This window comes from Canis lupus, chromosome 16, assembly GCF_048164855.1.
Source record: "Canis lupus baileyi chromosome 16, mCanLup2.hap1, whole genome shotgun sequence".
Lineage (NCBI taxonomy): Eukaryota > Metazoa > Chordata > Mammalia > Carnivora > Canidae > Canis > Canis lupus.
In genome coordinates this window covers 29,319,888-29,371,005 of record NC_132853.1, presented here as the reverse complement: position 1 = coordinate 29,371,005, position 51,118 = coordinate 29,319,888, and the positions used below count along the sequence as shown (strand labels likewise).

General features: G+C 45.0%; 1 protein-coding gene and 1 long non-coding RNA gene across 3 annotated transcripts in view; both read left to right on the top strand.

Moving 5' to 3' along the window:
* The first annotated feature begins 3,805 nt into the window (after positions 1 to 3,805).
* Positions 3,806 to 36,779, top strand: SCPEP1 (serine carboxypeptidase 1). Of its 2 annotated transcripts, XM_072779916.1 has the most exons (13): positions 3,806 to 3,952; positions 7,621 to 7,769; positions 11,790 to 11,879; positions 16,083 to 16,238; positions 16,585 to 16,659; positions 21,382 to 21,454; positions 25,057 to 25,094; positions 25,546 to 25,674; positions 26,553 to 26,646; positions 27,436 to 27,549; positions 30,387 to 30,524; positions 32,070 to 32,233; positions 36,187 to 36,779. In XM_072779916.1, the coding sequence occupies exons 1-13, from the start codon at positions 3,886 to 3,888 to the stop codon at positions 36,247 to 36,249; spliced, it is 1,350 nt and encodes a 449-aa protein (XP_072636017.1). In that variant the 5' UTR covers positions 3,806 to 3,885; the 3' UTR covers positions 36,250 to 36,779. The 2 variants fall into 2 exon arrangements, with proteins under 2 accessions (XP_072636017.1, XP_072636018.1); XM_072779917.1 differs by lacking the exon at positions 26,553 to 26,646 and having other exon boundaries at positions 27,426 to 27,549.
* Positions 36,780 to 41,704: 4,925 nt separating this feature from the next.
* Positions 41,705 to 51,118, top strand: part of LOC140606466 (uncharacterized) — a 23,322-nt gene continuing 13,908 nt past the window's right edge. The window contains exons 1-2 of the long non-coding RNA XR_012008782.1: positions 41,705 to 43,793; positions 48,289 to 48,366. This is a non-coding gene — a long non-coding RNA (uncharacterized lncRNA). The remainder of the gene's footprint in view (positions 43,794 to 48,288; positions 48,367 to 51,118) is intronic.

The window sequence follows — 51,118 nt, the reverse complement described above, 5'->3', positions numbered from 1 at the left end:
GAGCCTGATGTAGGACTCAATCCTGGGACCCCAGGATCACACTCTGGGTCAAAAGCAGATGCTCAACCACTGAGCTACCCAGCCATCCGGCATGTTTAGTTTTTTAAGAAATTGCCCAACTGTTTTCCAGGGTAGCTGTACCATTTTGCCTTCCCACTTGCAATGTATGAAGTGATTCAATGTCTTCATATCCTTCGTTGCTGGTTTTCATTTCAGCTATTCTGAAAGATGTGTAGTGGTATCACATTGTGGTTTTATTTATTTATATTTATTTTTAAGATTTTATTTATTTATTTTATTTTTTTTTTAAAGATTTTATTTATTTAGTCATAGACACAGAGAGAGAGAGGCAGAGACACAGGCAGAGGGAGAAGCAGGCTCCACACAGGGAGCCCGATGTGGGACTCGATCCCGGGTCTCCAGGATCACACCCCAGGCTTCAGGCGGCGCCAAACCGCTGCGCCACCGGGGCTGCCCCTAAGATTTTATTTATTTATTTATTTATTTATTTATTTATTTATTTATTTATTTGACAGAGAGAGCAAAAAGGTACAAGCAGAGGGAGCAGCAGAAGGAGAGGGAGAAGCAGGCTCCCAGCTTAGCCTGGGATCAAGCCCCCCCAATGTGGACCCTGGGATCAGGACCTGAGCTGAAGGCAGACACTTAACCAACTGAGCCACCCAGGCACCCCCTCATTCTGTTTTTGTTTTTGTTTTTAGATTTTATTTATTCATGAGAGACACACACACACAGAGGCAGAGACATAGGCAGAGGGATAAGCAGGCTCCCTGCAGGAAGCCCGATGCGGAACTTGATCCCAGTACCTGAGCCAGACGCTCAACCACTGAGCCACCCAGGCATCCCAGCAAAACAAAACTTAATTGCAGAAATGTGATCTTTATTTATTTTTAAGAGACTATTATTTTTTAATATTTTATTTATTTATTTGACAGGGAGAGAGCACAAGCAGGGAGAGCAGCAGAGGGAGAGGGAGAAGCAGACTCCCCTCTGAGCAGGGAGGCCTGATGTCAGTCTTGATCCCAGAAGTCTGAGCCAAAGGCAGACCTAGGCACCCCTAAGATTTTTATTTTAAAGTAATCTCTACATACATGGGTCTCAAACCCACAACCCTGAGATCTAGAGTCACATGCTCTACTGACTGATCCAGCCAGGTGCCCCAGTGAATCTAGAGCCTGCTAATCAGCACTAGTTAGGTAATCTGCCTGATAAAGCCCACCTCCCACCCTCCCCTGCAAGAAAGAGGATCTTTCCTGAAACAATTCTTTTCTTTTTTGTTTTATTTTATTTCTTATTTCTTTTCTTTTGTTAATGACTTCCTTGTTGAGAGGTTTCTGCCTATAAAAAGCCTTCAATTTTGTAGAGCTCCTTGGATCCCCTTTCTTTCTATCTGCTGGATGGTGTGCTGCCAAATTCATGAATCATTGAATACAGTGAATAAGATCTTTAAAATGTACTCAGTTGAGAGGCACCTGGCTGGCTCAGTTGGAGGAGTGTGCAATTCTTGATCTCAGGGTCATGAGTTCAAGCTCTTTGTGGGGTGTGGAAATGACTTAAATAAAACTTTAAAAAATTTTACTCAGTTGTATTTTATTTGTTCAACACACCTATCAAAATATACAACATTACTGTTATTTCAGGAAATTACTTTATGTCCCGTACCCCTGTCAATGTCTGCCCTTTATCCTTGAGGGGTAACCATAGTTTCTAATTGATTTTTACACCATTATTTTGTTTGTTTTTAAGTAGGCTTCACACCCAGTGGGGAGCCCACCATGGGGCTTGAATTCAGACTTTTAAGATCAAGACCTGAACAGAGATAGAGTTGGACTGAGTCACCTGGGTACCCCATACATCCATCATTGTTTTATCAGGCAGTTCCCTGGCCCTTACCTGTATCTCCATCACCCCTACTGAATTAGCCCACCCCAGGGCTTAAAGTGGGGAGCCTGGTTGCCTCAGTCGGTTGAGTCTGGCTCTTGATTTTGGCTCAGGTCTTTATCTCAGGGTCGTGAGATCAAGCCCCAAGTGGGGTTCCCTGCTTAGCAGGGACTCTGCTTGAGATCCTCTCTCCCTCTCCCTCTGCCCCTCCCACAACTCTCTCATTCTAAAATAAATAAATCTTAAAAAAAAATAAAGCTATATAACATTTGTAGACTTTCATACAAGAGTATCATTTCTATTTTATCCTCGAGAAATAATTCCCTGAAAATACCATACGGAAAATATATTTACTATAGTGTTATTTTTGCAATGAAAACACAAAACTTGGGATCCCTGGGTGGCGCAGCGGTTTGGCGCCTGCCTTTGGCCCAGGGCGCGATCCTGGAGACCCGGGATCGAATCCCACATCGGGCTCCTGGTGCGTGGAGCCTGCTTCTCCCTCTGCCTGTGTCTCTGCCTCTCTCTCTTTCTCTCTGTGTGACTATCATAAATAAATAAAAATTAAAAAAAAAAAAGAAAACACAAAACTCTGAAAGTCTAGCTATACTGGAACTGATTAAGAGGATTTGAAGCTCTGGTGACACAGACCAACTTGGAAGCTTTGTTACAATGTCTGTAAGATAGTTACTTCTGTTTCACTAAGGGTGTAATCTGTTTGTATATTTTTCAAATGTTCCCCTAGAGGTTTATTACCCTCCCCCCCACCGAGCTGGTACCCTCAATATGGCATTTTACACCTCCCCGGGGGCCACCCCCCAAGCTAAAGCTTAAGGGAACCTGGTTACCTGTTTCTTTTCTCTGGCCTCAGTCTCGGGGCCTTTGCCCATCACCGGCAGGACTGTCACTTCACAGGGTGGCAGATAAAAACACCTGATCATTGATGAGAGTCAGGAGGAGAGGGATGCTGAGGGGAACAGGAGAAGGAGTCCTAGTCACCTGGACTTTGTTTTTCTGTTTCGTTTTCTGTCACGTGCGCTTTTTGAAATAGAGGAGTTAGCAACAACCTGACCCTCACACTGTCCTTGTATTATCTTGTTTCCTAGTTCCACGAGGTGTTGTTCAGTACATCCTTAGGGGGAAAAATGACCTTTTAACACACACACACACACACACACACACACACACACACATCTCTACCATTCATTTCCCCCCTCTCCCTCCCCAAACCTACAGTTTCCTCTTTAAAATGACCGCTGTGAAGACGATGCTAACACCGAATTCTGCCAATGACAAATTATCATCAACACAGAAAAAAAAAAAAAAACAATAAAACTTTTTATCAGTGTACTTCAAAAGATGAAGACCACAGGAAAAAAAATATATATATACCCCAAATGCCAACAACGGTTCTGTAGGATCCAACACATTTTTGTAATTTCCAAAATGTCCGTGACATATGTAATCTTATAGTTAAAGTAATTTTAAAGATAAATCTGTGAAGACGGAATCGCAGGCTTCTACGAACCAGCTGGTTCTGGCTTCATCTCTCGGAGGTACACGCGCGGTAGCTTTTGAAATGCCAGGCCTATTTGGGGGGAAGGAAGAGAGGAGCCCGGCTTGAAGGGCGGTTCTCGTGGTTACTTCTCTGCAGCGTTTCAGTCCCGTCCCATGACCCAGGCCATCAAATGCATTCTCCGCCTCTTCCTCTCCGATCTGTCCCCAAAACGCCGAGGAGGATGCGGTGGGGCAGACGGGACACCCCGAGCGCGGCCGTCTTGCTCCGGGGGGACCAGCCCAGCAGAGCGCGCCCGGGACACTGGTAGCCACCGGGGCTCACTCCCCGCAGCCCTGGCCCCGCCCAGCCCCGCCCAGGCCCCGCCCCCTCAGACAGGCCCCGCCTCCGCCAGGCCCCACCCGCCGCCGTCACGTGGCGGGGCGCGGGGTGCAGCCTGCAGCTGCTGATGCTGCCGCCCGGCGTTCGCCATGGAGCTGGCGCCCCGAGCCTCTTCCGTGCCGCTGCTGCTGCTGCTACTTCTGGGCCTGAGCACCGGTAGGTTCGGGCAAAAGGTGCATCAGCGGCCGGTGCCTCCTTCTCTCTCCAGGGCTGAGCGTGTGTTAGTGGGTTTGCGCTTTTGAAAGCAAATCTCTTTCCCCCAGTTTCTACCTTGCATCATTATACTGCTTTGGAACCTCGCTCTCTTTCCTTCCTTCTTTCTTTTCTTTCTTTTTTTTTTTTTTTTTAATGCTAAGTATTTTTTCTACACCCCTTTCTGGCTGAGTGGTCTGGTACTCCTCCTCTCTTCCCTACCCCCTAGGTAGAAGCAGTTGTGCAAAATACATGACTTGGGAAAATTGCTGATCAATGAGGTTTCCACGATCCTAAGTTCACCGCCCTTTTCCTGCGGTGATTGGCTGCTAAGTGGGTTCATGAGGACTTTTTTTTTTTTTTTTTTTTTTTTTTTTATGATAGTCACAGAGAGAGAGAGAGAGGCAGAGACACAGGCAGAGGGAGAAGCAGGCTCCATGCACCGGGAGCCCGATGTGGGATTTGATCCCAGGTCTCCAGGATCGCGCCCTGGGCCAAAGGCAGGCGCCAAACCGCTGCACCACCCAGGGATCCCCCATGAGGACTTTTTAATTTGAGCTGAAACATGCGGTGCGAAGGACCCTGAAAAACAAACCCTATCACGAATGGGACGTTTCATTGAGATAAGGTCTTTCTCTCTCTCCTCATCAGGACGGGATAACATCTCCCCTCACTGCAGTTCTTTTTGACAAAAACAAATTCGTGTTTAATAGGATGACTTGCACATTGGTTTTCACTCTTTCACCAGAATGTCTCGTGGTCTGAATCAAGGTCCCGAGAATTCCAACTGGCCACAAACTTGCCTTGTGATCTTAGGCGGAGTGCTTAGGAGTTCTCTTCCGTTTTGTAAACTGGGGATCCTCTGGCCCTTCAGCTTGGGTCTGGGAAATGTCAAATATATCGCCCTCCCCAAATGTTTAACAGTGGTCACTGCCAGGGAAGGGAGGAGTGCCAGCCGCTAAGTCAAAAGGGATGCAAACCCTATTTGTCATATCTCCAGGAGGCTGTAATCTTGGGTCACTTGAACAGAGAATCTTTAAGCCACTAGCCATTCTGTTTTGCTCCTCAAGCCACTTTCTGGTTTTCTTAATCTACATCCTTCTTACAAAACCCCAAAATCCCACCCCCAAGGGAGTAGTGTCCTGGTCTACTCCCTTCTCTTCTGTTTCAGACCAGTTTTTGTGCCTTGCCTTGTCACGGGGGCTTGAAATTTCAGCAAAGAGGAAGTAGAAGGCAGGAAACTCCCATCATGGAGGGTCAGCTCTCATCGTCTTTAACCTCAGCCTTTTCTTACCCACAGAGGGGTATTTGAGGAAAACAACTGTTGACTCGAGAGTTGTTACTTTAGCAAAGGTGACAGAAAATGTATCGAACCTACTCTTTTCTGATACAACATCTTTTCAGATGCTACAAAGGTAACTAGGGAAAATTGAGGCTGTGGAATTAAAGGATACGCATGTGTGTGTGCATGTGTGTGTGCGTGTGTGTATATATATAGCTTTTGATCTATGGAATATCTTTCTTTTGATATTTGGAAAGCCAAGCTGCCTTCCCCAAAGGTGATGCCAGCGTGCACTCTTGCTGACAGTGCTGAGGACTGATCTCCTGTCTCCTTGTGGACATTGAGCACCTGCCATTATTTTTTTATCCATCAAATAAGCCAACGTTTTTTTTTTTTTTTAAAGATTTGATTTATTTATTTATGAGAGACACAGAGAAAGAGAGAGAGAGAGGCAGAGACACAGGCAGAGGGAGAAACAGGCTCCATGCAGGGAGCCCGACACGGGACTCGATCCCAGGTCTCCAGCATCAGGCCCTGGGCTGAAGGCAGCGCTAAACCGCTGAGCCACCTGAGCTGCCCCCAAGCCAACGTTTTTTTAGTGACCTCATATTGATTTGACTTTCATAGCTGAGTATTAGTGATGTTAACTCTTTTTTTACATATTAATTAGCCATTCAAATTTCCTTTTCGTAAATTATTTCCTCAGAGCCTTCACACATTTAATTAGGATCTTCCTTTTTGGATTTTTTTGTTTGTTTGTTTTTTTAAAGATTTTATTTATTTATTTATTCGTGAGAGACACAGAGAGAAAGAGAGGTAGAGACACAGGCAGAGGGAGAAGCCAGCTCCTTGCAGGAAGCCCGATGTGGGACTCGATCCTGGGTCTGGATCTCCAGAGTCACACCCTGGCTAAAGGCGGCGCTAAACCGCTGAGCCACGCGGGCTGTCCTGATCTTACTTTTTGAAATTGATCTACATGAGAAAGGAAAATCACCCTTTTTTCATATTTGTTGCAGATCTTTCTTTCTTGTATGCTTTTTAATTTTATTTCTGATGTACATAAATTTTGTTGTACAGAATATATAACAAGCCTCTGTCCTCAACTCTGTTTATCTTTTTCTTTGTAGTCTCTGGGGGTATGGCCACATCACTTCCCCAACCAGAGATCAGAAAAGCATTCAATTATATTTTTGTATTTTTTTAATGTCTAAAATTTTAAATTGAAACGCTTGATCCACTTGAAATTTATTTTGGTTTACAGTGTCAAGTAAGGACCTGTGTTGTTTTTTTTTTTTTCTCCCTCACAAAAGCTAACAGTTGCCCCAGCATAATAAAGTGAATATTGGTCCCTCTCATTTGGGATACTTCTTTAATCATATATTAAATGAGATATTAAAAGCCAGCATCTTGCAGTTTTTCTTTTTTTTCCAGAAATGTGAATCTGTCTTTCTAAAATAGAATTGTAAATGTGTTTCAGGCTTATTGTTAAAAATCTAAGTATTGGGGCACCTGGGTGGCTCAGTGGTTGAGCTTCTGCCTCTGGCTCACGTCGTGATCCTCATGTCCTGGGATCGAGTCCTGCATCAGGCTCCCCATGGGGAGCCTGTCTCTGCCTCTCTCTCTCTCTGTCTCTCATGAATAAATAAATAAAATCTTTTTTTAAAAAAAAATCTGAATATTGCAGAGGAAAAAGTGAAAGCCCTTAACCTCTTTTGCCACTATTAAGTTTGATTTGTCTCTTTCTCTCTCTCTCTGTGTGATTATCATAAAAAAAGAAAAAAGTTTGGTTGGCCTTTTTTTAAATAGTTTTTTTTTTTAAGATTTTATTTATTTATTAGAGATACAGAGAGAGAGGCAGAGACACAGGCAGAGGGAGAAGCAGGCTTCATGCAGGGAGCCCGATGTGGGACTTGATCCCTGGTCTCCAGGATCCGGCCCTGGACCAAAGAGGGCGCTAAATCGCTGAGCCACCCGGGCTGCTCTGCTTTTTTTTCTTTTTTTTTTTTTTTTTTTTTTTAGAAGGAGAGAGTGGGTGGGAGAGGCAGAAGGAGAGTCTCAAGCTGACTGCTCCGCACAGAGCCCATGCAGGGCATGATCTCATGACCCTGAGATCAACACCTGAGCTGAGATCAAGCGTCAGGTGCTTAACTGACTGAGCCACCCAGGCACTCCTGGTTTGCTTTTTCATTAACTTAAGTGCTTTTCCTTATCTCCACAATATATTAAAGTGAGTAAATTGCCTCAAATAGGAACCAAATTTTCTCCAGTTTAGCATGGCTGTCTCTGCAGGTTTGGACTTTACCTGGATGTTACACATTCTTCGGGAAATCACATTGTACTTCTGTTTTAGGAGCGGTCACTGACTGGCCCGCAGAAGAGGGAAAGGAAGTATGGGATTACGTGACCGTCCGCAAGGATGCCCACATGTTCTGGTGGCTCTATTATGCCACGAACCCCTGCAAGAACTTTTCAGAACTGCCCCTGGTCATGTGGCTTCAGGTAAAAGTGGCTTGGCTGCCCAGCCAGCTTTCCCCACATACCACTTTGCTTGCTCTTAAGGTCTCACAGCTCAGCTGTGAAGGACTAATCAGATCCAGCAGCTGATGGAGGGTCTCCTAGGGTTGGAGGTTTGGTGTCCTTCTGGGGCAAGCAAAGGCAATGGTCTACCGAGGGGGCCAAATCAAAGAGTGAGGGGTTCTAGCCTTTGTGGGGGGTCTTTTTATATCGAGCTCAGCCAGTGGCAGGATGCCTTCGTGGAAGCTCTTAAAGACACATTTGACTTTATGCTCACAGAAATGTTTTGAAAGGTTCCAAAGCAAAGGCTAGGGCACTCTGAGCACCCCTCCCTCTCCCTCTTCTACTAGTCCCTCCTAGACCCTAAGTCCTCACCCCCAGAAAAGCTGATCTTTGTAAAGGATTCAGCCTTTTGTATCTTAGTATTAAATATTGGGCCTATCCTTCTCCCTAAGTGTGTTTGCATGTTCATCTTGAGCTCTGATTGTAGGCTGGAAGGCAGGGGACTGGCTGAAGGGTATTTGGGGGTAGTCAGAGGAGCCTTCCTTGCATTCCTAAAATACCTGCCCAGAGGTGGCCCACACCCACTTGGAAGACCAGTCTGTAGGGAGGGGTTGAGGAACACGCTCTTGCTTCAGCCTCTAGAGACTGGAGGTATGGCCCAGATTGGGCTCCAGGTGGCTCATCGGTAAATAAGTGTCCTGCTTCTCCCTTCCCAGGGATGCAAATGTCACTTCCTCCCAGAATGTCAGCATTCACCAGCAACCTGCCAGTGCCCTGGGCTTGGCCTCCTTGGCTAACCCCCACAGACTTTCTGGTGAGATAGGGCTCAGAGGAGCCCTTTGTAGGGAAAGGCCCTTTCCCTTGTAGCGTTATCACAACTGTTACCTTTGAGGGCTGGATGTGAGGCCCCGCTTGAGGGTGCAGATAAAAAGAACGCATGTGTGTATCCCCATGAACTTCTGTTTACCTCGGGGCTGCTGGAGGCGGAAATGCAGCAGAGTTCTGTTTTCTGAGCTTTGGTTTTTCATCTGAGGATTTTGTTAATCAGCAGGACTTCTTCCAACCTCAAGTGAAAGCTTACAGAAGGAGCCAAAGCAGAAAGCAGAAGTACTGGAGTGTAGGCCAGATGCTACCCAGTCAGCATCCTCTTTGTCACATGCTGCCCCTGAAGCAGTTTCTGGGCTCTTAGGAATTTAAAAACTGTTCAACTTTAGAAGTTGCAGATCTTTCCTTTGGTTGATTGCAGAGTGAGGTGGTTGTTCGATCTGAATTAGTTGCCAACATTTTTTTTGTTTTGTTTTAGATTTATTTATTTATTTATTTATTTATTTATTTATTTGATCTGAGCCGAAACCAAGAGTTGGACACTCCAAATGCACCACCAAACATCTCACTTGCCAACATCTTAAATTCAAAACATTTTCCTTTTTCCAACCATCAGGAGACATGGCACCTTGGGTCCTGAACTTGCTATCCCAAAGCTGAGTGACCGTGGCCCCTTTCACACAAGGCAGGAGCTTCTGGAGGAGGGGCTCCCTCTGCCCACAGCTGATTGCTCTGCGTACACTTTGTCGTGCCGCCCAGTATATGACTGGTTAGGTTAACCCTCTGAGCTAAGATACTCATTGAAGGTTATCCACAGGCTAAGTAACCAACCTGCCCTTCATTTCCTCTGAGGCCCACAGGAGAAGGAAAAAGACTATGATTAGGGAAGAAATAATTAATTTTGATGAAAAGGAAATCTATTTTAGCAGCCTACTGGTGACACACATACTGACTTCTGTGGGCAGGTCTTTGAGTAATTGAGGTCATGTCACCAGAGTGAAGTAACTCTGAGTGCAGTAGTGAGCTATTTTCGATACACTTTCAAGTCATTTAAGCAGTCCAGTTGGTCTGCTGACATGTTTCCCATATTTCAGAGTCACTGGATAGTCCTGGGCCATGAAAGCACCCCATCCCGAAGTTCTAAGGGAAAAAAAGACTTTGCGGTAGGATGTTCTCAAATAGAACAGAAACATCTTTCAGCCAGCTTCTTGTTGCCTTTGGGGTTAGGGGAGGGAGGGGTGTCATCTCCTGCCTCCGACCACAGCTTATCAAAAGCAGCCCAGGAAATTGGGAGTTGTCCCACCAAGGCCAAGCCTCCTAGGATTCCCAGCTTCCCTCCTTTTGTTCTGGTCCTGTCCTGTCCTGTTTCCCAGTCAGTCCACTAGGAGAAAGGGGCCCAGCAGCCACCTGGAGATACACGCTTGCTCTTAATTTACTGTGTGTTGCATTTTGCAGTGTTGCCACATAATTCCATATAGTTTGTGGTTCTAAATGGCTGTTTCACAGTCTGTACTGATCTGTTCCCTTAGCGAGGGGCATTGGAGGTGCATCCTTTCACTGTCATAAATGTCACTGTGATGAACAGCTGCCCCTGGTTTGTGAGCTTTTTACCATGATATTGGGAAAGCTTAAGATACTGAGTGCATATAATTAGAGGGATGGATAGCCTCCCAGTTTTATAATAGTTTGGGGTAGGTTCAAAACATTACATAGTTTCACACAGTCTTTCCCTGTTGGAATCTTCCAGTTACCCCTGAGCCCTGACCCGACGTTGTCTTTTTTTTTTTTCCCCTTTAGATTGCCCTGTACAAGTAGCCCTGGCTTCTGTTTTGCCGGAGCTATTCCTTCCGTGTTTGTGTATGATCCTTTCTTGTCCATCTTGCTCGTGCACAGGGAGGCAGGATCCTTTCTCTGAATGCCTGTGCCCTTGGCTCAGCTGGTCCCCGAGGCTTTGTTCAGAAGAGCACTGACCACGCTTTCCCCTGACTGTCTCCCAAAGGGCCACCTTCCCTGGCTTAGCCCTTCACAACCCATGGGACGTCCAGCTCCCGTGGTTGGGCCCAGACACTGAGCTCTGTTCACAGCCCTGCCCCACCTGCCCTCAGCCCTGAGCGCACAGTGTCCAGCCCTCCCTGCTCTGGGACTTTTGCATTTGCTAAATTATATCCTAGGGATCCATGTGATCACACTGCCCCTTAAACTGTGGCCCTAGTCATTTCACAGGGACACTGAGGAGACAGTGGTGTGGTGGAGAGTCACAGGGTATGACCCTTCCCTGGACTTACTGCTCATCTTGGAAATGCTAGGGGTTGGGCAAGGTGTTGTGAAGATCAGTGAACCCCATGGCAGGCCAGGGTTCAATCTCAGAGGATCAGGGGTAGGAAAGTCCCTTCTGGGGCTCTTAGACCAGATCTTTTCCATTTATTTGTTTACTTACTTAATTTTGATTTTAATTTTATTCTCAAGTAATCTCTACACCCAACATGAAGCTCAAACTCACAACCCTGAGATCAAGAGTCACATACTGTACTGAGCCAGCCAGGTGTCCCTGGGTCTTTTCCCTGTAGAAAGCTTGAGCAGGGATCCCTGGGTGGCGCAGCGGTTTGGCGCCTGCCTTTGGCCCAGGGTGCGATCCTGGAGACCCGGGATCGAATCCCACATCGGGCTTCCGATGCATGGAGCCTGCTTCTCCCTCTGCCTATGTCTCTGCCTCTCTCTCTTTCTCTCTCTGTGACTATCATAAATAAATAAAAATTAAAAAAAAAAAAAAAAAAAGAAAGCTTGAGCAGTCAATTACCAGGAGGTTCTGTTGATACAGACACCCCGGTTCTCCAGGTCAGCTGTGTCTTTCCTATAATGTTGACCCAGCCATCACTAAATCATAAGTTGTTGGGAACCCTGGGTGGCTCAGCAGTTGAGTGCCTGCCTTTGGCTTAAGGCGTGATCCCGGATTCCCAGGTTCAAGTCCCACATCAGGCTCCCTGCATGCAGCCTGCTTCTCTGTTTGCCTGTGTCTCTGCCTCTGTCTCTCATGAATAAATAAATAAAATCTTTAAAAAAAATCATAACTTAAAAAAAAAATAAAAATAAAAAAATCATAACTTGTTTATCGTGAATGTGGTCAGTGTTATGGTACTTTGACTAATGTTTTCCCTGGGTTTATTTTCTCTTCCACAGGGTGGTCCAGGTGGTTCCAGCACTGGATTTGGAAACTTTGAGGAAATCGGGCCCCTTGATAGTGATCTCAAACCACGAAGAACCACCTGGGTACAGTGAGCGTAGCCCCTATCTGCACATGCCCTATGGCCTCGCCAAGCCTGAACACCCGCACCCCGGCCCTCCCGCAGTCTGGGGGGGCGGGTCACAAGTTTAGCAGCACTGCCCCATCCCTTTCCCTGTGTCCATTTCTCAGGACAGCTTATCCCTTCCCGGGACTCTCTGGCCTTCCCACATCGCGGCAGAAGCTTGTTCTCGCAGACACCAGAGTCCTTGTGACTCCCCCCATATGGGCCATCTCTGTCATCCACCTGCAGGGTCCCTGCCTCTGGCCACCACCTTCATGCCAACCCCCTCTCACCCCCTCGCTACCACCTTGCTTCTGGACTTCATCACGACTTCAGAGCCTTTGTCCTCTACCCTGTTGGTGTCTCTCTAGCTCTGCCTTCCTCCTTCCCTCCCTCATTCTTAGTTTCACTTCCTGCCCTAACCCCTCTCTGCTCAACCCCTGGCTCCTTCATCCTTCTCCCTGACCAGCCATGCCACCCCCAGGCTTGTGTCAGTCCCACTGTCCCCCTGGTTGGATCTCCTCTCGGGTGCCAAATGCTGGTGGGCAAAACCGTCTGGCTGGCAGGGAGGGGCCGAGGCCGCCCTCATCGGTGTGCTGGGGCCCCACTCCCCTCCCGGTCTGACCGGCCTCCCCGCCTCCCCGAGAGAGCAGAGCCATCACCTGTGACCAGTTAGCCCCTGGCCTCGCTAATAAGTGCTTCACTGCCCTGCCCCTCACTACCCTCCCGTCTCAAAACAACACACGAGGCTCCTCCCTGCTGAGGTCCCTCCTCCAAGATTCCTAACTTGGACAGTTAGTACCTTTCCACATCCTTACGCTGTCTCTAGGCTCTCTTCTTCCTGGGGTGCGGGGTACACAGGTTTCCCACAACCTACTACACAAGCCACTCCAGCTACTACCTTTTTTTTTTTTTTTTAAAGATTTTATTTATTCATGAGAGACAGAGAGAGAGGCAGAGACACAGGCAGAGGGAGAAGCAGGCTCCCCGTGAGGAGCCTGATGTGGGACTCGATCCAGTGACTCCAGGATCACACCGAGCTGAAGGCAGATGTTCAACCGCTGAGCCACCCAGGTGTCCCTAGCTACTACCCTTTCTTAAGAGAGTTCTTTATATAGGCATACCGTGGAGACACTGTGGGTTTGGTTCTGGATTTGGTTTGAATTTTTTAAATTTCCCAGGCCATATAAAAGTTAATGCTTACATTATACTGTGGTCTGTTACATGGGCACTAACATGATGTGTAAAAAAACACTGTACATACCTTAATGAAAAAGTGCCCTATGGCTAAAAAATGCTAGCCATCATCTGAACTTCCCATGAGTGGTGTTCATTGGTCACAGAGCACTAAAATAAGTACAATAATAATAATGAAACAGTTTAAGTATTTCAAGAATTATCAAAATGTGGCACAGAGACATTATGTGAGCAATTGCTGTTGGGAAAATGGTACTCATGGACTTGCTCAATGTGGGATTACCCACAGATCTTCAATTTATAGAAAGAGCAGTAAAATGAGGTGTGGTGTATACTGCTGTCTAGTCTTTACTTCCTATATATGCTTTAGCCTAGAGCTTTCTGGGCTGGGGGCTGGGGGCAGGAGAGAGTGGGTGCTAGGGAACCCAACGCACATTAGCTCTAGGGTACAGTACACGTATCTCCTCCATGGCCCAGACAAGGTTGGGAAGCACTGCCCTAACCCATTTGGCTCTTCCCCTAACTCTGCTGGAGCTGTTGTCCTCAGGGGCATGCTGGCTTCCCAATTCCAAGTCCAGCAGATCCTTCATGGGATTCTTTTCATGGACTTTTTTGCTATCCTGTTGGCCATTCCCATGTCTTAGATGTTGCTGTTTCCCATACTGTGTCCTTGGTAATATTCTCTTCTATGTATGTTCTTTTGGCAGCCCTATCCTCTCAGACTGCTTTAATGATACATAGATGATGATGATTCCCAAGTCAGTATCTCTAGCTCAGAACTTTTTTGCCCCAGAACTATTTCTCCATTTGCCTCTGAGATGTCTCCGTGTGGATGTCCCTCATACATCCCCTATTCAAGATATTCCAATCTATGTTCATTAGTACACCGTACCCTCTACCCACCCACAAAACCAGCCAGCTCCATGTGTCCCTCATTGTGGCAGATGGTACCACCATCCAATCAGTTGTCTGAGCCAGAAACCAGAGAGCCATCCTTGTCTTCCTGTGCTCCTCACCCATTCATCCAATCAGTTTTAACTAAAAATAAATTCTTTTTTCTTTTTTAAAGATCTTATTTATTTATTTGAGAGAGGGAGAAAGAGAGGGGGAGCATGAGTAAGGGCAGAAGGAGAAGCAAACTTCCTGCTGATTGTGGAGCCTGACACAGGGCTGAATCCCAGGACCCTGAGATCATGACATGAGTCAAAGGTCATGCATAATTGACTGAGCCACCCAGGCGCCCCTAAACATGAATTCGTAGGGATTCCTGGATGGCTCAGGGGTTGAGCGTCGTCTGCCTTTGGCTCAGGGCGTGTCCTGGGATTGAGCCCCGCATTGGGCTCCCTGCATGGAGCCTGCTTCTCCCTCTGCCTGTGTCTCTGCCTCTCTCTCTGTGTTTCTCATGAATAAGTAAATAAAATCTTTAAAAAAAAATGAATTCATAAAATATAGCTTTATTGAAATAATTCACATACCCTGCAACTCACCCATTTAAAGTATACAATTCAGCGTCATTCAGTATATTCAGAGTTTTATAACCATTACCACAATCAATTTCAAAACATTTTACTACTCTCCCATCCCAGAAAGCCTCCTACCCCTTAACTATTAACCACCAGTCTCTCCTTAGGCAACCACTAATCTATTTTCTGTCTCTGTAGACTTGCCTGTGTTAACCATTTTGTAACAATGGAGTCATATGGTATGTGGCCTTTGGTGTGTGGCTTCTTTCACTTAGCATAATATTTACGAGGTTCATCCATGTTGTGCGTGCCACTTCTCCTTTTGTAAGGGCGAATAATACTCCATTGTATGGCTATACCACATTTTGTCTCTTCTTTTTTTCTTTTTTTTTTTTTTTTTACATTTTGTCTCTTCATCTGCTGATGAACACTTAGGTTGTTTCCATGGTTTGGCTCAATGAATAGTGCAGGGGACACTGGTGGCAAACATTTATTTGAGTTCCTATTTTCAGTTTTGGTGAAGGGGGATATACCTCAAAATAGAATTGCTGTGTCACATGAGAACTCTCTTTAACACCCGAGCATTGGTAATATTCTTCATCCACCCCTTTTCCATCCTCTCTAGTGGCTGCTTTCAGAGTGCATCTCCAATGCAGATCTCTCCTTAGTTTAATCACTCTTTCAGTTCCCAGAAGATCAGATCCAGATTCCTGCTCTCTCCCTACCTCCTGCCACATCTCCCAACATCTGTCCATCTACACTCTACCTTCAGGCCTCTGCCTGGCCAGTTCCTTGGCTTGGACTTCATTCCTTTGACCACTCATTCACACCTAGCTTCCCATACTCACGTCTCCATTAGTCACTCAGTGCAGGGCCATTCTTCCTCCATGTCCCTCTGAGTCCTTGGATTCTCTGTGTCTCCCTTCTGGTCCTCCTTTTTTTTTTTTTTTTTTTTAAGATTTTATTTATTTATTCATAGACACAGAGAGAGGGGCAGAGACACAGACAGAGGGAGAAGCAGGCTCCATGCAGGGAGCCCGATGTGGGACTCGACCCCTGGTCTCCAGGATCACACCCCAGACTGCAGGCGGCACCAAACCGCTGTGCCACCGGGGCTGCCCCCTTAAGTGCAGTTTACTTTTGCCTCTGAGTCTTTGCACATGCCGTTTCCTTAGCCTGGAACATTCCTGAGCTTGTTTCTGACTGAAATATCACTTCTACTTTGCCTTTCTCTGTCTTAGTCTCTGTTTCTGGCCTTTATTATTTATTTATTTTGAAAGTAGGCTCCAGGCCCAATGTGGAGCTTGAACTCACAACCCTGAGATCAAGAGTTGCAAGCTCTACTGACTAAGCCAGCCAGGTGTCCCTCCTGTCCCTTACTATTTTTTGAAATCCCTTTTAGCAGTAGGATTGTAAGCATGCTGGTACCTTCACATCCTTGGGTTTTGTTGAGTTCATAGAAGATGGTAGAAAGACAGTCAGTGACTGAGTGATTGTACCACTTGACTTTCCTATGTGACATGTAGCTCCAGTCAGCCAGTCTCCTATTTGTGGATAACCCTGTGGGCACTGGGTTCAGTTACGTGAACAAGAGTGATGCATATGCCAAAGACCTTGCCACAGTGGCGTCAGACATGATGGTTCTCCTGAAGACTTTCTTCGATTGCCACAAGGAATTCCAGGTGAGCAGTGACTCGGGCACAGCTAAGCAAAGGGGCTAGCGGTCACACAACTACATCCACCTGAATAAACTTAAATTTCCCCAAGAGATCAGTGTCTAGCCATTGTCAGAGAAAACTTTTCTGCACCTGAGGTCAGATTGTGGCCTTTTGTTTCTGTCATCTCTAAAAGTGGTTTTGAGCTTGAAAGAATGACCTTGGAGTCCAGTATTCTGATCAGATAGGGGGGAAAGACCAATAAAAGCAGATTTGTCTTGTCTGGCCATGACATGCAATAAAAATTTGAAATTCATGTGAATAAAAAAGCATTTGGGATGTTTAATTCTTTGTAAATTCCTTTTCTTGCTAGACGATTCCATTCTACATTTTCTCAGAGTCCTATGGAGGCAAAATGGCTGCTGGCATTGGTCTAGAACTTTATAAGGTAATGGGAAAGATGATTCTGTTTTGGTTTCAGACAGAAACTGATTCTGTTCTTTTCTATATCACCTTAGACTGAATATACTTTGAGTAGGACCTTATATAAAATCTGTAATAATCGCCACAAGAAGTTTCAGAGAGAACAGTGAAAATTGCCCTATCAGTTGTGAAACAAGCTGGAAAGAAAGCTACATGAGTGAAACAATGTTGTGCTAGCACAGCAGCAGACTAACAGATTAAATGCAGCAGGATAAAGGATCCAGAAACAGATTTTACATATACTGGTGTATAAACATGTGTATGTAAATAACATATATATGTAATGCATATGATCATATGGCATTATCACATCCGATGATAAGATGGCATTTCAGATCATTGGGCAGCAGATAGAATATTCCGTGAATGGCATGGAAACAAATGGTTCTCACTTTAAAAAACTATAACGTTGAATTCCTTTCATAAAACATCAGTTCTAGATAAACATCTAAACATAAAGAAAAAATCCAAACATAAAAATCAAAACTATAAGAGAACCTGAAGCTTACCTTCATTTAAAAATTTTTATTTTCTTTTATTTTTTATTTTTTGAGAGAGTGTGGGTGTGTGAGCAGGGAGGAGGGTAGAGGCAGAGGGAGAAAGAGAATCTCAAGCAGACTTTGCAAAACCCAACATAGGGCTCCATCTTCCAACCCAAGATCATGATCTGATCCTAAATCAAGAGTTGGGTACAACTGACTGAGCCACCCAGGTGTCCCTGAAGCTTTCCTTCATAAGATGAAACACCCAAAGGCTAAAAAGGATAAAGTTGATATATTTAGACCACATTAAAATTTAAAACTCAAGAGTTCCATAATTTCAGAAGACATATATATGTATGCCGGCATAAATATATGCTAGAAAAAATACTTATATATATATTTTAAAGAATTTATTTATTTATTCATGGAAGACACACAGAGAGGTAGAGACATAGGCAGAGGGAGAAGCAGGCCCTCTGCAAGGAGCCCAGTGTGGGACTCGATCCTAGATTCTAGGATCACGCCCTGTGCCAAAGGCAGACACTCAACCGCTGAGCCACCCAGGCGTCCCAAAAAAGTACTTATATTGATAACCATAAAAAGAGACAAGATCCTAGAAGTAAATTGGCAAAAAATATAAAGCAGTGTATAGCAAAAATGCAAACAGCCTGTGAACATATGACAAATGCTCAACTTTTGTTAGCCAAATCTATAAGGTTTACAAATATTTAAAAGATTAGTGACACCCAGTTTTGGTAAGAAGTCAGGGAAATAAATGTTTTTCTCCACTTTTGGTGAGATTGGAAATTGGGAAATCATTTTATTTTATTATTATTATTTTTAAGATTTTTATTTATTTATTCATGAGAGACAGAGAGAGAGGCACAGACAGAGGCAGAGGGAGAAGCAGGCTCCATGCAGGGAGCCTGACATGGGACTCGATCCCGGGTCTCCAGGATCATGCCCTGGGCTGAAGGTGGTGCTAAACCGCTGAGCCACCCGGGATGCCCGGGAAATCCTTTTAAAAGGGCAATTTGGCAGTCTTTGTCAACTTGTAAATCTATATGCCCTCAGACCCAATAATTTCAGTTCCAGGAATCTGTCCTGTGGGAATTCTTGTGTGTGTGTGTGTGTGTGTGTGTGTGTGTGTGTGTGTGTCAGAGATTTTTTTTTTTTTAACATTTGAGAGAGAGAGAGAGAGAGAGAGAGAGAGTGAAAGTGAGAGTTTGTGGGGGAAGGAACAGAGGGAGAGAGAGACTTAAGCAGACCCCCAGCTGAGCACAGAGCCTAACATGGGGCTCAATCTCATGACCCTGAGATCCCAAACTGAGCTGAAACCAAGAGTCAGACACTTAACCAACTGAGCCACCCAGGCGCCCCAAGTCCAAGGATGTTTAATACACTATTGTTTACCATGCCCTTCAACAGGAAACAAGGTCAGGGCTGTCCCTATAAGATTAGTTAGATAAAATAAATGTATCCTTCCATGAGAGGACACTTTGCAGCCAGTATAAAGAATGGCTACATTTCTATATCTGTGTGTATAAGCTTGTGAAAGCAAAGAAAGGGGTTAGAAGGGTATGTAACATGTTAACTGTGGCCAGCTGGCCATGTGGGACAGAGGGCAAGTCTCTCCACATTTTCTCCCGTCCACTGCACTGTTTAAATTTATTTACAATGCTCTTATTATGGCCTTTGCTTTTTTAAGATTTATTAATTTTTTTTAAAAAATTAACCTTTTATAAGAAATAGTATATGTGTGATAACAGAAAATTAGAAAATACAGCAAAGCACAAATTTAAACTTAGAATGTCACCTTTGCACCACGTGGAGAGCCCTGTTAACACCTTAGTGGATGTGCCTTTACATCTTTTTCTGCGCTTTTATAAAATCCTTTTTAAACCAATATGAGGTCATCTTAGACATCATGTCTACAGCCTGCTTTCTTCATCACTAGTCCTCACCTTCCCATTTCAGCACATTTTCATCTCAAATATTCAGATTCCTTTAATGATCCCAACGTGTCCTTGGTAGCTGGTTGGTCCTGCATCAAAGCAGATGCAGGAATCACAGCTGGCTGTGATGTCTCTAAAGTCTGTTTTCATCTAGCACAGTCCCTTTAAAATGACTCAGACTCCGTGAAGAAACCAGACTACTTGGCTTGTCTCCTTTTTTGTCTGGTCATGCCTTCATGGTGTTTATTTAAATTCTCTCTTTACTGTATTTCCTACAAAACTGTAAGTTATAGATAAAGTCTAATAGATTCAAGGTAAAAGTTTTGGCTAGCATATATTGTAATAGGTCAGGTTTCAGGAAAAATCCAGCTCACCACCTGTTTTTATTTATTTTTTAAAGTGTTTATGTATTTGACAGCACGAAAGAGCACAAGCAGGGGGAACTGCAGAAGGAGGGGCACAGGGAGAGGGAAAAGCAGGCTCCCCACTAAGTAGGGACCCCGACTGAGGCTCAATCCCAGGACCCTGAAATCATGACCTTAGCTGGAGGCAGACGCTTAACCATCTGAGCGCCCCTACCGCCTGTTTTTATATGATCTATGAGCTAAGAAGGGCTTTTATATGAACTAAGAGTGCCTTTTAGATTTTCAAGTGGTGGTGATGTAGGGAGGGGAATAAAAGCAGAATAATTTTTTTTTTAAAGATTTTATTTGTTCATGAGAGACACACATACAGAGGCAGAGACATAGGCAGAGGGAGAAGCAGGCTCCCTATGGGGAGCCCAATCCTGAGATCATGACCTGAGCCAAAGGCAGGCACTCAACCACTGAGCACCCAGGTGCCCCAAAAGCAGAATAATATTTCATGATGGTGGGCATCCCCGGGTGGCTCAGCGGTTTAGCGCCGCCTTCAACCCAGGGCCTGATCCTGGAGTCCTGGGATCGAGTCCCATGTTGGGCTCCCTGCATGGAGCCTGCTTCTCCCTCTGCCTCTCTCTCTGTCTCTATGTCTCTCATTAATAAATAAATAAAATCTTTAAAAAAATACATATATATTTCATGATGGTATGAAAATTACATGAAACTCAAATTTCAGCATCCACAAATAAAGTTTTATTAGAACTCTTCATTTGTTTACCTATTGCCTATGGCTGTTCTAGAGTTACACTGGCAGAGCTGAGTAATTGCAACATAGACTGGTCTACAAAGCCTACAATATTTGAAATTCTGTCCCTTTATAGAATAAGTTGCCAGCCTCTGATATCTATGATGCTGTGTACTTCATTGGGCTTCAAATCAGAAAGCACATAGCATCTAGATCTAGTCTGATTTTTCAACTGGACTTTCTCACCCTCTGCCTGGGCAGAAAATTATCTGAGTGGTGTTTTCTTCAAACTATGTGGATGTTCAGTTCTTTATCCATCTTTCACCTAACGGTTTTAATATCAATTTTTAATTCTCACGTAAGTCAGTAATTTCATTAGGAGTTTCAAAATGGTGGTTTTCTCCTGTTTGTTTGTTTTTTTTTTCCACACCTATTAGCTGGTATTCTTTTATAAAGTGGAACTTTCCCTTATCGTCTGAACTACTTAGGTAACTTATGAAATAAGTTCCTGGGGTGCCTGGCTGACTCAGTGGGATGAGTGTAAGACTCTTGATCTCTGGGTCATGAGTTTGAGCCCCATGTCGGGAATAGAGATTACTTAAATTAAAAAAAAAAAAAATTTTTTTTTTTTTAAAGAAGAAGTAAGTTCCTTTTGGAAAACCCAGATAAATGCATAATTCTTTCTGTGTAATTGCTAATGTTCAGATTCAGGATGTTCATTGTTTTATTTTAGATCTCTGAATAGTTTATGCACACACATAATTTAAAATTCAAAAAATGAAAAAGGTATTTTGTAAAAAATCTCCCTCTTGCCCCAATCCTGTTTCCTAAGTTAGCCTGTTATTAGTTACTTCTGTATCATTCCAGAGGTATTCCATGCTTATGTTAACTAATTCATGCCAACACTCATGAAAACAGTAGAGAGAAATTCAAACAGTTCTTTGTCATTTTGCAAATGGCAGCAGGAAAAGAATTACTCTTGCTCTCTACTGGGTCACTTAGGTCTTTGGGAATCTTAGAAAGGATGAGCCGAAGTTTTCTGTGCTCAGGAAGGGTGGTGCATAAAGGCTTGGCTCCCTCCTGCTGAGGAAGGGATGGAGGTCTCTGGGTTCCCTTGGCAAGGATGTTTCTTGGCTCTTCTTTCAGGCCATTCAGCAAGGGACCATCCAGTGCAACTTTGCCGGTGTTGCTTTGGGTGACTCGTGGATCTCTCCTGTTCGTAAGTACAGAATTCTCAGATACTTCTTTACTCCTTTCCTCCATCTTTCCCTGGAACTTTGGGCTTTGCTGTCCAGATCAAAAAACAGGGTGACAGAATTTTCTGGGTCCTTAGAGATGTCAACACAGGAAGTGTTTGCCTCAGGAGCATCCAAGTTTGGGGATGAGAACTCATTTATAGAGCTCCTACCATGGACTGCTGCTGACTGGACTGAATGACTGAATTCTCTTATTTGATTCTCACAACAAAAGAATCACATTTTACAGTTGGCTTTTTTTTTTTTTTTTTTTTTTTTTTTTTGAGAAGGTGACAGGGCAGAGGGGGGAGAGAGAGAGAGAATCTTAAGCAGGCTCCATGCCCATCACAAGCTCAACAGAGGGCTTGATCTCACGACCCTGATCATGACCTGAGCCAAAATCAAGATTTTAATGCCTAACCGACTGAGCCACCCAGGTGCCCCAACAGTTGAAAACATTCTAAAGACTAGAGAGGTGATGAAATTTGCTCTCTGACACACAGCATGAGTGGCCTGGTCAGGATTCAAACCTAGGTCTGTTGGTCACTTGTCACCACCACTAGAATGAACATTAGGGGTGAAATTCCTATCTGTTGCTCACACTGGTGGTGAGACAAGGTTACTATTAAGTCCTGCAGCTCAGGTTCCTAGTTTCATAACTAGAGTGTCCTCTTTGGAAGTACAGTTAAAAGTTGTTTATGATGTACACATCTAGGGGGTGGCTTCCGATGTCTGAAATAGTCATCTTGGTGGGGTTAACTCTAACACAGGATTTCTAAATCTCAGGGCTATTGACATTTTAGGCCACATAATTCTGATGTTACTGGAAATGGCATTTCTTGCCCTTATTCTTGGCATCATCCAGGCCTGAAATGGAATAACTGAGAGCTCTTGAGTTAGCATCAGGAGAAAGGCTGCTCTTGGTTTTTCCTTCCTTCCTGGATGAACCTCCTGGGACATCATGAAGTTTTGGAAGCCTTGATCAGAGGTATGAGGCCCCCTGTCTCACAATCCTAGCCATTGGCCTCACAGTGCCTGCTGGGGTCTCATCACAGTTTCCTAACAGCAGTCAAGACTTTGCATGTGTTAACTTCATTGAATGCTTACAACAGTTCCATGGGATGGATGGTGTTATTACCACAGTTTTGGAGATGATGAAACTGAGACTCAGAGAGGTTAAGCAATTTTCCTAAAGTCACACAGCTGAAGTTAGCATTCACCTCCTGGCAGCAGGCTATGCAGAATCTAAGCATTCACCCATTACACTACACTACCTACACAAGACCAGGAAGTTTAGCCCCATGGCTTTGCAAGTGCTATTCATCCTGTCCAGAGTTTATCCTTTTTCACCTTGCTGGGACCAGCTTCCCCTTTAGAAATCTCCCTGCCCAAGGACACCTAGGTGGCTCATTCGGTTAAGCATCCAACTCTTGATTTTGGCTCAGGTTATGATCTCAGGGTTGTGAGATTGAGCCCCGCATCAGGCTCTGCACTGGGCATGAAGCCTCTTAAGATTCTTTCTCCCTCTCCCTCTGCCCCTCCCTCCCTATCCCAATCCCCAACCCTTCATGCACACCGTTCTGTCTCTAAATTAACAAAAAAAAAAAAAAAAAAAAAAGGAAAGAAAGAGAAAAAATAAATCTTCCTACCCAGATCTGAATCCCTTCTTTGAGATCCACTTAAGTTCCACCCCTCCCTCCCAGTACTCCTTTTTTGAGAAAGAAATACTGTTAAATTTGTATGAATCATTATTATTTGCTAGGTAGTGGGCATGTGCTAGGTGCTACAAAAGATGCGCAGACCTGCTCCATGTCTTCAAGAAGATCTACACAGCTCAAGATGGTAGCCATAGCCATACACAACTAAATTTAAATTAATTGAAATACATCTTTCTTTCTTTTTATTTTTTTATTTTTTTATGATAGTCACAGAGAGAGAGAGAGAGAGGCAGAGACACAGGGAGAGGGAGAAGCAGGCTCCATGTACCAGGAGCCCAATGTGGGATTCGATCCCGGGTCTCCAGGATTGCGCCCTGGGCCAAAGGCAGGCGCTAAACCGCTGCGCCACCCAGGGATCCCGAAATACATCTTTCGATTGCACTATCCACATTTCGAGCACCCAGTAGCCACATGTGGCTATTGACTCATTCTGGACCAGAGAAATATAGAATATTTCCATCATGGCAGAAAGTTCTGTTGGACATCAGAGGTTGGAGACTACAACCTACAAATTGAGTTTGTTCTGCTACTCTCTTTTGGTACAGAAGCTTTTTATTGGGACATAGTCACACCTGTTTGTTTACATACTGTCTCTGCTTGGAGGCTGCCACAATAGAGTTGAGTAGTTGCAACAGAGACTGGCTGGCCTGCAAAGCAAAAAATGTTGACTGTTCCTTTACAGAAAAGTTTTGTCCCTCCCTGGTCTAGATCAAGCAAGGAATGGGGCACATTGGAAAATTGCACATGATTCTGTATTTCAAGAAACTAAGGCACAAGCTTGGTAATTAAGCTGGAGAGCTGAATGATAGCTAGGTCCCGGAGGACCTGGTATGCCTGCATTTCTCAGGGTGTACTCTGAAGAATACCAGACCAATGAGGTGCTATACAAATGGCTCCGTGGTCATGTAAGTCGCCAGTGCTAAGTACTGGCTCCACCTCCCCAAGGTTTCACACAGATGTTAAAGGCTCTGCGAAGTCCCATGGGATGGAGTGTGGAATACTTTATTTTGCATAGCCTTAAAGATATTTAACTGAAGAATCATTTTTTCTACTCTAATACCTAGACTGAACTCCTACAGTACTGAGGTTACTTGAAACATATTTTGGGATGCTTGGCCTTAGGGAATAATTGAAGACTTTTAAGCAAAGGGGTGACACATTCAAATGTGCAGGTTGTGGTCCTTGATACTTTCTTGGCACATCTCTGTGGTCCTAGCCTTCTGTTGGGAGGTAGGTGAATTGTGAATCTGTCCAACCAAGCCACCTATTCTCTTTGAGGGCAGGCATTGTTTTACTCATTTAGAGATCTAAAACTCCTTGATGGCTTCAGACCCTTAGTAAATTCTCAATACGTTTGTGAAATAGAAAAGAATTGATTGACAGTATAGTCATAGACACTTGAGTTACAAAATCCTTAGTCTTCTTCCTTAAATAGCTCCTTGGCAGAAGCTAATGTCCCCAAACTGGAGGAGCAAATACACAGCAGAAATGCGAGGGCAGGGGAAATATTCTAAGCTGTCAAAGAGCCTAGAGGTCTGGCAGAGAGGAACACACACTGCACACACACGCACACACACACAGCATTTCTGTGGGGATGCCATCACTGGCTGTGACTCACTTGCTGCACCAGTATCAGGCCAAATTAACGTGTCATTAGTCCTGAGTCAACAGAAAGGCTCCCACATCATCCCACCTCCTGACTACTGAGACATTGGCCCTGCAGGGACACCAGTGAGTTAAGGAGCCTTTAGACCCAAAGCCACCTGGTTTCTTGCTTCCTTCTCTGATTTGGGAGGGAAGCTCGTTGGGTTTTTCTTTGGGAAAAGAGGCATAACAGACTTATTTTGTACCTATGTGGTTTCCTCTAGATTCAGTGCTCTCCTGGGGACCTTACCTGTACAGTGTGGTGAGTAGATGAGTCCCCACCTGCTCACCCTCCATGGTAAGCAGCCCAGCTGACCTCTTCTGGCTCTGTCCCCAGGAAGAATAGGCTAGCTAGGTTTGCCTAGGAGGTTGATGCTGCTCCTTGAGGGAAAATCTAAGGAACTATCAGCACAGTTACCCATTTCTCCAGGTATAAGAAACACAGGTTTTAAAATTTCAACTTTTTATTATAAAATTTTTCACATGTGCAAAAAAGCTGGAAGATGCCTGTGCATACCCAGGTAGCCACCATCTGGACTCTACAACTGTTTTGCTGTGTTTCTTTTATCAATGAATATGTGACTAACAGCCATGGATTTCCATATGTAGTCCTTTCTCCTCCCACTTTTTCTGTCACCCGTCCCCAGCTGTAGTAATGCTAGGCTTGTGACTCTGCGCAAAGTGAGCTTTTGCATTCTCCATTTGCGTTCCAGTCTCTTCTTGACGACCAAGGCTTGGCAGAGGTGTCTCAGGTGGCAGAGCAAGTCCTGGATGCTGTGAATAAGGGGCTCTACAAAGAGGCCACGCAGCTGTGGGGGAAAGCAGAAATGGTCATTGAACAGGTAACAGGACACACTCAGGTGCAGCCCACTTGGCTTGTTCCCTTGGAGCAGGTTGCCCCTGGTTTGTGCTGTCAGGACTTAGGTCTATCCTGAAACTCCCCGAAAATCTGAAAATGATCACATGGTGAATGACAAAGCCAACGAACCTGAGCAGTGATGAGGTCAGAAAGCTATCCAGGCCTGCAAGACCTGCTTGCCCCTTGACTGGATGTATGCGTGCTAGAAAAAACAATACGTCTTGCAGAAGTGAATGTTTGAATTCTTGCCAGACAACATTGTGCCCCAGTGAGCCAGGAGGGAAGAATGCATAGCTGAGGATGAGTGTGCAGGACCCTCTGTGGCCCTGTTTGCCCTGTAAATTAACACGTGGGCCCTTGGTTTTCTCCAGCATCTGAGCTCCACTCGGATGAGCTACTCACTACCCCTCCAAGATCAGGCGGACAGCTGGTCTCAGCCCTCGGAGCTGCATTCTTTTTTCTTTCTTTCTCTTCTTTCTTTTTTTTTCCTTCCTTCCTTCCTTCCTTCCTTCCTTCCTTCCTTCCTTCCTTCCTTCCTTCCTTCCTTCCTTCCTTCCTTCTTTTATTTTTTTTTTTTTAAAGATTTTATGTATTTATTCATGAAGGAGGCAGAGACATAGGCAGAGGGAGAAGGAGGCTCCCTTTGGGGAGCCTGATCCTGAGATCATGACCTGAGTCAAAGGCAGACACTCAACCATTGAGCCACCTGGATACCCCCAGAGCTGCGTTTCTTTCTGGCCTGGGCAAATCTACAAAGTTAAAGCTGTCCTTGGATAAGACGGAGAGCCAGTTGCCTTTCTGTTTTGCAGCTTCGATAGTGGATAAATAAAACAAACAGCCAAATATAATTCTGTATTTCAGAACACGGATGGGGTGAACTTCTATAACATCTTAACTAAAAGTACTCCCACATCTGCAATGAAGTCGAGCTTAGAATTCACCCAGAGCCACCTAGGTAAGTCAACCTTGATGTGGCTAGACCCCTGTCTCCATCTCTGTGCAAGAGGGAATCCATTCTTTTAACTTTATTGACATAATTTACATACCACAGAATTTACCCATTTTTAGTGTATGATTCAGCAGTTTTAGTGCATTTGCAGAGCTGCACAGCCATTACCACAGTCAAGTTCTACAACATTTCCATTACACCAAAAAGATCCCGTGTCTCCTGGCCCTTGGTTTCTGTTCCCACTCCTGGCCCCAGGCAACCACAAATCTGTCGATGTCTCTACAGATGCCTTTCTGGGACGGACAACTCATATAAGCGGAACCATGCAGTTCGGTGGTCTTTTGCATCTGGCTTCTTTTGCTTGCTTAGTGTTTTTGTAGTTTAGACTCCAACTTCTGCACATCACATCACAACATCAGTCCTCCTGAAGGCTGGATTGAGTTGTCTTTCAGCTGACCCAGTTTCACTCTGGATGTTGAATGCCTGGCCTCCCATAGGAGGACTATAAAGGCTGCAGGAGCCTCTAGATTCCACTTCTCAGTTGATTTCCTTTGGCCATGCTGGATAATCTCCATGGCCCCAAAGTGCATAAAATGCAGCAATCAAAATTAATAAAGCATCTCCACTTTTGGTACCTTTCTGGCTTTCTTCTTCCATCTGGGGTGAATTAAGATTATGCTTTTCATTTTCCAGCTGAAAGCCTCACTCTTTGACACATTATCCCAGCAGTTGGGAAAGACATTTTCTTGGCCTTATTTCCAGTCCTTTGACTCACCGTGTACCAGTTTGTTTCAGTTCATCTTTACCAACGCCACGTGAGACACCTGCAACGGGATGCCTTAAGTCAGCTCATGAATGGACCCATCAGAAAGAAGCTTAAAATTATTCCTGAGGATTGCTCCTGGGGAGGTACTTCTATGACCTAATTAAGTGCCATTTGTGGGGTTATAGGGCAATAGAAGTGCCAATTCAGATGCCTTAATTTGAAGAGTGGGTTTTGTCAGTGGTGGCAATATGCTGCAGGTAGGACAGCATTACTAGCCACATTTTATAGATGAGCAAACAAATATAGACAGTAAATAACATGGCAAAACTGGTTCAGACTAAGAGGCTGTCAGGGAAGTGGGTGGGGATGGAAATGAAATGATGGGTTGGGTGTTGATCATTGTTGAAGCCAAATTATGGGCACCTGGGAATCCTCTCACTGATCTGACATTTGTATCAGTTTGGAGTTTTCCATAATAAAACAAATTGAGATAAAAAAGCCACTTCCAAAGCCACTGTTGGTTGTGGGCATGACTTCCAGACAAAGGTCCTTTGGGGCAGGCTTTGACCAGCTTCCTGGCCAGCCCCCCTCACTCCCCCAGGTCCTGATGCTAGATGTGGTCTGGGGTCTACTGCATTCTGTTCTGGAGGCCATATTAGGAACTACTGGGGGTCCTCAGAGGCCCAGACCAGGTAGAAATCTGGGTAAGTTCCTGCTTGGTCCTATAGGGAGGCTGTGAGCCAGCAGGACGCCCAGAGTCCTGGAGAAGAGACACTCCAGGCTGAGGAGGGCTTCCTTGAGGTCTGAGTTATCCCAAGGCTATGCCTTTCTAGGGCAGCCCCTTGATAGCTGCTGAGAGCCTAAGACTCCGCTCTGGCCCTGGCTCTCTCGGGGCACATGGGCCGTCTTCATTTCCACCTCACCCCTCAGAGTTTTCTAGAAATGAGGGGGAGGGAGTTAATTAGATTAAGTGAAAGGATACAGTGTCAGAGCTTTAGGGTGGGTACCACCATGGGGAGCTGTCGTGGCAGAGTATAGGGGTGTAAGCCACTGGGGGAAGGCAGCTAAAGGTCGAGCCTTCTAGAGCACCATTTCTGCACTGCCCCTTCAGTTGATCCCTGTGACTTCGTTTTCCAGAGCCAGCCTCTCTGGCTATGGGGCCCCTCCATCCCTGCCCCATGCAGCTGAACGGGCAAGGGGACTCCATTTTTGCAGACAATGACTGATGGAGAAACTCTCTGTGGCCCCAGCTGTGTCCGTGCAGAAGGGACAGACTTGTCAGCCCGCCAGTGTCCTGTGCTGTGGGTGCCAGACTTGCCATCCACACCCAGTGTCCTGCGCTCTGGTTTGTAGTTAAGCCTACATGCTCTGGAGCAGCCCGGGTGGCTCAGCGGTTTAGCACCGCCTTCAGCCCAGGGCGTGACCCTGGAGACCCAAGATCAAGTCCCGCGTTGGGCTCCCTGCATGGAGCCTGCTGCTCCCTCTGCCTGTGTCTCTGCCTCTCTCTCTCTCTCTCTCTCTGTGTGTCTCTCATGAATAGATAAATAAAATATTTTTTTAAATTATTTTTTAACAAAGCCTACATGCTCTGGAGCCCCCCAACCCTGTGCTCACAGCCCCACCTGCCACTGACTAGCTCTTTCACCCTAGACATGGTTCTCAGCCTCTCTGAGCCTCATCTGCTTTAACTGCTGCACGAGTTAAGGCTCCTTACCTCCCAGGGTTGGTGAAGAGGAAATGGGGTATCGCTTGTAAGGTGCTTGCTTCACGCAGTGACTGGCAAACAAATGAACACTAGCTGCTCTTAGCGTCCCATACAGCGTTGTGGTGACGACGGTCCGGAATCCAGCAGGAATGCACTATACTGACCAGCTTCTCTCTTGCGGGGGGTCCTCCTCCTCGTGGCTTTCCTGAGGGCCAGCTCAGCGTGGCTTTAGGTCTGATTTGGTTTATTACATGGCCCATGTGCCCACTCGTTCAGAGCTTACAACTTGGCCCTGGTGTTACTTAACAAGGAAAGCTCACACCTGCCCCATTGTTCCCTGAAAGGACCGGCCAAACAAGTGTTTTGTGACACTCCCTGTTTGCTTGGGCATTAGCGTTCTTTAGGTTTCAATTCCTCTTTAAAAATGACAACTAGGGGGACGCCTGGGTGGCTCAGCGGTTGAGTGTCTGCCTTTGGCCCAGGGCGTGATCCCGGGGTCCTGGGATCGAGTCCCACATCGGGCTCCCTGCATGGAGCCTGCTTCTCCCTCTGCCTGTGTCTCTGCCTCTCTCTGTGTCTCTCATGAATAAATAAATAAAATCTTAAAAAAAAAATGACAACTAGGGGCACCCTGGGGGGCTCAGTCAGTAAAGCATCCAACTCTTGATTTCAGCTCAGGTCATGATCTCGGGGTTGTGGGATTGAGCCCCACAAGGGCTCCCTGGTCAGCAGGGAGTCTGCTTATCCTGCCCTGTGCCTTGCTCGTGCTCTCTCTCATAGGTAAATAAATAAATAAATAAATAAATAAATAAATAAATAAATAAATAAATAAAATCTTTAAAAAAAATGCGTCTGCTGTCATCACAAGCACTTGAGTGAATAGAGCACATGTGTTTGATAGGCTTCCCATTTATTTATTTATTTAAGATTTTATTTATTTATTCATGAGAGACAGAGGCAGAGACACAGGCAGAGGGAGAAGCAGGCTCCATGCAGGGAGCCCGATGCGGGACTTGATGCTGGAACCCCGGGATCACGACCTGAGCCGAAGGCTCAACCACTGAGCCACCTAGGCATCCCAATATGCTTCCCTTTTAGGTGACTAGCTCAAGGCATGGATTTCTGGGCTGGCTGGTCCCCATGGCTGAAGCGCTTGTGCTCTCAGCCTTTTTAGGTGAAGTACAGTGGGCACCAGGACCCAGGAGGCTCTGGTCTGAAAGGTGCCTCTTGTGGCAGATTGCAGGCTGTTACCTCTTTCTCTATCCTCATGTGCAGGCCAGTCTACCAATGTCTTTGAGAACATGGAAGGGGACTTCATGAAGCCGGCCATCAGCATTGTGGATGAGCTGCTGGAAGCTGGGGTCAATGTGACCGTGTATAACGGACAGCTCGATCTCATCGTGGATACCATAGGTAGGAACACACTCTGAGGGGGCAGGTGGAGGCAGTTCTGTGGGTTGAGCTGGAAGGGAACTGACCTCCGATGTGGCAGTCACTTGGGCCTGGTGACACTGAAATGCCAGGAGGAAGGCCCTTTTCTGTTAGGTCCATCCTCCCTGACCTTGACCTCTTTGAAGAGGACAGAGCTGTTGATGTAGTTTTGGAACATAGGTGAGGTTTGGTGGAGTGAGGTCTGGAGCTGATGGCCAAGAAAGAATTCTGCAGATGTCTTTGGTGGAAAATTGTGGTTTTATTAAAGCATGGGGATAGGACCCATGGGCAAAAAGAGCTGCTGCCCCGAGGTTGTGAGGGGTAACTGATTATATACTTGGGAGTTGGGGGAGGTAAGGAAAAAGGGAGGTTTTCAAAAGAAGTCTTGTATGCTAATGAGGACCTACAAGATACTGGAGGCCTTGTTGTTGTCAAGCTAAGGTTTCTCCCTCTAGTAAGGCATTAATATTAAGATAATTGAGAGTTTCCTTCTGGAAGTGAGGTTATTGATAAGAATGGTTTTTGCTTGTAAATCATGAAGATATTTGTAACCTTAGGGCGACTCATGTCTTGCTAGACTGTGATCTCTATTAGTTAACCATTTGTTTTTCCTTCCCTTAGCTTTAGGGCAGCCAAGAGTGCCTGATGAATGTACACATGTCCCATTTGGAGGAGAGGGGCAGTTTGCAGGGTGTCAGCTGGTGCTTTGCCCTTAGCTAGCCTTTTGCTCCCTCATCACTGTGACCCCTTAGAGAAGCCTGGGCCTGCCAGATTTAAGGCCCCTATGTATGATTAAGAAAAACACAACAGTTACTCCCGCAGAAATAGAAAAGGAGACATTTTCCTGGCCATGGTATAAATGCACTGTTGAACTGAGTTTTTGTCACTGTCACAGTGGTAAGCACTGCAAGCTGAATTAAAGCTAAACCCTACTGACTCTGTAAGTGAGGACCCAAGGGAATAGCCTTTGTGGTTCTGGTTTCAGTAGGACCAGGTTAAGACTTAGAGGCAGGTTCTCCGAACCAGCAGGTAAATCGAGGCACACTATCTAACAGGTATGATATACTTCTTGAGGTCAGCAGGATTGACTGTTTCCACCAATTGTAAGCCAAGGGCACTGAGGACACTTTGAAAGTGTTCTGGGTTTCTTCTATGACCTGCCCAGGTGATCCACGTTAGCACTTCCCAACGCTGAGACTTTAGTCCTCAGAGAGTCCTGCCACCTCCAGAGGTCCCCAATTTCCTTCCTTCAGAGCTTACAGTGGTAGGAGACACGGAGGCACAAGTAGTCAGGCTCTCAGCTTTTAGATTTCTCCCAGGTATCTTGGGTATCACTGGGAATTTGCTAGAAATGCAGAGTCTTGGGTCCTACCCAGACCCACCGACTCAGAATTTGCATTTTTAACAAGATCTTGGGATGAGTTCTGTGCCCATTACAGTTTGGTAAATGTGAAATTATGGGATGTAGATTTTTGTTTCTCCCCAGCCAGCTATTAATGCAGGGCCCTGCTTTGTTCCTCTCTCCAGGTCAGGAGGCCTGGATACGGAGACTGAAGTGGGCAGAACTGCCCAAATTCAATCAGCTCAAGTGGAAGGCCCTGTATAGTGACCCTAAATCTTCGGAAACGTCTGCTTTCGTCAAGTCCTACAAGAACCTGGCTTTCTACTGGATCCTCAGAGCTGGGCACATGGTGAGGCCATATCCTCAGCCTTTGTCATGGGCCCTTAGCTGATCTGAGATTAAAGCCACGGGCAGTTGATTACACACGGGTACACTGCCTGGACTGGTCTTAGAAAAAGTGCTTTGAGTGTGGAAGTATTTCCAGGTCTCTAATGAAATCCTGCTGTTAATGCTTCATTCCTTTGAATCGAGAAATTCTCATTTAAAAAGCTAAATCCTTTTGAGAGCATTAAGCTGAGCTCTCTTTTACTCTTTTTTTTTTTTTTTTTAAAGATTTTATTTAATTGAGACAGATTGAAAGGGAGAGAGAGAGCATAAGTGGGGTGGAGGGGCAGAGGGAGAGGGAGAAGCAGACTCCCCACTGAGCAGGGAGTCTGACATGGGACTCAATCCCAAGGCCCTAGGATCATGACCTGAGCCGAAGCCACATGTTCAACTGACTGAGCCACCCAGGTGCCCCTACTTTTTAGTTGAACTGAGTTTAACGTTACTTTCCTCTTAATAATTTGTTTTAGGGGAAGAAGGGAGAAATTGTCTTCCCCTAACATTTTCAGGGAGTGGAAACCAAAGTGCAACACTCTGGCGTTGCATGGTAGAAGGTCGCAGTGCATGGTAGAAGGTGGGGGGAGTGTCTCTGAGCAGCAGTAGCTTTCAGAATTCCAGTTTGGAAGCAGCTTTTTGCACAAATATGGGGCTGTCTGATTCCTGCACTTGCTAAGCAAACATAATATCTTCCCCAGGCTGTAGGTTGACTGGGTGCTGTCCATGGGCTGAGGGAGATTATGGAGGGATAAATTCACTATAAACACATGTATTTGCATAGTGTACACACACAGACATCTGCAAAGGTGCCAGAGGGGCCAGGTGCTTCCCTCATGGTTATGCTCTGGTCTGGCCACTTAAATACAGGTCTCTCTTCTTCCCAGGACAGTGGTTTCCTAGAGGAGATTTGTTGGGAGGGGTGGTTATTTGCCCTCTGGGCAGCTCTCCCCACTTGTCCCCCTGGTGCTTAGGATAGAATCTCCATGGAGAATCTCCACTGCTGAGGGGCAGTGGTCTGGCTAGAGAACTGGCCTTTAAGCTCCATTTGTGCATCAGGCACATAGTTTGCACATCAAACACACATAGTGTGTTTACTTGGATGGCAGAGGAGGTGCTAACAGAGATGTCAGCAGGGGCCAAAGTTCCCTCTCCACAAACCAACTCCTTGGGGGTATGAGCTAGGCAAGAAGGAGGTATAGAAGCCAGAACAGCACGGGCAGGTCCAGAGGAGCCTCAGGCAGGGCACTGGGGAGAGATGAGGCTGGGGATACCTTGCCAGGGAGCTCACACATATCCTGAAAGCAATGGCGTGCCATTGAGGATCTTAAAGCAAAGGAGTGAAATTGCCAGATTTGTTTAAGAAATGGCATTCTAGCAGCAAAGGGCCTGAGATAAGATGGGTACAAAGAGCTGATCTAAGGCACTTTTATAGTAATCTAGGAGGGAGAGAGAAGTAGAGGAAATTTCATAAAGTATCAGAAGGGGGAACTGGCAGGACTTGGTAACTGTTTGCCTGTAGAACTGCCAAGTGGGACGGCTCATAAGGCAGCTGAATATATACACTGTGCATATATGATCGGGAGTCAAATTTTTGTTCTTGGAGAGAGAGATTTGGAAGTCAAATATGAAAAAGGCTAGGGATGGGGCCCTGGGTACGCCAGTATTTAAGAGGCAGAAAGTGAAAGAAGGATCTACAAATAAGGCTTGAGAAAGGATAGCCAGAAAAATAGGAGGGAGACCAGGGGCTTGGGCATCTGCAAAGTCTCAAGGGGCCTGATAGTGACACAAGCTGCCACCATTTCAGATAAAGGCACAAAGTGTCAGCAGTGAGTTGGGCGCACTGGTATCCATGTTGCTCGTGGCAAGCGCTTTCAGTGCAGTGGCAGGCCTGGAAGCCAGCCTGGAGAGGGTGGAGCAGATGAATGAGCAGTGAGGGAGGGAAGACAACTTCTTGGAAACCTGGAAGGAAGTAGTGGCCTGCCCCTTTAAGAAACTTGATCTGAAAAGACCAGTAGAGGGAAGCCAGACCCAGCAGGACCCAGGGTTAGGAAGGCATTTTGTTGGGCTTTAGATAGTCTGAGTACCCTCAGTATCAGCTAGGGAAGAAGCTAGTAGGAGGTCTTAGGGCACAGTACTGTGACCAGAAAAGGGTCCCTGCAGGGGCAGGTGGGAGGGGAAGAGGAAAGGGGAGAGGAAGGAGATTGCATGCTCTCTCGCTGGCATGCTGGAGTTCAGGCCATTTCCTCTGGCTTGTCACCAATAGAACCAAGACATCAGTTGGCACAGCCTTAAAATAGCTCCTGGAAACTGTTATTAAATTATCCCCAACCACTTCCCCTTTAGTGGATGAAATGTCGTTCTGGTATACCCCACTGTGCCTGTGTCTCAGGGTTGGAGTTGAACAGGAGGGTTGGGGACAGTAGTGTGCCATAGAGAAGCAAGGAGCTATGGACTCTCAGAACTTGGACCATCAACTCGACATCCATCTTTTTTTTTTTTTTTTAAGATTTTATTTATTTATTCATGAGAATACACAGAGAGGAGAGAGAGAGAGGCAGAGACACAGGCAGAGGGAGAAGCAGGCTCCATGCAGGGAGCCCGACATGGGACTCGATCCCGGGTCTCCAGGATCAGGCCCTGGGCTGAAGGTGGCGCTAAACCACTGAGCCACCTGGGCTGACCTCGACATCCATCTTTGAGGAGGAGAAACTGAGGCCTCTGTCCCTCCCCTTTTTGATGGTGTATGGGAAGGAGGTTTATAAAGGAATTATTTGAAAAATCTAAGGGATAGGGTACCTAGCCGGCTCAATCAGTAGAGCTTGTGACTCTTGATCTCAGGATCATGAGTTTGAGCCCCACATTGGGTGTGGAACCTACTTGAAAAATCTAAGGAAGGGGCAGCTGGAGGGTTCAGTGATTGACTGTCTGCCTTTGGCTCAGGTCGTGATCCTGGGGTCCTGGGATCAAGTCCTACATCAGGCTTCCTGCGGGGAGCCTGCTTCTCCCTCTACCTATGTCTCCCTCTCTGTCTCTCTCTCTCAGTGTCTCTCATGAATAAATAAAATCTTTTTTTTTTTAAATAAATAAAATCTTAAGAAAAAAAGAAAAAGAAAAATCTAAGAAAAAACAAAAGAAAATTGAATAATAACAATAATAAAAAATGAGATGCCCCCCCCAAAAAAAATGGGATGCCACTCAAACAAAGCATCTGTTTGTTATATCTGTTGATAGATTTACTATTGGCTTCCCTCTTGGCTATTTTGTACTCCATTCCCAGTCTGGGATCCCTTGTACTCAGAGAATCCTTTAAAATGTTTAGAATCTTAAAAAGAAAAAAAAAAAAATGTTTAGAATCTTCCCTCTTCCTTGAACAGGCTAGGTCCTGGTAATAGAAGCACTGGCCTTTCTTTTTTTTTTTTTTTTTAAGATTTTATTTATTTATTCATGAGAGACAGAGAGAGGGTCTTATAAAGAAATCAAGGGTCTTGTAAAGAAATCAACGGGTGCCTGGGGGGCTTAGTAGGTTAAGCATCCAAGTCTTGATTTTGGCTCTAGGTCATGAGATTGAGTTGGACTCTGCTCAGCAGGGCATCCACTTGTTGATTCTCCTATCTCCCTCTGCCTTTCCCTCCCTCCCTCTCAAAAAAAAAAAAAAAAAAATCTTTAGAAAAAAAGAAAAAGCAAGCAAGCAGATCAGCTCCAATTGGAGTGGCACATTCTTTCCTAAATGCTAACTTCTTTAGACCCCTGCAACCTGATGAGCTTTTGTCCCATGCAGGGGTCATTGCACAGATGGGACCCTCCTTCAGGGGCATCATAGGCGGCTGGCACTCCTCTCAGGAGCAGGGTCTTGGTATGTCATCCCTGAACCCCTTTGAACTCAGAACCAGGAGTGCAAACTCAGATACTCTTTGGTTCTAGGTTCCTTCTGACCAAGGGGACATGGCTCTGAAGATGATGAGGATGGTGACTCAGCAAGAGTAGGATTGTCTGGAGGTGAAGTGCTTGGCCTTGGGGCCCAGGAGGCCGGAGTAAGGACCCTGAAGCTGTAGGAGGCACCATTCTCCCCACCGGCTTGTGGCTTGCACCTGGCTTGCAAGGCTTGCCTGGCCCATGATGGTTCCCGCCCACTTCTCCAGAAAACACTCGCTGCCTCTGTGCACCTGGAAATCATTTCTGCTTCTAAGAAACCTCAATCTTTTTTTAATGGATTTGTTTTCATCAAAATGAAGAGTTGAAATAGTTAACATTTTTGTATTACAAAAGTAAATTATGTAATTTATAGGACAAAAATGAGATACAGGTAAAATAAACACCCTCTTACTCCTTTCCCTGGGATAAGCTCTGTTATCAATTTAGCATCTACCCTTGCAAGTCTTTTTCTGCTTTATATGCATATATATTTTTTACAAAAATGAAATCATTACTGTATGTTGTTTTACTACCTGGTTCACATATCAATTTGCCCCAAACACCTCTTCATGTCAATAAATGTTCTTCTATAACGTTGTTAATAGCTGCTGAGCATTCCATTTTGTGGATGTACTGTCACTTAGTACCAAATGCACAACTGTTTCACAGAAGCAACATCTAGTTTGTCACTGCTATAAACAGTGCTCTGGTGATTCATCCTGACAGTTATATTTTTATACACATCCTTATTATTTTCTTACAGTAAATTCCTAAAGGCTTAATTGTTTAGTCAAAGAATTGTAACTTCTTTAAAATTAAAATGATGTCTTTAATTTTAAAATCAGGACTTTTAAGTTTTAATTTGCAGCTCGCAGTCTGAAGAAGGGGTGTAATGGCCTCTATGATGGCCCTGAAAGAAACACTATGTCATGTGGTTGTGGCACTGAGACATTGAAAACCAAACCCAGGGCAGCCCGGGTGGCTCAGTGGTTTGGTGCCGCCTTCGGCATGATCCTGGAGACCTGGGATCGAGTCCCATGTCGGGCTCCCTGCATGGAGCCTGCTTCTCCCTCTGCCTGTGTCTCTGCCTCTCACTCTCTCTCTCTGTGTCTCTCATGAATAAATAAATAAAATCTTTAAAAAAAGAAAAAGAAAACCAGGGGGATCCCTGGATGGCTCAGCGGTTTGGCGCCTGCCTTCGGCCTATGGCGTGATTCTGGAGTCCCGAGATCAAGTCCCACGTCGGGCTCCCTGCATGGAGCCTGCTTCTCCCTCTGCCTGTGTCTCTGCCTCTCTCTCTCTCTCTCTGTGCCTCTCATGAATTAAAAAAAAAAAAAAAAAAATCTTGAAAAAGAAAACCAAACCCAGAGTCTTCCTGTGGAACCTGAGGAGAGTGTTAATAGAGGGTTATGCATCTGAAACTAATGATGTAACCTATATGTTGGTTAATTGAATTTATTTATTTATTTATTCATTCATTCATTCATTCATTCATTCATTCATTTATTTATTAGAGCACAAAGGAAGTGGGAGAAGCAGATTCCCCACTTAGTGGAGAGCCTGATGTGGGACCTGATTCTGGGACCCTGGGATCATGACCTGAACCAAAGGCAGATGCTTAACCAACCGACTGAGCCACTCAGGTGGCCCTAATTGAATTTAAATTAAAAACAAACAAACAAACAGATTATACCTATATAGCCTGCCCCCTTGGAGCTGAGACTAAAGCAGGCCTCCTTGGGCAGGGGCAGCCCGCACTTACCCGTGGTTCGTTACTGGAGAGAAAGCACTCCTGTGTGCCCTTGGACAAGGACGAACATGACAGGCTTATTATGCTGGATCCTCCTGGACTCCACCAGTGCATATTATTCTGCTGCTTCTGCTGGGTATCCTTTACTGAAAGATTTACCTATGAATGTAACTACTTACTGAGTCCTGTGAGTCCTTCTAGCATTGAATTACAACACAGTTGAATTCCCAGCCTCACAGGGTCTCTTTCGTTAGAAGTTAGGGTATTAGGGGGCACCTGGCTGGCTCAGTTGGTATAGTATGTGGCTTTTGATCTCAGGGTCCTGAGTTTAAGCCCCAAGTTAGGTGTGGAGCCTACTTAAAAAAAAAAAAAAAAAAAAAGAAAAAGACCTTAGGGTAATAGTTGGGAAGGAATCTGAGTTTTAACATTAGGATAGTCACATGGGTAGATTGGAGTGAAGCTAGGGACCTCAAACCTTTTTTGCCACTAGAATCAACTCTTCCATCCCTGCCTAAGGAAGTTAATCTTCTCTTTCCCTAAGATCCTATAACCAATTACAAGATGCCCAAAGCCCTCTTCCGGCCACATTACATTCTTTCTCAACCCACACTCATGCCTTCATGGGAAATTCCCTATGATCAGTTCCCTTGGGGAGGAAGTCTGGGGTTTAGTTACAGATGGTTCTACATGGTGGGCATGCATCACCTGAGAGTGGACAGCTATAGCACTAAAGCCCTTTTCTGAGACAGCCCTGAAAGATGAGCAAGGGAAATCCCCCCAGTGGACAGAACTTGGAACATGTACCTGTTTGTTCATTCCTGGAAAGAGAGATGGTCAGAAGAAAGGGTCTGTACCAACTCATTCTTTTGGTTGAGTAGTTGGACTTAGAAGGAACACAACGGAAAAATCAAAAGGCCTGAGGAAGAGGTATGAGGATAGACCTTTATGGCAAAATATGAAGCTAATTTGTGTTCCATGTGAATCCTCGCCAAAGGGTAGAGGAAGATTTTAATAATCAGATGGGTAGGATGACCCATTCCGTAGACATCAGACAGCCTCCTTCCCCAGCAATTCCTGTGAACTCAAAGCCAACCAAAGTGGCCACAGTGACAGCAATGGAGGTCATGCATTAGCTCTTGGACATGGACTTGTGCTCACCAAGACTGGCCTGGCTACAGCTGCTGAGAGCCTAATCAGCAGAAGAGACAACACTGAGCCCCTGATATGTCACCGTTGCCCAGAAGGATCAGCCAGCTACCTGGTGTTAGGTTGATTACATTGGACCACTTTCACTATGAAAGAGGCAGCAAGTTGTTCTTATTGGAGTTGACACTTGCCCCGGACATAGACTTGCCTTCCCTGCCCACAGTTCTTCTGCCAAAACTGCCATCTGTGGCCTTAGAGAATGTGTCATCCACCATCATGGTATTCATAGCAGACGAAATGCAGAAGTGGGTTCGTGCTCTTGGCATTCATTGGTCTTACCATGTTTCCCCATCATCTTGAGGCAACTGCCTTGATGCATGGTTGAATGACTTTTTGAAGATTTAGTTACAGTACCAGCTAGGTGGTGATACCTTGCAGGGCTGAGGCAGTGTTCTTCAGTATGTGGTATATGCTCTAAATCAGCATCATGCTTCTCCCACACCCTGGATCCAGGAGTCCAGCAATCAAGGCATTAAAAATGAATGTCACTCCTCTCACTATCAGCCCTATTGACCCATTAGTCAAATTTTTGCTTTCCCTTCCTACAACTTTAGCCTCTGCTGGTCTAGAAGTCTTAGTTATAAAGGGAGAAATGCTTTCACCAGGAGATACAGCAAAGATTGCCTTGAAATGGAGCTTGAAGCTGCCATCTGGTATCTTTGGGCACTGAATAAACAGGCAAAGGACTGGTGGGTTGATTGATCCTAGCTATCAAAGGAAATTGGGTTGTTACTACACAGTAGGATAAGGAGGGAGAATGCAGGAGATCCTTTGCGGTACCTTATAGTACCCCCATGGCTTCTGATTAAAGTCAAAGGAAAACAGTAATAACCCAGTCTATACTGGTAATGGCCCACACCCTCCACAAAGCTTTGGGTCATTACACCAAGCGAAGGACTACAACCACCTGAGGTATGTGCTGAGGACAAAAGAAATATGAAATAAGTAATGAATGATTGTAGTTATAAATACTAGCTGTGACCTCATTACCTGGTATAGAATAAAGACTGTCATAGTTACAATTATTTCTTCCTTATTTGAGTGTGAATATATTTTAATAAATATTAGCCAAATTTTTAAAATCTCTTCTCCCAACCCTTTATTTTCTAATTTAAGATATGCTCATAGTAAATAGCTTTATATGTAAGTATTTAAATTATAAGATGTCAAAAAGAGAGTATGAACCAGCTCAGAAAAGAAAGCACATTATTCAAAGACATAAGGGACCCTGAGACTGTTCTGAGGAGAAGGTCAGTGTGGTTTTGGGTGCACAGGGAATATTGTGTCATGTGATGCAGAAGCGTGATTTTGTTGTTATCTCTATTTGGAGAATAAGTGTGGTTTAAGGCAGTGTGTACAGATGCCAAGACAAAAAGGGATGGAGTGTGGGATCTTTGTAGTGTTTCCACTTGCCCATGCCAAATTATATTTTCTAGAATTACCTTTCCTGCATGTTTCTGATTAGAATGGCCCACAAGACTAGAGATGCTCATGGAGATTTGGAGGATGGACATGAGACAGTGGCCAATTCAGCCCAGTCATGCTGTCATTTATCTGTCGGCTCAGCTCATTAGCAGCCGTGCTTGCAATGGCTCCACCTTCCCCTGGATCCTCCTGGAGCTTCTCTGCCTCTTGGGCCAGTTGAGCGTGCTTAGCTCTGTGATAAGGAAGGACCCAGCTGGCATGAGTTTCTGTCCCATGGACTGTCCTCCTGGACACCAACTTATGGGATTCAGATTGTTCTTGTTCTTTCTCTACTGTATGTCTCCTATCCCTTCCGACTGCTGGCCCTGTGTCCTTCAGTCTCCAGCAACACAATTCAAAGGCACCAGCTTTAAGGAGGCTGCCCACTCAGCTCCCACACCGCAGGAGTCAAATCCCCCCACCACACACAAATGCACAAACATGGATGTGCATGCACACAGTTCTGCTTCTCTGATTGAATGCTGACTGATACCATAAATTAGATTCAATTATTCTTTAATGGATTCAAAGGTCCCCACAACTGGAATCTGCATGTGCGATAATGCCTTTCTGTTCTGTACATGTGAGCACCAACTTAATCAGATGCAGAGCCCTGGGTCACATCTCTCCTTCACTGTTAGCTTCAACTGTTGCTGAGAAATTTGAAAACAACTTGATTTTGTTCATTTGCTTTTTCTTTACTTTTATAAACAGTTAATTTGGATACCTGGATGCTATACACCTTTTCGTTTAATCTTTTAGTTGGTAACTACAGATGGTACATTGATGGTTATAGTTTTTTTAAAGATTTTATTTATACATGAGAGACACACAGAGAGAGGCAGAGACATAGGCAGAGGGAGAAGCAGGCCCCCTTCAAGGAGCCCAAATGTAGGACTCAATCCCAGGACCCTGGGATCATGCCCCGAGCCAAAGGCAGATGCCCAACCACCGAGCCACCCAGGCATCTCTGGTGTTTATAGTTTTTAAGTAATTTTGCCTGATATTTAGTGAGTTTTGGAGGTTTTTTTTTTTTTTTTTTTTTTTTTTTTCAGAGAGAGAGAGAATGAGGAGGGGTGAGGGGCAGAGGGAGAGGGAGTGAGAGAATCTCAAGCAATCTTCGTGCTGAGTTCGGAGCCTGACAGGGGGCACGATCTCACAACCCTGAGATCATGACCTGAGCCAAAATCAAGAGTCAGACACTCAATCCACTGAGCCACCCAGGTGACCCTGTAGTGAGCATTTTGGTTTCTGGATTCAGATCTTCAGTTCAGCAATGCTTTCCACTGTTTATGTGAACATTGTTTCAACTTTTTTTTTCTTTAAAGATTTTATTTATTCATGAGAGACAGAGAGAGAGAGAGAGAAAGAGGCAGAGACACAGGCGGAGGGAGAAGCAGGCTCCATGCAGGGAGCCTGATATGGGACTCGATCCCCGGGTCTCCAGGATCACACCCTGGGCTGAAGACGGCGCTTAGCCCCTGAGCCACCCAGGCTACCCTATCGTTTCAACTTCTTGTTCCCACTTTTTGTCGTTTGGTTTTCATCCTGGGTACTTTTAACCAAGACTGCTGCCAGGTAGTAGCTAGCACTACTAGGGTGCTAATCATTTTGCAATGTATAAACCTGTCAAATCAATACATTGTACACCTGAAACTCACACAATATGTCAATTATATCTCAAAAAAAAATCTGGGAAAAACAAGACTACATCAATATTACTATAATTTTTGGTAAACTCTGAGTTAAATTTTTTTTGGTCAATATTTTTTTAAGTTTTATTTAAGTCACCCCTACCTACACCCAACATGCAGCTTGAACTCATGACCCTGTGATCAAGAGTCATGCACTCTTCTGACTGAACCAGGTGCCCCAAATTTGGTCAATTTTTGATGTTTCTAAAGCGTTTTTATTTTCTATAACTATCTTTTTCCTAATCTCCCCCAGTTACACCAGCTGCTGTTTCACCTTCTTATTGATGTCTTCTTGTTTGCCTCTTCATTTCCTAATTCCTGGACTTCATGTTTGCTCTAATCTCCTTGAGAGGGAGCAAAGTATTTAGACTTTCCTAGTATAAACCTTCGAAGGAATGTTCCTCATCTATCTTTTGTATCTCTCATTAACTTCCTCCATTTTAGTTGAGCGTTGGTTTTTTTGTGTGTTTTTCATGTTCGTGTGTTTGCTTTTTTGTGCATGTATCTGTTTGAATGAGGGTGGTTATGGGAATCCTCTAATTCCCCATCCAGTTCATCTGGCTATTTCTTAGATCGTTCACTTACTTAGTTCTTATTTAGGAAGATTGGATGTTGTGGTTCTATATGGTCCATTTAGTCTTTCCGCTGCCTGAGGGAGGGAGTGCTGGCAGATTGGGCAGTAATTATTGGGAACGTATTCCCTGTATTCATTGTGTTTTCTGCTTCAGGATGGACAACCAACCACTTTGGTAAGAAGCAAAGTCAAGAGAGACCTAGGGACTTCTTATTTGCTGGGCAGATTAATTATCTATTGCTGCATAATAAATTACTTATAAACTGCGACTTAAAACATTTATTATCCAATAGTTTGTGTAGGTCAAGAACCTGGGTATGGGGTGCCTGGGTGGCTTAGGTCGTGATCTCAGGGTCCTGGGATCAAGTCCCACTCAGGCTCCCTGTGGGGAGCCTGCTTCTTCCTCTGCCTATGTCTCTGCTTCTCTCTGTATGTCTCTCATGAATAAAAAAATAAATAAGATCTTTAAAAAAAGAACAAAAAGAACCTGGGTGTGGCTTAGCTGGGTCCTGTACTTAAGAGTCTCTCACTAGGCTGCCATCACAGGGTTGGCCGGGGCTATAGTTGCCTCAAGACTCCAGTGGGACCTGCTTCCAAGCTCACTCATGAGGTCGTCGGCAAGATTCTGTTCCTCACAGGCTGTTGTTCTGAGGGCCTTTCCGTTACTTGCCCTGTAAGCCTCTCCCGAGGGCAGCTCAGTGTGACAGCTTGCTTCATCAGTGCAAGCAAGAGAGGAGTCAGTGCAGCAAGATCAAGGTCACCATCTTTAATAAGTGATCTCGGAAATGCTACTTCATCGCTTTGGCCTGTTGTTCTTTAGGAGCAAGTCAACAGGTCCAGCCCACACAGGAGCAGAGAGGATTACAGGACGGCCTGAGTACCAGGAGCCGGACCGTCATCGGGAATCCTTTAGAAGCCAGCTACCATGGTGGGTTGACACTGTTTTCTCATACTTGCTTCTATCTTTATTCACCTCAGATCCCTTTCTGTCAGGAATAGGGTCGGTGGAGAAAGCATGGTGACGTGTGGTCTTTTGGGCCCTCCTCACTCCCCACACTGCTATGGTGGAAGAACGAGCTCACCAAAATGTGTTAGATCCCTCCTGATGCCTGCCTGCCACGTGGGAGGAGCAGTGGTGCGACCCTTAAGAATTGGCATCCACTCACTTTGCACCACACTGCATTCCTGCCTTGCAGGGGGGAGTTGTGTCTCAAACCTGCTCCTCCTCTGACAGTTTGGTCCAGATGAACAACATGTAACATCTACACTGTATCATAGCCTTGGAACATTTATTCTGTGCTAGACGCTCTGCATGGATTTTCACATCTGATTCCCCCAGGCTTCTGCAGTGAAGTACAATCATTTGTTGCCATTTTTTTAAATAAGATTTTATTTATTTATTCATGAGAGACAGAGAGAGAGAGAGAGACAGAGAGAGAGAGACACAGGCAGAGGGAGAAGCAGGCTCCATGCCGGAAGCCTGACGTGGGACTCGATCCTGGGTCTCCAGGATCACGCCCTGGGCGGAAGGCGGCGCTAAACCGAGCCACCAGGGCTGCCCCTATTTGTTGCCATTTTAAAGCACTAAAGAAAACCTAGGCTTGGAAAGATCACATAACTTGGCTGCGTTCCCACAGCTATGGGTGGAAGATTGGGAATGTTAAGTGTGTAACCACAATACAAAGTTTCAAATGCTCTCAGGCAAACTCATTGTTTGGGGTTTGGTTTCAGAGAGAGGGTGCTTTAGGTTACTTTGTTTTCGTCCAAATTCATTTTGTGAACTTGCCTCATTAGTGATTACAAAGTTGGATTCAGATTCAACCCTTTTCTGGCAAGCACCATCCTAGGCAGTTTTCCCTTCTTGTTCTCCTGAGATAAAGATTTAATTATGCCCAATTTACAGATGAAGAAACTGAGACCCAGAGGTCACACAGCCCACAAGGGGCAGAACAAGGGAACCAGCTCATTGTACCTTCCTGCAATGGGTTTCTCCTCATTTTGCTGTTTTGTCCACTTAATGCCTTTTTACTTTAGGCCTATCCCTTCAAATATGCTTCTCTAATGGCTCTCTTGTGGCCTTATGTTCAAATCCACAATCCTTAGTAGACCCAGAAGACCTAATAGAATCATTCTCTTCAGCCTCATTTGGTGTCTCTCTATCCCTAGTTCTTTGCACTGCAGCATATTAGAAGATGGGTTTTTGGGAGGATCCTACATACATTGTATTTTTCCCTACCCACACTCAGAAACAATTTTTTTTAAAGATTTTATTTATTTATTCATGGAGGTAAATTTAAAAAAAAATTTTTTTTAAAAAGGGATCCCTGGGTGGTGCAGCGGTTTGGCGCCTGCCTTTGGCCCAGGGTGCGATCCTGGAGACCCGGGATCGAATCCCACATCGGGCTCCCGGTGCATGGAGCCTGCTTCTCCCTCTGCCTGTGTCTCTGCCTCTCTCTCTCTCTCTCTCTCTCTCTCTTTCTCTCTCTCTGTGACTATCATAAATAAATAAAAATTTTAAAAAAATTATTTATTCATGGAGGGACACACAGAGAGAGAGAGAGAGAGAGAGAGAGAGAGAGAGAGAGAGACAGGCAGAGGGAGAAGCAGGCTCCATGGAGGGAGCCCAATGTGGGACTCGATCCCGGGTCTCCAGGATCACGCCCTGGGCTGAAGGCGGCGGTAAACCACTGAGCCACCTGGGGTTCCCAAGAAACAATTCAAAAACAAACAAACCCCAAAACAAAAAAGTCAGCAGATAAGAAAACCAAAATAGATTGGAGGACATAGCTCAGTGTTTGAGTCAAAATCCACCTGCTAACTCCCAGTCCCCAATCTTGACCTTGGACCAGCCCACAAAGGGAAAGGTGGCCCGTGGAAGCCAGACACTGCCTCTCACTTATCCCAGTAGAGAGAGAAAAAGGAAAAACCAAATCCTGAGATCCAGCGCCTATGCTAGATTGGATCTACCCAGTCAAGAAATGCTGACCAATGTCGGTGCCCCACTGTGATGATGAGTACTGTGGCTCAGTTCTCCAACCTCCAGCCCACCCTCAAAGGCACCTTCCTGACTGCAGAGGTCAGAAGGCTAAAAATGTAGTCACAGACTCCTTTGTAGCTAGGGGTCTAGTTGGAAATAGGTGCAAATTTGATGGTGGCCCCTTTTTTATTTTTGTTGTTGTTGCCAACAGGTTGGGGTGTAGAAACATGAGATTGTTCTGCAGCAGCCATCCAGCACTCATTCTTGGAACATATCAACAGGCTCTTGTGGCAGTTTCTTGACTAAGGTCTCCAGGCCTCTGACTGGCAACTATGGAGGTCTGTGTTCAGGCAATAGTCCAGTGGAGGGCTTAAAGGTAGTAGCCCCACTCATGGGCCATTTCTCCTGGCTTCTTGGAGTGACCCTGGAGGCCTTATCCTAGAGCCAATTCTTCCCCTCCTCTCAGTCTTTCCAATGATGTAAGCACAGAAACCTGGTAAATCCTTTCCTACCCAAAGCATCTAGAGAGCTTTTTCTTTCTTGCACCAAACTTGAATGATACTGTAGTGCCAGAGCCTGACAATTAGCTTTTTAGATCATTGACACAAGTGCCTGCCATTAACTAAGCCTTTGATTGCCAAGGCATCCATCTTAAAATCGTTCATGTCCAATAAACACACTGCCAGCTACACACATAGATAGAGAGCCAGGCTGCCCCATCCATGAAGTTCCCCTTTTAGAGAGCCCGGGGTGACCTATATAACTGGCCACGTGAGTGTCCCTGCCTTTCCCTTCCTGGGCTCTAATTCTGCTCTTATGTTTTATTTTTAAAGTTATTCTTTTTCTTTTTCTCATGGAGATATAATGGATACACAACACGGTGTAAGTCTTAGGCATAGGATGCTGTTGACTTGCTACACTTACGTATTGTAGCATGCTTACAGCACAACGGGACCCAGCACCTCTGTCATGTCACAGAATTTTTTGAGTGTGTGATGAAAACAGTCACGATCTAGTTTCTTAGCAACTTTGAACTTTATAGTACAATTGATTGTAATTGCTATGCAGTGCATTAGATCTCCAGAACTTGTTTACCCGCTCTTATGTTTTAAATTCACCGATAAAGAGTGAACTCGTGAAACCTAGGTCCCCACACTCAACTCAGAAAAGGCAGAGTCCCAGGTCTGCTGCTCTCTATCCTTGATCTCAGGGTGTGGCCTTCAGGCTGTCATGCCCCCTCTGGGGCTTGTGAGTAATAAACCTCGTTTTGTTCAAGTTCCCTGAAGCTTATTGGGATGTGCATCTTGCAGTCCAGCCTCCGGGTTGACTCCAGTGGGAGGAGGGGAGGCGCACAGCAGTAGTAGGGGCCCAGGTGAGTGCTCCCAGGCATTCCTGGCTGGTGCTATCACATTACTGTCTATAGGCTGAGACTAACACAAAACAGATACCCACCAAATAACTCACCCTTCCTCACTGTGGAGGATTAAGGGCCAGAGGCCAAGAGTCTTTAGGGAAGACTTAAAACCAGAAATAAGGAAGAGGCATTTCTCCTCCCTACTCCAACAGCCAGCCCTGGACTGGTCACGTGCCCTTCTCGATGAGATATGTCCTGCTTCTCCCCACCTGGCTACTTCCTTACTTACCTTTCAGGTCTTGGCATAAACAAGACCCCCTCCCAGAAGCCTTCTCTGATCCCCCACATGAGGTTGAGAGTTCCCCTCCTAGCACCCTACCCATACTCTAACCCTCAGGCTCCTTGTGATGATGTCCTCATGTCCCTGGTGCAGGGAGGGTGTTCAGTGTTCATTAGATGGCTGGCTGGCTGGCTGGCATTCCGGGGTGAGGACGGAGGAAGGACACGATGGACCTCTTCCAGATTGGGAAGTGTGGCCCTCGAGCTTCATTCTTGGCTCATTGGAGTTTGCTCTGTTGCAGGCTCCTACCTACCTCATTTACTTTGGTGGGATTTCAACACTTAATGATGACACCCACTTTTTGTCTCATCTGTTTATGAAAATTTGCCACATTTCCTCCTTTCAGAAACTTGGCCTCCTTATTTGTGCCGCCCTTTTTCCAAGTGTTTTGGCAGATGAGGTTTGCCATAGTCGGATCTTTGGGAGTAGTGTCTTCAGTGACTGCAAGAAGGGCATTTCTCACAAGGAACTGTGCTGTGACTTAGAGCTGCCTGTTGTGAGGTTGGACTTTATGGAAGTCCATATCCATGCAGTGGTATTGATTATCAAGCAGGTTGTAGGTTGAGTGTACCAAAGCCTTCTTTGCTGCAAAATGGATTTGTCTTATATCTTAGAGGACTTCAACTACCTGGACGAGCCCTCTCTGACTTCACCTCCACGTTGTCCCCAGATTAATAAGACTCTCTGTCATCTGGTAAAGCTTCTGATGTAGGACTGTCCCTGGAATCACCATTATCTTTTTCCTCTACCAGGCAATAGAGCTCTTCAAGGGAACAGAAAAGTGTCTGACTCATCTCTATATCCCAAGCACCTGGCCCACATCCTGACAGGTAAAGAGGACTTGATAAATATTAGCTGAACTGAAATTGTGGGCATCATGTTGGAAGCATAGAGCCTACCTAAGAAATGGAGAAGGCTGCCTTTACAAGAAAGTCTATCTCCCCTTTCACCCATCTCTCACCACACTCTGAGACCTTTCGTGGACTCCTGCCAGGTGCTCCTTCTTTGAATGATCTGGAGAGCTCTGTCTGGTTGACCTGTAGCATGACCTGATGTGGGAAACAAAGGCAGAAGGAAATGTAGATAAAATTAAATGTCCTTATAACCTGTAGCCAGTTGACAAATACTTGAGGCAGGCAGAGTATAAAGTTCCTCCAGGAAACTCTCAACCCTTTTAATGTTAATACTTTGCTAGAGGGGAAAACAACCTTAGCTTGACAAGAGCCAGGCCTCCAGTACCTTGTAATAGTCTTCTTTACCATATGAACATCCTTTTGGAACTTCCCTTTGTCTTTACATCCCACAGCCCCAAAGTATATAATCAGTTGCTCCTCAAAATCCTAAAGCAGCAGCTCCTTTCTGCCCACGAGTTCTATCCCCATGCTTTAATAAAACCACCTTTTTGTACCAAAGACATCTCAAGAATTCTTTCCTGGCTGTTGGCTCCGGACTCCAACAATATTCCAAATCTAACTGGGAACCAAACTTGGGTTGCACTGTTTCATTACCTCAGGGTCTTGATGAGGAGTTTCTTAATATGTCTGGTCTTGGAGATACATAGGATTCTGATCAGGTCATCAGCAGACACTTTGGTTTCATTAAGTGAAACAAGTTTTCATAAGATCCTTTTTTCTTAAAAATGTGTGACCTTGAAATAATTTTTGAAAAAAAAAAAATGTGCCTTTCCTACCTTATCATCTTAAAATTTGCATTTCTGACTACTATACCATGTGAACAACTATCATTTACTGAGCACCTGCTGTGTATGAAATGCTGGGCATTCATACATGCCTCATTTGTCTTATTTATTCTTTACACTGACCTCATGAAATGGACATCTTAAAAAAATCATCCTATTTATGAGGAAATCAGTTTAGAAAGATTAAGTATAAGCTCTTCTAGTTTTGATCCCTAAGGAAATTTAATTTTGATATGTTTTTAAACGTCATGAATTTCTATTTTATGCCTGTTTAGTGGGCAGAATTGAATAGTATTGCATAGAAAACTTTCCAGTGATTGGAGCTTCCAGACTGGTGAAGAAATCAACGTGCTGAACAGGTGACATACACAGAGGATATGGAAGCTCCGTGCACCTCACCCTGCCCCCATACCCCACCCTATGTATTCCTTCCATTTGGCTGTTCCTGAGTTACATCCTTTCTAATAAACCAGTAATAGTAAATAAAATAATAACCACAATATCTTTCCAGGTACTTATGTAAATTTTATAGTTCCCATTTTCTGGACTCAGAGTTAATTCCATGAAATTGATTTTTTTAAAAAGATTTTATTTATTTATTTATTCATGACAGAGAGAGAGAGAGAGAGAGAGAGAGACCCAGAGACACAGGCAGAGGGAGAAGCAGGCTCCATGCAGGGAGCCTGACGTGGGATTGATCCCGGGCCTCCAGGATCACGCCCTGGGCTTAAGCAGGAGCTAAACCACTGGGCCACCGGGGCTGCCCCATGAAATTGATTTGTAATGGTTGATGTCATTCATCTTTATGTTTATGTTAGCCTCTCTTTACATTTACTGCCACAAGCATTCTTTATCTACAACAAGATAATATTTTGAAATGCTAATACTTGTGATTTTTTTCTCTGTCTTACTGAGTGTATGGCCCTTCACCAAATTATCCGGGGACATCTAAAATGCCTGGAGAGGGGCACCTGGCAGGCTCAGTCCAAGGAGTATGCAACTCTCAATCTCTGGGTTGTGAGTTCAAGCCCTACAATGGGCATGGAGTCTACTTGGAAGGAAGGAAGGAAGGAAGGAAGGAAGGAAGGAAGGAAGGAAGGAAGGAAGGGAGGGAGGCCTGGCGCTATTAGAACAATGCAAATAGAGGCACCTGGTTGGCTCTTGGTAGAGCATGCAACTCTTGATCTTGGGGTCATGTAGGGGTGTAGAGATTACTTTAAAAAAATTAGGAACCATAGCTTTTGATTTGCAATATAAAAGAAAAGATATTTGAGAAAAAAAGGCCCTGCAAGGAAAGGGTGGAGAATGTGTGCCTTACACACAGATGGTATCAAAGATCTACAAAAGTGGAGCCTAATTAAAGTGATGAGGATAGATCCAAGGATAGAGATTGAGGTTAGTAAAACTCTGGCAATAGGGAACTCAACTCATCTTGAGTTTCTGCAGAGGTCTGAAATAGAATGGTAAATTTGGGATCAGTGGTGTATAAATGGTGCATTGGTTGCCTGTCCAATATTAATTCTCATTTTCTAATTGAGATGTAGTGGATATAACAATGTGTAAGTTTAAGGTGTGCAACATATTGGCTTGCTACATTGCAATACATTGCAATATGATGACTAGAGTACATTAGCTAACAGCTCTTTCATGTCACATAATTATCATTTCTTTTTCATGGGGAAAACGATTAAGATCTAATCTCTTAGCAACTTTGAAGCTTATAGTATGGTTGACTATTATCACTATACTGTGTATTCAATCTCCAGAACTTATTTACTAGTTGCAAGTTTGTAACCTTAAACATCTCCCCAGTTCTCCCATCTCCCAGTCCCCGGTAACCACCATTCTACTCTCTGGTTTTATGAGTTTTATGAGTTCTTAAA

Coding starts and splice junctions, on each gene's coding strand:
- SCPEP1 (XM_072779916.1), top strand. CDS start 3,886: ATGGAGCTGGCGCCCCGAGCCTCTTCCGTGCCGCTGCTGCTGCTGCTA. Junction 27,550..30,386: donor TGAGGATTGCTCCTGGGGAG/GTACTTCTATGA, acceptor CCTCATGTGCAG/GCCAGTCTACCAATGTCTTT. Junction 30,525..32,069: donor TCTCATCGTGGATACCATAG/GTAGGAACACAC, acceptor TCCTCTCTCCAG/GTCAGGAGGCCTGGATACGG.